Consider the following 58,274-nt stretch of genomic DNA (forward strand, 5'->3'; position numbering starts at 1 on the left):
GGGACACTGTGGGTTGAACAGTACCTTGTGCATTGTGGGAAAACATCCAGATGGGGGGTGTGAATGTGGAGAGACTGAAACTGTCGGGCATGTCTTCCTAAAGTGTGAAAGGTATAGGAAAGAGAGGGAAATCTTTTATAAAAGTCTGGTAGAGTTGGGAGTCTCTTCCTTCTCTCTTAAATCTTTCTTTGGCATGGATAATGAGAACCACCAGCTGATCACAGAGGCAGTGCTGACATTTCTGCATGCTTCAGAGTTGTACCAGAGGATATAGTGTTTTGATCCACTTTTTCTCCCATTTTTCCATATTTTCTCCCATCCCAATTTCGTATCATCCAATTCAACCCTCCCCTGTCACGAACGCTGTTTCTTGCCTCCCACAAGCCGGCTGCAATGTGGACTAAGTCATACATAGCACAAGTCCCCTCCGGTACTTGAGGTAACAGCAGTCGCATCTTTTCACCTGCGCAGCTCGATCTCTCAGTGTCGAGGAGTAACGCGTGGGAGGCTCACGCTGCCCCCGACACTTCCTGATTCTACTGCGCAGGCGCACCAACCGACTTGTAGGAGTCGCTTGTTCACAACGTTCGATCCCCACCCTTCAGTTTTCCCTCCCCGTAATACGGCCAATGTGTATTACTGCGGACGACCAGCCAAACTGAAAAACAATGTGGAGAGCTGGATTCGAACACGCGAATCCTAGCGTCTCCACACTGGTGGCGAGTGCCTTGCCCACTACACCACCTAGCCGCCAGACCAGAGGATATAGTGTTATTGTATTTATTAGTATTGGACAGGCAAGAGGAGCAGAGAAGAAGGAGATAGTGTGTTTTGAAGATGAGAAGAAGAAGAGGGTAAACAATCAAAAGTTGGTTTACCAGAGGCCTAACTATGGCACACCACTAGCGTAGTATAAGAACTGAGGAGGGCAGTAATACGCCTGCGCGGAAGTCAAAAGAAGAAAGAAGAAGAAGAAGAGCTCATCAAAAGAATTGCGGAGGGCAGTAATACGCCACGATGCGTCTACACTGCCGGAAATTCTAAAGAAGAAGAAGAAGAAGAAGAAGAAGATCTCATTGTGCATCTTTGAACAGTACTGAACAGATAGACTAAACAACATAGATTGAAGCCTGCATTTCTCAACCAAGGTGCCTTGCCTACTGTTTTGCTGTGAAAAGGTGAGTGTCCACAACGGCTAGCTAGCTGTTCTACTTGAATACTGAATGTTAATATTGAATCAGACAATATTGAATACTGAATGTTAATATCAGACCATATTGAATACTGAATGTTAATTCAGGTTGACAGTTGACATCATTTGACAGTTGACAGGGGGCTGGAAAGTTGATCTAAAGGGGACATGCATTATAAATGCCTTTTTTCTGTGTTTCACAAATTCAGCCTGAGACGTTCAGAGTCACTCCGGCCCACGAGCACACACGCACACACACTATTGTCACCTGTGTGTCGTTGCGCTCTGGGTAGTGTATCTGTAGTAGAGCGCTGTGTAGGCTACATCATCTGGATGGACTGTTTCTGTGCGAGCAAGCATGCATACTATGGAATTTAATCCTGCCGGCGCCACTGCCGGCCCACACACCGGCCCACACACCGGCCCACACACCGGCCCACATACTGGGCCACATACGGGCCCACATTAGTGGCCCACACACCGACTCACACAGTGGCCCACACACCGACTCACACACTGGCCCACACACCAGCCCACACACCGGCCCACATTAGTGGCCCACACACCGACTCACACACTGGCCCACACACCGACTCACACACCGGCCCACACACCTGCCCACATTAGTGGCCCACACACCGACTCACACACTGGCCCACACACTGGTGTGGGCCGGTGTGTGGGCCAGTGTGTGAGTCGGTGTGTGGGCCACTACACACCGGCCCACATTAGTGGCCCACACACCGACTCACACACTGGCCCAGGCCCACACACTGGTGTGGGCCGGTGTGTGGGCCAGTGTGTGGGCCAGTGTGTGGGCCAGTGTGTGAGTCGGTGTGTGGGCCACTACATACCGGCCCACATTATTGGCCCACACACCGACTCGCACTGGCCCACACCGGCCCGCCGTACAGATCATGTAGCCTGGGAGATGACTGAAATCACTGCAAGAGCTAGTAGGCTATTTTTAAGCATCTTTCTGTGTCAATTTTCATTTTTACATCTAACTTTTTCAGCCCTACCCTACCAAAGTGGGCCGATCGGAGTGGACTAAATGGGCCAGTCGAACCCCCCCCATCAAAAAAAAAATACAAAAATATATATATATATATATATATTTTTTTTTGGACCAGCCCACTTTACTTCCGGCCCATCGGGATTCGTCCCGAACGTCCCGATGGCCAGTCCGGGCCTGGCTTAGAGTAGACGACAGAGTACAGCAACTTGCAATGGGCCTGGTCTACAAGATACACTACACCACTAAGATACCCATGTACATGTCGAAATACTTCCCAAAGGTCAGTGAATTCCACGACCACAACACCAGGGGGAGTTCCACAAATCATGTTCAACCCAGATTCGGATCAAACAAGGGACTAAACACATTTCGCAATTATGCCACAACTATGTAAACAACAGCCGTAAAATAATGTGAATCCCTACCCTCCTTCAAAACCACTCAAAGAGCACGGGTGGCTGCAATTCGAAACTGGCCCCGGTAAATGTCCAAACCCCCCCCCCCACCCATGCACCCAACCCCCGCCAATGTACAGTTTCTATCCCCTCGAATGTATATATTTTTTTATGATCTCTTTCTCTTAAACAGTACTGTATATTTGTATATCTTGTATGTCATAAATGTCAGGATGAAAAAGTACTGTATATCTGTATGTCATGTATGTCATAAATGTCTTGATGAATTGAAAATGGGGGACCCTGAATGAATGAATGAACGAATGAATGAATGAATGAATGAATGAATGAATGAATGAATGAATGAATGAATGAATGAATGAATGAATGAATGAATGAATGAATGAATGAATGAATGAAAACTTTATTTAACAGATTGAAGAATGGGTACAATACAGTACGGCTCAATACACACAATTGTTAAGGGGATGCAGACCAGAGAAAGACGTTTGTCTTGTTTACATCAGGTATGCCATACATGACATTTATGGCATCGGGACATACATGACATACAGGTATTTAGTACTGTTACATTTGTGACATATACGATATGCAAATATACAGTACTGTTACCCATAGATCCTGACAGAGTATGATGGGGAGGGGACTGTACATTAGGAGGGGGTGGGTTGGTGGGAGAGAAATATACATATGGTTACAATTACATAGCCTACTGAAAGCTTTGCTCCACTAGTCTGTCAAACAATTTGTTTTTGTGTGACTGGTACACACATTTACCTGCCAGAGTGGCAGGTAACCTTCTGAAATCTAGTCGCCAAATGGACGTTTTTCCTGCCGGTGGCAGGTGTTAATTTTCAGCCCTGCTTATGATGTAGCCTACAGCACACCAGATAAATGTACTAAAATGTACCTCTGCTTCTGCTTGGCTGAATAGCAGTGATCCTCCATCTTCCAGCACAAGGGTGGGTGGACGTAGGACGTGTAAAAGCGTGTGTCCTTCTTTGAAACGAAGGAAGGATTCAAGGATGAGTCATGTTGAGGACCAACACAGTCCATTTTCTGATGTAAACAAGACAAAAGTCTTTTACTGGTCTGCATCCATCAATTGTTTGTATTGAGCCGTACTGTATTGTGTACCCATCTGTAATAAAGTTTTCAATCAATCAATCACCTTCCAATTTGTGATGGACGATTTCAGAGCAGGCGGGGAGCTACTGGCTGGAGAGACCACTGCACTACACATCTCAGAAGACCCTTCTCTATGACCAGGGGTCCGCAAGGACGACTTCAAGCTGGAAATGGTAACAACAGATGAGGTACTCAAAAAACTGAGCGCCCTCCAACCTAACAAGGCCACTTGCCATGACAACATCCCCTCCAAATTCCTCAGAGACTCAGCAGCCGCCATCACCCCAGTCATCACACACATAATAAACCTCTCCATAAAACAGGGACACGTCCCCAAGGACTTCAAAATTGCGAGGGTGACCCTCTGCACAAAAAGGGCAGCAAATTAGACCCAGGCAACTACCGCCCTGTTTCTATTCTTACCTCCATCTCGAAAGTCATGGAAAAAATAGTCTACGAACAGGTTGAAAAGTACCTAGCGGAAAAAAATCTAATCTACGAATTCCAATCTGGCTTCAGAACATCCCACTCCTCTGACACATGCCTTCTCTATTTGAACGACCACATCAACTTGCAATGGACCTGGTCTACAAGATACACTACACGACCAAGGTACCCATGTACATGTCAAAATACTTCCCAAAGGTCAGTGAATACCACGATCACAACACCAGAGGGAGCTCCACAAATCATGTTAAACCCAGATTCGGCTCAAACAAGGGACTAAACACGTTTCGCAATTATGCCACATCAATGTGGAACGCCCTACCCAAAGCTGTAAAGGAATGTGAATCACTACCCACTTTCAAAAACACTCTAAAAAAACACCTAAGGGAGACTGCAACTCGGAACTGGCCCCTGTAAATGTCCGAACACAACCCCCTCCAATGTACAGTAAATTACCAAGTATGGTCTTGTCAATATTCCAATGTACAGTTTTGTTTGTACAGTTGTACAAACAGTACTGTATTTGCAAATCTGGTATGTCATAAATGTATAGATGTAGCAGTACTGTATATCTGTATGTCATGTATGTCATATATGTCCTGATGAATTGAAAATGGGGGACCCTGATGTAAACAAGACGAAAGTCTTTCTCTGGTCTGCATCCCCTTAACAATTGTGTGTATTGAGCTATACTGTATTGTACCCATTCTGCAATCTGTTAATAAAGTTTTAAATCAATCAATCAACCTTATTATAATGGAGATTATTATTATTATGAGGGAGAAAGGGGGGTTCGGTTCGGACCGGTTGGGGCAGGGGTGCAGTTGTGCCTTTTTAGCCAATCGGAAGAAATAATATCTTTCTTCATAACTCTCGCCCGCCAAATCATTCAAGCAATATGATCTCTTCCACTGTCTGTCTTCCTCACTTCCGCCAGGCGCGTGATTCTTTTCCGTAGCCTATGTTTGCGAAGACGCTCTCTGATTGGCTAGCTGCGTACAGCGAAGACCCTCTCTGATTGGTTTAGCGCCGAAGGGTCACTCGCTTGATTGATTGATTGAAAACTTTATTAACAGATTGCAGAATGGGTACAGTACAGTACAGCTCAATACACACAATTGTTAAGGGGATGCAGACCAGAGAAAGACTTTCGTCTTGTTTACATCAGGGTCCCCCATTTTCAATTCATCAGGACGAAGCTGATGTACATATATATTCTCTGCTTCAAAGTGCTTATGCTTTGGCCCTCTTTCGAAGTGGGTTTGATTGATTGATTGAAAACTTTATTAACAGATTGCAGAATGGGTACTGATCGTACAGCTGCTGCATCCGCAGCTGTTCCGTAAACTCCTTGTTCCCGTCTGAATCACCACTCATCTGCAGCGAGACACATAGGTCAAAGGTAGTGAAACATTGTTCAATTACATCATCTCTAAGCTAGTTGGTCATTTGTGATACATTTCAGTTAATGGCCCAATTAGTGATCCAAATGTTTGGTACTCCATCACCAAAAATAAGACACATATTTGCATTCTCTACTTGATTGACTGAGCTCTTGATATAAGGATTATCATTAGACAACAGATACATGATGCATTTATTGTGCTTTGTAGCTGAAAGGTGTTTGTTTAGCCTACAGTGATAATGTCTGTAAACACTAGAGTAAAACAGATTTACAGTAGGTTAAGAGTTACAGTAGATTAAGATCACAGTAGGTTACAAGTTACAGTAGGTTAAAGAGTTACAAAACACGTATTATTCATCTACAGCTCAAACTGTTCAAGTTTATTGTGAATATACCCCACAAGAGATTGATTGATTGATTGAAAACTTTATTAACAGATTGCAGAATGGGTACAGTACAGTACAGCTCAATACATACAATTGTTAAGGGGATGCAGACCAGAGAAAGACTTTCGTCTTGTTTACATCAGGGTCCCCCATTTTCAATTCATCATAACATATATGACATACACAACATACAGATAGACAGTACTGCTACATCTATACATTTATGACATGCCAGATTTGCAAATACAGTACTGTTTGTGATACAAAAAGAGTCCAGAAAAGAGAGTATATACATTTGATTGATTGAATTGATTGATTGAAAACGTTATTAACAGATTGCAGAATGGGTACAATACAGTACAGCTCAATACACACAATTGTTAAGGGGGTGCAGACCAGAGAAAGACTTTCGTCTTGTTTACATCAGGGTCCCCCATTTTCAATTAATCAGGACATATATGACATACATGACATACAGATATACAGTACTGCTACATCTATACATTTATGACATACCAGATTTGCAAATACAGTACTGTTTGTGATACAAAAAGAGTCCAGAAAAGAGTATATACATTTGACGTAAAAACTGTACATTCTTTGAGAGTGGTTTTGAAAGTGGGTAGTGATTCACATTCCTTTACAGCTTTAGGTAGGGCGTTCCACATTGATGTGGCATAATTGTGAAACGTGTTTAGTCCCTTGTTTGAGCCGAATCTGGGTTTAACATGATTTGTGGAGCTCCCTCTGGTGTTGTGATTGTGGTATTCACTGACCTTTGGGAAGTATTTTGACATGTACATGGGTACCTTGGTCGTGTAGTGTATCTTGTAGACCAGGCCCATTGCAAGTTGTTGTACTCTGTCGTCTACTCTAAGCCCTTTTTGTGCAGAGGGGTCACCCTCGCAATTTTGAAGTCCTTGGGGACGTGTCCCTGTTTTATGGAGAGGTTTATTATGTGTGTGATGACTGGGGTGATGGCGGCTGCTGAATCTCTGAGGAATTTGGAGGGGATGTTGTCATGGCCAGTGGCCTTGTTAAGTTGGAGGGCGGTCAGTTTTTTGAGTACCTCATCTGTTGTTACCATTTCCAGCTTGAAGTCGTCCTTGTGGACCCCTAGGTTTTTGTAGTAAGCTACTATGTGTTCTACCCCATAATGCCCTGAGTGGGAGGGTAGTTTGTTTACCAGTGTTGAGGCTATGTTTGTGAAGAAAATGTTTAAGTAATTGGCTACATCCAGCTTGTCTGTGATGAGCGTGTTGTCCGTTTTTATGTTTATGTTTGAGAATCTGGTTTTAAGTTTTTTACTGCAGCCTAGTTGATTATTGAGTAATTTCCAAAGTTCACGTGGTTTGTTTTTGTTTTCCTCAGTTTTGTCATTGATGAAATTCTTTTTTGCAGTTTTGATCATGATTTGACTAGAAACTGTACATTGGAGGAGGTTGGGTAGGTGGGGGGGGGTTATGCTTAGAGTTAGGGTTAAGGTTAGGGGTTAAGGTTAGGGTTAGGGAACAACATCAATTGTTGTTGAATATGCGGAAGAGACCCTTCGGCGCTACACCAATCAGAGAGGGTCTTCGCTGTACGCGGCTAGCCAATCAGAGAGCGTCTTCGCAAACATAGGCTACGACGGGGGGTAAATCACGTACGCGCCCGCTACGCGTCTTTTTCATTCAATTCTCGTCGCGGCATAAAGGTAATGTCCAAACTGACTAGGTTTCGGTTCGTGTTTATTTAAAAAAATCACTTGTGAGCTACGTTATAATATTACAAAGGGGAACCTTGCCAGACAAATATGCGATCTTGCTAATGGAACTACTCTAGTCTGCACGTTGTTGTTGCTAATGTAATGTGTAGCTAACGTTAGCAAAGCTAATGCTATGTTAGCTCGTTATGTAGCAACGAGCTGTAACGCAAATGTGGTGGTGATGGCTGGTTCGCTATCATTTCTATGTAGTTTCAAGCTGTCTGTGTTCAGTGGTCGTGAATCGCTTTAAAGATGTATTTCACTGAATGTTAGAATACCCATTTGTCCTCCATGTTGGAAGAAACAACAACTGTTGCTCTGTTGATTATGATACATAACGTCATATCAACACATAATAAATCTCTGTCTTATTGTTGGATCTTGTAAACAAGTCGCAGTGGAACAGTAGCTAATATGATGCGTTTCCAACGTTTTACCTGGCTATTCTACCACTCCACATTTAAATTAAACATTTACTTTCAAAAGTACTTACCACTGGTTATAGGCAGCCATGCCGGTAGAACATTATATGCGATGCCTATAGTGCTTGCACGGTTGCACCCCATGGTACCAAAGCACCTCAAAGGCGCTAAAAACAAAATTACAAACATCTCAAAATAAACTGGTCAGACTACTGCTTGACATTACCCCTGCCGACTTTCACTACCTAGGATGGCTTAGAGTAGACGACAGAGTATTGATTGATTGAAAACGTTATTAACAGATTGCAGAATGGGTACAATACAGCAACTTGCAATGGGCCTGGTCTACAAGATACACTACACGACCAAGGTACCCATGTACATGTCAAAATACTTCCCAAAGGTCAGTGAATACCACAACCACAACACCAGAGGAAGCTCCACAAATCATGTTAAACCCAGATTCGGCTCAAACAAGGGACTAAACACGTTTAGTGCAATTCCAGCGTTATGGATGTTACATTCAGAGAGAACATTGGAAACTTAACTTAACATTGACAAGGCATCGATTTGAATTGGAAGTATAATTTACACATTTTAGTTACACTTATTGAGATAAAGATGAGCCTGCAGTAAGAAATGTTTTGACCTTTTGGATTTTGAGATAGGTGACAAAATACACGTTATGGATGTTACGGAAATTGACAAGCTTTTCAGACTCACTGAACACATGATGAAAACTCTGTGAATATCTTTTTCAACGAATAACATGTTTACTATCACTTTGTAGGGAAGGCTTTGAGGTACCCAAAAAGCACATTCAGGAAAACCTGGCATTTCCTCTCAAGGAATGAATCACAAAAAAGTGCCGTTATGGATGTTACATTTTTGCGTTATGGATGTTACACGTCTGAAATAGACAAAAACACTATCAAAAATAGGGCTTTACCCACATGTGTTTGACTTCGGTGGACCATTTTGAGGGTCAAACCAGTCTGGATTCATGTTGTAGTCTGAAAAAATGCCAGGAAATGCTTCTTCTTCTTCTTCTTATTTGAATTTCCGGCAGTGTAGACGCATCGTGGCGTATTACTGCCCTCCGCAATTCTTGCTTCGCCCACACTTGAGAAAGTTTACACTCCTCTTCTTCTTCTTCTTCTCATCTTCAAAACACATTACTATCGTGTCTGTCTCCTTCTTCTCTGCTCCTCTTGTCTGTCTCCTTCTTCTCTGCTCCTCTTGTCATACAATCACAATACAAACACCATCTCCTCTCTTGGAGGGCCCCCCCAAGAGGGGGAACCATCTCCCAGGAAATGCTGAGAGAATTATTGAATATATATAGAACACAAATGTTCTAGAATGTCGATTATGACATCATACTGTGACATCACAAAAATCAATTTTTTTTTGTCTTAAATAGTTTCAAAATATCAAGTCACTTCTGAAAATAAATTACAAAAAGTTTTTGGAAAATTGCTCTTTATTTGATTAACATAAAAAGTGTTTTCTAAACAGAGAACAGCAATATTAATATCGGTTAAATCAGAAAATGAGTTTTGGAGCAATTCCATAAAAATGTCAACCTCACCATGAAAAAGGAATTTATAAAAAATCAAGTCCAATTCACTCTGCCTGGACTGGTTCAGAGAAATGGTATCTCCCTCTGCTATCCATGTGAGGATTCAGGTGTTCACGAATCTGATCAAAACTGACCCAGGACTTGTCCTCTTTGGTTGGAAGTGCAGCGGTAAGCCTCCATAAGGGACATGGACATGTGGCGTTTCTGAACCCTCTGCTTGACTCCTTCTCTTATGGTCACTGCATCATTCATTCCTGGGGCCTGTCTTGAAATGTCGTCCCTGGAATAATACTAATTTACTTTCTGTTTGGTTTCATTTGGGGTTTCTGTGTTTTTTGGGGTGGGTTTCTTGTCACGATACTCGGCAAAACGATAACAAATACAGACTGAGCAGACGTGAGGGGGAGATGGCCGACAGCAGCCGATTAGCAGTAGGCTAACGTGGACACTGCTCTGCCTAGATCAGGGGTCTCAAACTCGCGGCCCGCGGTGATATTTTGCGGCATCAAAGTGTAGTGTTAATGCGGCCTGCGCACTACTGTTTGCCGAGTCGTTGCGCGAGAGTAGGACGTTTTATTTATTTTGTCACTTGTAGGTAGAGTTGTTCCGATACCGATACCAGTATCGGAAAAGCCGCCGATACTGGCTAAAATGCTGGTATCGGTATCGGCGAGTACCCTCTAATGCTGCGCTCCGATACCATATGACGTAATTTATCAACAACACTGTGGTCTGTTGAGTAAGCATTATAAAACAAACGGGTGCTTAATCGATTAAAGTGTCAATGTTTTTTTTCATTTTAACACTTTGGTTGCCTAAGGTTAAATTAATGATATACCATAGATTGCCAGCGCTATTTGTCTATGGAGAAAGTCCCCTTCTTTGCAGGGCTATAACTTTTTAAATTCTATTGCTACATTACCATTATTAGGGCCCATTCAAAGTCCTATGTATTGTTCATTGTGTAGCAACGTTAAACTTTTTCATTCACATATTCATAGTAAAGTATGGTCTAATGTATAAGTATGTTTTCATCTCTTTCTGCAGCTTTTCTCCAGAACGTGATATATAGCCCCAAATGCATTATATTGATGATGAAATACAGTTTGATGGCAATCAGCGCGATATAAAAAATTCCAACTAGACGTACTTCTAGAAGTTACTACACGTCATCTGATGTTGACCGGATGGGCGAGGGGGCGTTTATAATTCCGTGGGCAGCGTTATACCAATCATCTAATGTGGGTCAAATGTTGATAATATCAGTTATTATCGAAGACGGTAACGTTACACGCTGAAACTCACCCCAGTCTCCGCGCGCCATTGGGCGATCATCGTCGAGTAGAAATTTTATCATTATGGGATATATTATTACCCGGTCCATCTCCAGCTTGTATAATGGTATATACGTCCAAATCATGTTGTTTATCGAGTTATTGGCAATCGATCGCTATGTAGAGTGACGAGCTAGAGTCACGGGACATGTACCGAGTGGCCGGAAGCAATACGGACGTCTAGCAAAACCTCTAATGCGCTTCCTGTTAAGCGCTTGCGCCGATCGGCCACCAGATGGCGCTCCTGAACCGCCAGAGAGCTCAGTGGGTCCTGCTGGTGGATCTCAGGCCAGCGGAGGGACATTATGAATCCGATCGCAGATTTTTGAAATATTGATATAAAGACGACGTACAGCGTCCCCCGGCAACTTTAGCATGGCCAGCAAAGACGTCTAAAGACGGCTCCCGGCAGTCAAAGTGTTAACAGCAGATACTTTCTTAAATGTCATCGTCCCGACAGAGCGGTGTTGACGGGGAGCTCATGGGTTCGCTTGGTGGCTGGTGTTATTAGCATTGAACAGCTAACCGAAAGCTAGCTTTAACATTACCTTGGCTAAAGTTGGGGCTATTCATATAATCCAGCAATAATGGCTGCAGACCTGCAAGCAAAGTACAGCAAGTTGGCAAAGGAGTATTCGTTAAATCACAATGTCACCAGTAACGTTAGTCTTTTCATATACCGGCAGCTCATGCTATGCTAACTTAGCTCACGTTGACGTCGTCATTGAGACCACCTCGCGTACACAATTAATGACATGTTGCGGACAGCCATATCGGTGACAATGTTTAGCTTTTAGTGCCAAATGATAAGAGTCTGAGGCGGAGTCTCAAAAGAGAATGTTGAATATTTATTGTGCAAAAATCACAACAGATCCGACTGCTACTGAAACGGAGCCTTGTAGACAGACTGAGTAGGGTATATCTGCAGAGCCAGTGGGTAGCGAGTGCAGCAACGTATAATGTCCGTGTGGATCATTGGAGTAGGGTATATCTGCAGTGCTGAAGCCCCATACTCATTGATTAATGATACTAATACAAATCTATACAATCACCTGTTGTTGAATAAATACCATTACTTTCTAGTTATTACTAAAAAACAGTATATATAAAACAGTATTTGTTAAAAAAAAAAAAAGCTATAAAAAATTTATATAATATCGTTTTTTTTTATTTTTATTTTTTTATGTATGCACTGGTATCGGATAAGTATCGGTATCGGCCGATACCCAAAGCTTAGGTATCGGAATCGGATCGGAAAGGAAAAAATGGTATCGGAACATCTCTACTTGTAGGCTACCATAGCGCATGCTCATGACAGCAACGTTATGTTAGTGACTTGGTTGAAACGTGATTCCGGAGTGATATCAAGTAAAGTGGAAGCAAATGCATCCTCGCTATCTCCTCTGACTGCAAGCAGTGCTCTGCATGTCCCGCAGCACTGCCACTGTCTGCCTGTGTACGAGTCTGGTCCAATCACATACGCGTCCCGTCAGCGTGAATATTTTAGGCAACCAACTTGTGTTTAGCGTTTCTCTGATTGGCCACTACGCCCATGTGACCGCGGCAGCGCGAGAGAGCTGCAGCGCGGAAATAGGCTGTCTCTATTGCCTCGCGCTGCAGCGCGGAAATAGGCTGTCTTGCCATTCTCTAAGACAAACTCTAACCTTAACCAGCTCCTTAACAGCGCCTAAACTTAACCCTTCTAACCTTAAGCAACTCCGAAACAATGCCTAACCTTAACCAACTCCGAAACAATGCTTAAAGTTAACATGCCTAAACTTAACCGGCGAAAGAATGCACGTTAAAAAATATTGCCATTCTCTAAGACAAACTCTAACCTTAACCAGCTCCTTAACAGCGCCTAAACTTAACCCTTCTAACCTTAAGCAACTCCGAAACAATGCCTAACCTTAACCAACTCCGAAACAATGCTTAAAGTTAACATGCCTAAACTTAACCGGCGAAAGAATGCACGTTAAAAAAAATAAAAATAAAAAATTGATGGGAATCGAACTTGTTACCAACGGACCGCAGGATCCACAGCAAGGCAGCGCTGCCAGTTGAGCTAGTTGTAGATCTTAAAAGAGGGAGGATTACTGCTACATAATGCTGCCGCGACAGAGCTGAGCGTGGTTAGACACAAGTTGGTTGCCTTTAATATTTAGGCGTCCCGTCAAGGTTTTTCCCCCTCACCCACAGTCTGCGAATCAGAGGCGGAGAGTTGAAAGCGCATCTACAGTAAACTCGCTCCCAGTTTTATATCTGTGAGATAAATGTAGCTATTAGCCTATTTTCGCCAGCTGGCAGCCAGCAGAAAAATATGGCATTTTCAAAGATGGTCAGTAAAAGAAAAGTCGACTGCAATTCAAAGGTGAATGGACGGGAAAATATGCGTTCAGCCCAGCGTTTCCGTTAGAACATATTCGTGCCGGTCTGAGTGTCCTGCAAGATTTCTATCACCGGACATATTCGAGATATTCCGGTCAGAGTTTTAAACAGCAGTCTATTATAATCACATTTTTATGAGCTAACGAATTCCGTTATAATTGGACATGTGTATTAATTACATCAAGCGAAGAATGAGAAATTGATTTGCAGAATCAAATTACTATCTCTCGCCTCTCAAGTTAGTGCGATACGCTACCAGCATCAAGCTCCCGCTGCAGCAGCTCTGTCACACGCACCCCCAAATGAATCTCGAGTCGACATCGCTTCACCTCGTTGTATCAGACACGTCACACATATCATAATGTTCAACTTCACGTATACAGTCATTAATATATTCCAAATAAAATAAGTCCCTCGATACTCCGTGCTGCTGCTGACTTGAAATAAAATAGACCGATACGCAGTCGGTCCGACACTAAACAGCAGTCTGTTATAATCAAATTTTTATGAGCTAACGAATTCCGTTATATTGGACATTTGTATTAATTATATCAAGCGAAGAACTGAGAAAGCAGAGAGACGGCAACATTATCGTGGGTTTGCGTGACGACTCTCTCCACCTCGCAACGACTTATTTGCAAAGAGTATGGCGCTGCAGAGAAGCTGTTCAGCTGTTATTGGCTCTTTTCTGGGAACCGCACAACAGCGCCCCCCACCCAACATTGGCTGAAAATGGCTGAATTGGAGTACTGCTGGAATATTGCATTGTACTGCTGGTACTGCGGCTCTACAGCTTCAGAAAAGTCCAGCACTAAGCTCTCGCCGACAACGTCGTTGTCATTATTAGAAGCAACGAGGAAACAAATGTAATGATCGTTTCGTTCATCGCATAGGCTATTTAATTTTAGCCTATTTTAATACAATTCAAATAATCAAATTGTGCTTAGACTCAGGGAATTATTTTCACCGGACATTAAGACCGGAGAGATAAAATATGTCGGACTTAAACAGATTTTGCCGGTAAAATACCGGTAATTACCGGCTAACGGAAACGCTGGTTCAGCCTGAGTCCCAGCCAGGGGCGTAGCTGGAGATTCTGGGCCCCATGAAAGAATCAATTTGTGGGCCCCCAATCTATAAAAAAATGTGGGGCATTTATTTATTGATGAAAACGCATAATATGGTTTTTACCTATTTTTTTTATAAACAGCGTTGTGATAGAATAAAAAAAAATGCACAGTGCATTTCCATAGCTGTGGATGAGTCCACTGACACCACTGAGAAGCCTGAAGAACCGTTCATGTTCTGAAGAACTGTTCATGTTCTGAAATGTTATTGCTAATGATTGAGAAGATTGGATCAGTTGTACTTTTTTTTTGAATACTTTAAACCCTTTTTTGTGGAATATTTGATGCGGCCCAGCCTCACCCAGACTCTACCTCCAGGTAAATTGAGTTTGAGACCCCTGGCCTAGATAGACCAACAATGTGTGAAAAAGTTGTCTGGAAATATGTTGGATTTTAATCAAACTGAGTCATAAAATACTTCTGATTTAAATCAAACAAAGGGGTCATAATCGGACTTAACAACACACATTTTTGATAGTGTTTTTTGTCTATTTCAGACGTGTAACATCCATAACGCAAAAGTTTAGCATCCATAACGGCACTTTTTTGTGATTCATTCCTTGAGAGGAAATGCCAGGTTTTCCTGAATGTGCTTTTTGGGTACCTCAAACCCTTCCCTACAAAGTGATAGTAGACATGTTATTATTTGAAAAAGATATTCACAGAGTTTTCATCATGTGTTCAGTGAGTCCGAAAAGCTTGTCAATTTCCGTAACATCCATAACGCTGTGTATTTTGTCACCTATCTCAAAATCCAAAAGGTCAAAACATTTCTTATTGCAGGCTCATCTTTATCTCAATAAGTGTAACTAAAATGTGTAAATTATACTTCAAACAAAGGGGTCATAATCGGACTTAACAACACACATTCGCAATGTAACATCCGTCACTTGCAATGTAACATCCATAACGGTAACACCCATAACACTTGTAAAGAATACAAAAAATAAGACCAGAATGACTAATTGTTGCTAATATGTCATCTTTATAAAAGTTAGCTTTGCTTAGGAAGTTTGGTTGACATTGCATTCCAGATGCATGTTTTATGACAACCTTTCCTGGAAAACGTTATGGATGTTACATTTGCTGTCCCATAAAGGGGCATTATAACAGCATGCTTCACCTGCCAATGGAAAGACACAAAGTACATAATTGATTCACATATTGATACAACAGCCCTTCATGACCAAAGATGAGGTTAGAAAAATATCTGTTGATTCTTTTTTTGCCATTCTGGCCATTCAGAAAGTTATACAATTAGGTTAATCGAAAAATAAATGTTTACATCATTGTGTCTCCTTCTGTAGTGTGAAAAAAACATGCATTCTCATAAATATTACGATCAAATCTATTTTGTACTTCAAAATATAGACCTTGATGATACATTTGGAATTGGTTTGGTTATGATCATGTTATTTGAATTTTTTCATGGTGATGTTGACATTTGCATGGAATTGCCCTTTAGCAATTATGCCACATCAATGTGGAACATCCTACCCACAGCTGTAAAGGAATGTGAATCCCTACCCACTTTCAAAACCACTCTCAAAGAACAGCTACGGGAGACTGCAATTCGAAACTGGCCCCTGTAAATGTCCTAACCCAACCCCCTCCAATGTACAGTAAATGACCAAGTATGGTTTCGTCAATATTCCGATGTACAGTTGTACAGTGTCCCCCCCCACCCCTCCTACCCACCCCCACCCCACCCACCCAACCACCTCCAATGTACAGTCTCCACCCACCCCCCCACCTACCCAACCTCCTCCAATGTACAGTTTCTACATCAAATGTATATACTCTCTTTTCTAGACTCTTTTTGTATCACAAACAAATCTGGTATGTCATAAATGTATAGATGTAGCAATACTGTCTGTCTATCTGTATGTCGTGTATGTCATATATGTTATGATGAATTGAAAATGGGGGACCCTGATGTAAACAAGACGAAAGTCTTTCTCTGGTCTGCATCCCCTTAACAATTGTATGTATTGAGCTGTACTGTACTCTGCAATCTGTTAATAAAGCTATCAATCTCTTGTGGGATATATTCACAATAAACTTGAACAGTTTGAGCTGTAGATGAATAATACGCGTTTTGTAACTCTTTAACCTACTGTAACTCGTAACCTACTGTAACTCTTAATCTACTGTAACTCTTAACCCAGGGGTTCTCAACCTTTCTGCTGCCAAGGCACCCCTGTGTCCAAAAAAATATTCCAGGGCACCCCTACATACGATAAAGACTTTTGCGGTCCTGTCTTTTTTGCTACAATGATGACAAAAGTGCTTGCTTTCAAAATAACGTTTATTTAACCCATTGAAACCGGGAAACAAACGGAAAATCATGTATTTTATTTTTAAATACAGAAAAATATCAAAGTGCTCTGTTGCAGCTGCACTGTTTTCCATAAAAATAACATAGTGTGACCATTTATCAAACAGAAAATCATGTATTTATTTTTTTAAATACAGAAAAATATCAATAAAGTGCTATCTGTTGCAGCTGCACTGTTTTCTATACAAATAACATTGTGACCATTTATCAAACAGAAAATCATGTATTTATTTTTTTAAATACAGAAAAATATCAATAAAGTGCTATCTGTTGCAGCTGCACTGTTTTCAAAAAAAAATAAAAACTAGTGTGACCATTTCTCAAAACAGAAAATCATGTATTTATTTTTTTAAATACAGAAAAATATCAAAGTGCTATCTGTTGCAGCTGCACTGTTTTCTATAAAAATAACATAGTGTGACCATTTGGAAATATTATTCTAGTGAGGTGACGCTTGTTTATGACATCACATCCTGCCATTCTTTGTTGACGGTCAGGGACACAATGTTGACGTATAAAACAGCTATATAATATAAATGTAATCTGCAGAGTGCCTTTTACTGTTTCTGTTAAATACAGTTCTCATTCATTCATTCACATTTTGTATCATAATAATAACAGCAGCGGATACACTCACTTTGTCTGCACTTGGCGAGTAGCCCATCACCGTAGCCCAAGCGTGTAATTAGCACGCTTGTGATCCGGTCTTGAACTTTCCATAACGTGTCTCGATAAATCCATTTGATTAGATCCAGCACTGAATGCATTTAGTAATTATTATCACGACAGCCGCCCGCTTTGCAATTCATTGATAACGGATCAGAGCCGGCTCTGTAACGGAGATAGGACCCGCGATGTGACGTCACACGAATGCGACTTCTCTGGAAATGCGTTGGAAAATCTGTTGGTAAAAGCAATGACGCCTGACGCGGACGTTAAGTTGTTTCTATAATAACCTTACGAAACGTGTGAAGACATTTTGATCGATTTCTTTTTTAGTTCATGTTATTAGATTAGGCAATTATTGTATACACATGAAGCACTAGATAGACTATTTGTTTAGTTAATAGTTGTCATTCTATATTCTTAAAGAAACATTCCCATCAGGCATCTCGCGGAACCCCTGACAGCTCTCCGCGGAACCCCTGTGTGCCGCGGAACCCCTGTTGAGAACCGCTGTCTTAACCTACTGTAAATCTGTTTTACTCTAGTGTTTACAGACATCACTGTAGGCTAAACAAACACCTTTCAGCTACAAAGCACAATAAATGCATCATTTATCTGTTGTCTAATGATAATCCTTATATCAAGAGCTCAGTCAATCAAGTAGAGAATGCAAATATGTGTCTTATTTTTGGTGATGTAGTCCAAACATTTGGATCACTAATTGGGCCATTAACTGAAATGTATCACAAATGACCAACTAGCTTAGAGATGATGTAATTGAACAATGTTTCACTACCTTTGACCTATGTGTCTCGCTGCAGATGAGTGGTGGTTCAGACGGGAACAAGGAGTTTACGGAACAGCTGCGGATGCAGCAGCTGTACGATCAGAGTCACGAGGCCGGTTCAGACCCGACCTACACTGACCCAGACGGGACTGTGTACGACTGGAACCATGACAAGAAAGCCTGGTTCCCCAAAGTATGACCCTCTCTTTTTAACTTTCAGTGTCCCCATGTCCAAATGTGAGTCCTTCTTTTAGTCAATATTAGACTCTCTTTCTGCACAGATTTTGCTTTTACATACACCCCCTTTAGTTTGGGTCTTGGAGTGTTTGGTGTCCTGATCTGCTCTAAGCCACATAGTGAAATATAGACAAACCCTCATCCCCCATCTTCATGACCTTATCCAATCTCAGACTGAAGCTGACCCTAGATCGGTGCTTCTACTATGAGAGACGTGATTGTGTGGACCCTGTTCTTTTTTATCATTGCATTAAAAAAATATCCAACATCACACGAAGGTCATAGCTGGGCTTTTATTTTTTTCAAGCAGGCCCACTTAATACATTTACAGCCACTGTAGGTGAAAAGGGAGGTGGGGTCGGTGGGAGGGATTCTCATTTGAATGAATGATAGATGGGTTGGTTTCTTATGTAGAAGGCTGTGGTTTGAATTTGGGTCTGAAGAGGTAGGTAGCTGGCTGCAGTACATTTAATGTTGTTTTGGGGACCTGTTTTCCTTCATCCCTCTCTAGATAACGGAGGACTTCATTGCAACCTACCAGGCCAACTATGGCTTCACTAAAGATGGAGAACCAGACGCCAACGCCGCTGTAGGTGACAGCACTGCCCCTCAGGGCAGAGAGGTCAAGGCCCCCGAGAAGGTTATCCCTGACCCAGCCACAGAGTCTAAACAGAAAGGAGAGAAGAGGAAGCCAGATCCAGGTATTGTGGCGACCATAGTGAGTAACGTTACGAGGCAAATCATGTCATCTTTTGAAGACCATCCATAGCACGTCCATGCAAAATCCATTTTTGTAAGCACTGACGGCACTGGTCTTTATACCTGGGTGATTATGCTTTATACTCGATATAGAAGTAGAAATATAGACATTGAAAAGTGTGTGCGCTTGATGATGCGTTGGTGACTACATATTCATGTAGCTATTGGTTCTTGTTTGTGCAGGGTGGTTTGACGTGGAAGAGGATAAGAACACCAACGTCTATGTGTCAGGTGAGCATCGCTCCCTCTGCTCCTCCTCGTTATGGGGAGACACGTGATCCCATATATAGATAACCCCCACCTTTCATCTCTCCCCCTTCCCCTCAGGTCTCCCTCTAGACATCAGCACTGAGGAGTTTGTGGAGTTGATGTCTAAGTGTGGCATCATGATGCGGGACCCCGTCACTGAGGAGTATAAGGTTAAACTCTACAAAGACGCACAGGGCAACCTGAAGGGAGACGGACTGTGCTGCTACCTCAAGGTCTGTACGTTTGTTTGTTTGTCTCTCTCCCATCTGCCATTAGTCATCCACCACAGTATATATATATATATATATATATGAAGCATCTCTGTGTTTCTCTGTGTGTTTTTCTATACGTGTGCAGAAAGAGTCGGTGGCTCTGGCCCTGCGTCTGATTGATGAGTCGGAGCTCAGAGGTTACAAGCTCCATGTGGAAGCGGCGCAGTTTGAGCTGAAGGGCAAGTATGACGCAAGCAAGAAGAAGAAGAAGGGCAAAGAGCACAAGAAGAAGATGCAGCAGCAACAGAAGTACTAGAAATACCATTAGCCGTGTCATTTTTTTGGTTTGGCTTAGGTTACATTTGTTTGGTATTTTACAACTTGCTCTTTTGCTTCCTTGTGTGTGCGTGTGTCAGGCAGTTGGACTGGCGACCAGAGAAGCAAGGAGAAGTGAGGAAGAGACATGAGAAAGTTATCATCATCCAAAACATGTTTCATCCCAGCGACTTTGAGGTGAGGAGATTCTCTCACACACACATACATGCTTCAATTTAATCCTCCGATCAAATCACACATGCATATGATTAAAAATGTTAGAGGTTCAATATGCTTATACGTGACAAATAAAACAACTTGAAAAACCTGAACTTTTATGGACATCTATGAATACACACACTCTCCACATACTATTTGAACCCTTTCCTCACCCCAGGAAGACCCGCTTGTGCTGAATGAGTATCGTGAAGACCTGAGGACAGAGTGTGAGAAGTTTGGACAGGTCAAGAAGGTCATCATCTTTGATGTGAGTTCCAGTGTCATCTGTGATGTTTCAGGGTCACCATGTGTCCAGGGAGTTATTACAGAATGTGGGTCTAAAAAAATATATAATTAGAACATACATAGAACGAGACATCACAGTACAGTAGACTTAATAACATCGACATTAACAACAATAGCACTAACGGGGGCGGCTAAGTGGCGCAGTGAGCAAGGCGCTCGCCACTAATGCAGTAGATGCTGGGTTCGAGCCCAGCTCTCTGCATTTCTACCAGCTTGGCTGGTCGTTCATACTAACACAATTGGCAGTGTTAGGGGTGGGAAGCTGGTGGGTGGGGATCGGACGTTGTGGACAGCGACTCCTACAGGTCGGTTGGTGCGACTGCGCAGCAGAATCAGGAAGTGACAGGGGCAGCGTGAGCCTCCCACGTGCTACTCCTCGCCACAGAGAGATCGCGCTGTGCAGGTGAAAAGATGCGACGGCTGCCTCCTCGTGTACCGGAGGGAACACGTGATGCAAGGCTTCGTCCACATTGCAGCCGGCCAGTGGGAGGCATGGCCTAACAGCGTTCGAGACAGGGGAGGGTAGAATTGGACAATACGAAATTGGGATGGGAGAAAAATGGGAGAAAAGGTAGATTTAAAAAAAAAAAAAAAAAAAAAAAAAAAAAAGCACTAACAGTAATAACAACAATAATGACAGTGAGAATAATAAAGACATAATATAAACTATAAAAGCACATTAACACATTGGGCGCCGGGGGTTGTGCCCATCATTGTACCCAGTCTGCCACCGTTGAAAGCCTATGGAGATGTTTACCTTCTTTGCAGGGCTATAACTTTTAAAATTGTATTGCTAGAGACTGTAGGAAAAAGATCCCAATTATTTGACGCCGATCTCCTAGATCCATTTCCGGTTTGTATGGCGCAATAAACGCCGAAATCATATCGATTATTGAGTTTAGAAAGCCATCCAAATGCACTATAGTGTTTGTCTGGATCCACGTAACAAGATATTACTGCCGGAGGGATTTCCTCGATGCACCAGCGCCACTTCCGGTTTTGGCGAGAGTGTAACTCGCCCGACCATCCACCAGGCGGCGGTATTGAGGCGTTGCAATCACATACAGGGTGCCGCTGCAGAGACTGGATGAATTATGAATGCCATGGCGGGCGTTCAACGCATGGCGGGCAAAAACGGCGTAAGTCGTTCTTGGCGACCAATGTGTTAACAGACATGACAAACAACAAAAACATGGCTCAAATAGCTTCACATGTTATACATTGTAAATAAAGCAAAAGTGGCGATTAGGGAGTCTGCTCCTGGCCAATGATAGCACCCAGTGGACTAATATAGACTGTGTGTGTGGAGTGTGTATGTTTGTTTTGTATATGTGTGTTTTATATATGTGTGCTTGTGTTTTATGTGTGTGTGTTTAGTATGCATGTGTGTTTTATGTGTGCATGTTTTATGTGTGTGAGTGGACATGTGTTTTGTATGTGTTGTGTGTGTGGATGTGCGTGCACGACCAGGCATGTACTTTTATTATATACATTATGACACCCTCTGCAACGACACAAAGCACTGAGTGACATACAAGGCATTAGTGATCTCTAGGGAGGCTAAGAGTAATGGGGAAAACCACCAAGTACAGTGGCCAGGGCCGGACTGGGGAAATAATTCATACCGGGAGATATAGCGCGAAATATAGCCCCAGTCAGGCCACTTTTTAAGCGGGGGTCTGGGAGTCCCCCACCAGGAACATTTTAGTTACAAAGACTTAATTTCCTGCATTCTGGTGAATTTTAGTGCATGTGAATCACAAACTAATGAGCCAACAATTGCTTAGTACAATGCACTGTTATGAACCTGAAATAAAATTGTTGTGGCACTAGCAATGCTACTCTCTCCACCTTCAAAAAGAAAAAAGCAAGAGCACAACATCTTTTTCTATTTACTATTATAATACAGTTAACCACTCTCTCCACCTATTCAAACAGAGCAAGAGCACAATACACAATAGATGGGTAGTGGTGCATCAGTAAACTGAATAGGCATTCAGTTTACTGATGCACCACTACCCATCAAAAGTTAAAAAAAATAGCCCTTTTACACAAACATTAAATAACAGACCTTTCATTAACAATACTATAATAACAGTAGCCACTGCCAGAATAGTGTGACGCATGTATCGCGTGTGGTGAGCACACGCATGCATGCACAACGAATACAGAAGATTGCATTGTCTCAATCATTTTAACTATAAAATTATGAGCTCAAAGTATGAGCTCACTGACTGAAATTTCCAACAAAAAGCATCAATTGTCAAATAATATTGATCACATTAACTAGACTAGATGTTTTTGAGGAAATTAGAAAAGGAACAACAACTTGTGTCTGATCAGATTCTTATTTTTTTGATAACTTTGCAGTGATTATGTTTGTAGCCAATATATGTGGCAAAGGTGTGTAATCTTTGAATTATCTTGGAGTTTTTTTTACTTTCTCTTTCATACATTGTTTATTCAACTTCAGCCCCGATCATAACCACCACATATTGTTTTTTGTAATGTCATATTTAACAACTCCTTTCAGAAAAGTCAGAGTATTTCATTTTTAATCTGACATTAGATAAAAAACGAAAAATGCTTATGATCAGGGCTGAAGATGAATAAAATATTTATGGGAAAGAAAGTGGGAAATTATTTCAACATATAATCTTTTTATGGTGTTTTTCAATTTAGTCCCCTAATATGGTAACTAAAACACTTTAGTTTTCAGAAACAAGGGTTAAATTATTTATTTGTTTCTTGGCAGATTTAACATTGGGCTTTTGACAGGGGAGATGATGCATTGCATGGTAACGTTAGCTAGCTAACATCCACATGTTTATTTTGATCACTGACTAACCTGCTGGTCCCTTGACCTTGGTGCAAGAAAACATTTGATAAATGTTGCCGGATTTAGCATCATCTCCTGTAAGGGTCTTTCTTTTTCTTTGTTTTATCCCTCTCTCCTCCACCCTTTCTCTTTCTTCCACTGTCCATCTTGATATCAACGTTAATTGACTTTCGCTCTATCTCTCCCGAGTCCCTCACTACACTGGCTGTTATTCTGCAGAGTGCCATCGGCCATTCCATTCGCCGCCTCCGCTGTCAATCAGTTGTATCGCCTGGTCCCGCCTCCACCAATCACATGCGGCAGCACGGCTCCATTTGTGTGTGTGTGATCCGCGAGAGGGAGAGAGTCGGAGAGATAGTTCTCCAACTCTGTCGCAGAGACAGTGAAATCCTGGTTGTTCCCCACCCACCTAGGTTATCTAACTATCGTGCCGCCACAACTAGAAACAATGGCCCAAAAAAAAAAAAAATTATAATAATAAAAGAAATATATATATTTTTAATATAAACAATTTGTTTTAATCTGTGCAGGCCAGGCCACCGGGAAAACTCCCGGTGCTCCCGATGGCCAGTCCGGGCCTGACAGTGGCGGATAGCGCAGATCCAATATGAGATATATACGGGTCCCATATTTCATAAAAAGTGTCTAACTTAGAGTGTAACATGCATGTGATGTACTCACAGGGAATACAGTCCATAATAATATTGTGCCATGATCTCTTTGATGGGACCTCATCCTTGATCCAGAATAAAAGGATGTTTGTTCTGGCAGCAAACGTCAACAAGTTGAACAGAATGTGGGTCTTTTGACATTCAATTGTGTGTTATCTGGAAGGCATTTCATGTGTGTGTGTGTGTGTGTGTGTGTGTGTGTTGCAGAGACACCCAGACGGAGTGGCCTCGGTAGCATTTAAGGAACCAGAGCACGGTGATGCATGTCTGCAGGCACTGGATGGCCGCTGGTTTGGAGGCAGAAAGCTCTCCGCTCAGCCCTGGGATGGAACCACAGACTACCAGGTAGTACACTGGGGGTTTTAGTCATGTAACGGTAAACCAAATGATGAAACGTATACATTCAGAAATGTCATGATGGGCCTTAACACATTGAGTGCCACGCCCCTTCCGGGAAGTGCATCTGGCCTTGCCACCCATTAACCCCATATAAGTGCTCACCTTGTTTGTAGAGCTAAACCTATATTTTATATTATAGCTATGGATCTAATAACGCTGTCGATTGTCAGTGGGTTTCTTCCGGTCAACGTGCAAAAAACAGATTCTTTTTTCATACATACATTTCCGTTTTATACCGTGGAGAATATGAGTATAGTTTTAGAGTGAAACAGCGCTTCAATGCATTTCCTTAGAAATCGTGCCATCTGTTGCTTGATTTATGAATCGTTCTGAAATAAATGCTAGATTATCGGTATTATGTTTCATCATGCACAAACGGAAGCGGGGGAGGAAAAGTCGCCCCTCCGTGCTTTGGTCGGCGCCAACAGAACGCACACACACACACAGACACGCTGTGATCGTTACGAAAAAACATCGGATTAACCCAAGATTGATAACATAGAGTCCTTACCTCACATCTGATGTACTGCAAAAAGAATAATCCAATTCCTGATCGCCATTCCAAATATTGATCGCGGTCGTCTTCCCAACGTGTATCAACCAAAACACATGAACCGGCGGTGCTCCAGTGTCTCCAAACTGTGTGTATAACTGCTCCCCTTGCCCAAGAAGGAAAACCCGGACCGGACTTCTTAGATCGATGCACATTCCAAACCAGAGGGATTCCAATGATGTGCAATACCAGCCGCAAGGCATTAGGTGGCGGTATTGACCGTCTGCGATCTCAGACACATTCAGTACAGGGCTATTCAACTGGCGGCCCGCGGGATGATTCTGACCGGCCCGCAAAAGATTACATGATAATTATAAATTATAAATAAATTTCAACGTTCACACGCACAATTGAGCCAAAAGTCACTCAATTAATGACAGATTTCATTGATAAATTGAGGGAAAACTTTGCAAGTCGATTTGATGAATTTGACATGCCCAGAGAATTGATGCATTTTGTGAGCAACCCATTTGCCAATGTAGCTGCTATTTCCACAAAAGGACAAGAGTTCCTTGCATCACTTCACATTGATGAAGGTCTCCTGCAACTTGAAATAATTGACATGCAAGCATCATCTGCTCTGAAGCAGGCACTTGAGAATGAATCCACCACAACATTTTGGATAAAGTGTATTCATGTCAACACATTCCCCAAAATAAAAACGCTGGCAATATCTGTGCTAACAATGTTTGGCTCAACATACACCTGTGAATCCAGTTTCTCTCACATTAATGCCATTAAAACAAGCAACCATGCCTCCTTGACAAATGAGCATTTGCATCACTGTTTGCGGGTAGCCCTCACTTCCTATGAACCCTCTTTCTCTGCCATTGCCCAGTCAAAGAAGTGCAATCTCTCTCATTAGATGTGTGTATGTAGGCTAGGCCTGTCTGCCCCCCACCCCCCCCTGATGTTTGAGAGTTAAGAGTGGACAATAAGTGCTAATAAGATGCTGTGATTTGCTGTTGTTGCACAGACATGAAGCACTTTTTCATAAGCTCAGCTGCACTATAAATGTGTTTTTTTGTTCAAGTGTTGATGTTAGAATTTTCAGATGCACATCATGCACTTGTTTGTTTTTTATTTTATTTTTATATTGAAATGTTGAAGAGGAGATGTTGCAGTTGTTGCACAGTCATAAATGAAGCACTTTTTGCAGGAGATGTTGCAGATGTGGCACATAAAAGCACTTTTTTTGAAAAGTATACTACTTTTGCAATGTAGTTAAATAAAAGTTGTGAAAATGTGGTTGCGTGTTGTGTCAAGTGTACATATATTCATAGCATGGGGAGGCGCCGTGGCAGTCCGGCCCCTGGCCTCTTGGGTTTCTGACAATGTGGCCCCCTGAACAATTTAGTTGAATAGCCCTGCAGTACAGCATGCACAAGGTGCCTCGATGGATTATGAATGGCAATAGGGAATAAAAGAAATAGCGAAACAGAAACGTAGATCTACGTTTCCGGCACTCAACGGTCAGGCCATAGAAACGAAGATCTATGTGAACGGAAAACAAAGTGTTAAGGCCCCGGAAAATTCCTTTGCTGAACACTTGTAAAACATTGTTTTATATAATGCCTCTAGTGGTGGCATTGACGTGACATGACAGCTCTTTTGGTGACATTAAAATTAATTGTGGTTTAATTCATATTTCTCATGGGAATTGTTTTATAAATGGCCCATTTAAAAACAACTAGGAGGGTACTCTGTGGAAAAAAGCTCACAGCATGATGTCACACAAGTGACCCATCCACACCAATGTCCTGCTTAACCCTTTCTGCGCTTTGAATCCAACCGTTATGCGCCAAACCAGAGATTTCTCGGGTTTTGATCCTTTTCTCTTTTTTTTTAGATTCTCTCATTCTAAACACTTGTGCGGACCTGCCTGTGTCTCCCTGGCACCGCTGCCTACGTTAAAATTGCAATGACGATCGAATCCTGACAGGTGGCATTATCGCCTACCTTTTGAACTGGGTCTCTAAGGTTTCTCTCTGTGCCTCTGGCTGCAGGAATCCCCTCCCCCTCAAAGTGAATCAGCACACAGCCATCTGTCAGAGATTTGCTCGCCTGAAACCTATTGTTTCCCGTATTATAGCCATGCCCAATGCACATGATTAATGGCGATCGCGATCGAACTACTGGGATTATTCATTTTGGAGTACCGTCTGACTAAGGTAAGGTCTATTTTGGGTCTATTTTACCTAACCGAAAACATGCTTTTGTATTGATCACAGCGTCGTATTTTACCGAACCTAAAACATGCTTTTGGTAACGATCGCAGCTTCGTAAAATGACCTCCCCCCCTTGATGATTTTGTGAAGAAACATCTATATATGGTATATACCTTTTTGATTTGGAAATAATATAGGTTTCAGGCGAGCAACCCGAACAATTTGCGCATATGCATATAACACGTCATATCTCGCGATCTAGAAAAAAAGACTGGATTATTTTGAAAAGGGGCGATGTTTAGCATGGAATAGAGAACAAACGAAAGTATGTAGAAATGGACTGGTTTGTCAGTGTTGGACTATAAATAGTGCCTCTCAAATGAGCCATACTATTGTCTCCATAGCAATAATATCGAATATACAATGCAATAGCCTGTGTGTGAGGGGGGAAAACGCACTGCTGTTCTGCTGAAAGCATGTTGTCTCTGTTTTGCTAGCCGTCTAGCACAACTAACGGCCAATGGCCATCATTTTGATCACTTTGGCTGAAAATGTCTGTGTGCATGTGATTGACTCCTGATAATAATCTAAACAAAGACATATTTTGGTAACTGCTGTACGTTAATGTTACAGATATGCATCAGACAAGTGCATGAATGTGGGTAGGTTGTTCTATAAGCCATTTGGCTTCAAACCTATCCTTTTCGCTTGTTTGTTTGTAAACATTTAGAAAAATTATTTGTTTATTGTTTATTTATTTGTAAACATTTCAAATAAAGAATTAATTCATTCATTCAACGTTAAAACCTTTGCGGTTATGTTAAATGTTGGAACAGCTGATTTTACTGCAAGACTGACAGGTGGCATTCAAGTCATATCAAACATGGTCCTCTCTCTCATCCCACCTGTTGTTAGTTTATTCTCCCCACAAATCTTGTCTATAACGCAGCACCCATCACCTATTGAATACATAAGCTACAATTCAAAATATAGCTATATTGAATTAATTGAAATTCTGTCTTGTTTCTTACATATTTCAAAATAAATAAATATGGAAGGTTAATCGTCTATCAGCTTTTTCCTGCTCCAAGCTATCATTATTATACCGGCCTTTAAAAATAATAATTAACCTTGTTAAGGTTTGGATTTTGTGTGCCCTGTATGCAACATTCATGTCCTTTGCCAGTCACATACCTGTTTAAGTGATGATGACAAAACGATCAACCTCTGTAGCACCAGTGTTATGTGTTAAAAAATAAAAGAAAAAAGGTTAATGTACAGCCCTGAGACGTATGCGCATTTCCCATAATGTTGGCATGTTAATTCTTTTAAAGAACCCACTTCCTGAACAACTATTGCTGAAGTGCCCTTGAGCAAAGTGACCTCTATATGGTCCAGTGGTGCTGCACACTGGCTAACCGTAGAAAACTGTGGTTGGACTGGAGTTAGACTCCCAGGTGAATGAGAGTTTGAAAAGGAGCATGCATGCTCGGCTAAATGATCCCTGGATAAATTAAGCTTCCAAATGTATTGTGAGTGGACTACACAGACTTATCTCTCAGACCTAAAAGAGATAGCGAAACAGAGTGGCGAAGACCTTGCGGAAGTCCTCCAGAGAGAACTCGCCACCATCAGCGACGCCCTCACCCGGAAGAAGCCTGACCCCCAAACTGACAGTGGGGAAGTAGTCGGAATGGAAGCCCCACAGGGTCCGGGGCCTGCAACACAAGCAAGCCCCTCACCCGGGACAAGCCGAGAGGAGCCAGCCGGACCAGAGCTCCGCCGGTCTCAAGCACCAGCGCGCCCTCAAGAGAATGCACAACCTGCTCTGACACACGCTGATGTCAACCCACCTGGGGTGCAAAGGATGATTGTGGAGCACATAGTGCGAAACGAAGACTCAGCCATGCACAGCCAAGCATCACTGAGACTCAGACTCTTCTCTGGGCGAAGCCCTCGGCCCGACAGAAGTAGACTACGAGACTAGGCGTTAACAATGCGGTTCTTCTTCTCAACGACACAAAAGTGTCTGATCTACACAAGTCCCGGAAACTCCTGGATAGCCTCATGGCACCCGCCAGTGACATCATAAGACACCTGGAACCTGAATGTCCTCCAGGAATGTACCTGGAGAGCCTCGACTCTGCCTTCGGAACCATTGAAGATGGAGATGACCTTTTTGCAAAGTACCTCAATACAGTGCAAAACATTGGAGAGAAACCATCAGCTTACCTTCCGCGACTACAGGTCAGATCAGCAACTTCTAAGACAATTCATCAGAGGCTGCTGGGACAACACCATGATAACTGAGCTGCAGCTAGCACAGAGAAAGAAAAACCCACCTACCTTTACAGAATTCCTCCTGTTACTCCGCACCACAGAAGACCAGCGCTCTTTCAAAGAATGCCGCATGAGACAGTGCCTGAACGTTTCGAAACCAAGGGTATCGAGTAACTCCCAGGGCAGCTGGAACCAAAGTGAAGAGGAATGCGCTTCAAAGCCGATTCCGGACACCAGCTCCAAAGTCTAACGTTTAGAGGCTCTAGTTGCAGACCTACAGACAAAGCTCACGAGAATGATGGACAACCAGAACAGACAAGCGAGGCCAGCTCTCGAGCAAGAAGCCCCGGCATCAGTTAAACCGACGACTAACGGAGGTACTCCCAAGTCCCAAAAGTCAGAGACTCCAAACCCAAAGAACTACACAAGCAATAGACCCAGACCCTGGTATTGCTTCAGATGTGGAGAAGATGGACACATGAGACCCCACTGCGAGAGCGAACCGAACCCCTCTCTGGTGGTCTTGAAAAAGAAGTTACTAGACGAAAAACAGCATGCCTGGGACGCTGAAAGTAGAGCCTACCAGTCTGATTTAAACTAAAGACAGTTGCTGCTGAGGGACAGGCAGGAACTGGGGTACGAGAGGGATGTCCCAGACGGAAGTGGCGCACCTCGGCCTCTAATGCCAAAGTGGCAGCCATACCTAAAGGACTGGTTGGAGCTAAATGCACTGCACAAGTAATCCTGGAAGGTAAAGAGTGCAGCTGCTTACTCGATACAGGCTCCCAAGTAACAACGATCCCGAATTCCTTCTATCAAAAGAACATGTCTCACCTACCCATCCACTCCTTATACGACCTGCTTGAAGTGGAAGGAGCCAACGGTCAGGAAATTCCCTACCTCGGCTACGTCGAAACTACAATCAAGTTTCCAAAGAGCATGTTCGGAGTAGCCATCGAAGCGCCCACCCTAGCGCTGATTGTGCCTGATATGAGCGCTTCTCTGTCATCAGTGCTGATGGGCACAAACGCCCTAGATATCCTGTACCAGCAGTGCGCAGATACCACATCTCAGAACTACCAATCCCTGCCCTACGGCTACCAGGTAGTCTTGAGAACCCTTGAAGCCAGACATAAACAGTCAGCAGATTCCAGCCTGGGCGAAGTGAAACTACATAGCAAAGACCCTGAAACTATCGCTCCAGGTCAGACCAAAGTCCTCGAGGGATTCGTGAGTTGCAGAGCAACCCACGCAGGAAGATGGGTGATGATAGAGTCCCCATGGTCAACGGCCTTGCCAGGTGGAATCCTGGTATCAGATGGCTTAGCAGAGCTACCACGAAAACTGCCACATTGTATACCAGTCATCCTCAAGAACGAGTCCGACCATGATATCACCCTGTCCCCGATGGTTGTGATAGCCGAGATACATGCAGTCATGAGTGTCCGGTCGCTCAAGACACTTGACGCAGAACTATCGACAGACCCTAACCAAAAATCAAAGCTCAAGTTTGACTTTGGAGACTCCAGTACCCCAAGAGTGGAAAGAGAAGATAACTGAAAGGCTGAACTCCATGCAAGAAGTTTACGCACACCACGATCTCGACTTCGGATGCACTGACAAGATAAAGCATCACATAAATCTCAATGACAAGACACCATTCAAACAACGGGCGAGACCTATACACCCTCAAGATATAGAAGCTGTGCGCTCCCACATTCAACAGCTCCTCGACACTGGAGTCATCCGAGAATCTGAATCACCCTTCTCGTCGCCAATTGTAGTCGTCAGGAAGAAGAACGGCAATGTCAGGCTATGCATAGACTACAGGAAACTGAACCTCCAAACAGTAAAGGACTCATACGCCCTGCCCAACCTGGAGGATTCCTTTTCAGCACTGACTGGATCCAAATGGTTCTCGGTGCTAGATCTCAAATCTGGTTATTACCAGATCGAAATGGAAGAAAAGGACAAGCACAAGACAGCATTTGTCTGCCCGCTGGGATTATTTGAGTTCAATAGAATGCCTCAAGGAATAACAAATGCACCAGGCACGTTCCAGAGGCTTATGGAGCGGTGCGTGGGAGAACTGAACTTGAAGCAAACCCTCGTCTTCCTGGACGATCTGATCGTTTTCTCTTCAACGCTAGAGGAACACGAGGAGAGACGCATGCGAGTCCTGAGCCAGCTGAAAGAGTATGGGCTAAAACTATCACCCGAAAAGTGCAAATTCTTCCAGACCTCCGTAAGGTATCTAGGCCACATAGTGTCTGAGAAAGGAGTCGAAACGGACCCAGAAAAGACAACCGCACTCAAAACCTGGCCAAAGCCAACCAAGCTTTCTAGGATTCTGCGGTTACTACCGTAAATTCGTCAAAGACTATTCAAAGATAGTGAAACCCCTCAACGCACTTACTGCCGGATACCCTCCAATGAAGAAGCATGGAAAAGCTAGTGACCACCGAGAAGTATTACGACCCTAAAGCTCCCTTCAATGACAGATGGACCCCCGCTTGCCAGACAGCTTTCGACGCTATCATAGAAAAGCTGACAACTACCCCTGTTCTCGGTTTCGCCGACCCGGAACAGTCCTACATACAGATGCAAGCTCACTAGGTCTCGGCGCCGCCCTCTACCAGGAGCAGCAAGGACAGAAGCGTGTCATCGCTTATGCAAGCCGCGGATTGTCAAGATGTGAAACCAGGTATCCTGCCCATAAATTGGAGTTCCTCGCCTTAAAATGGTCGGTAACTGAAGTTCCAGGATTACCTCTACGGAAGACCATTTCTCGCTGTCACTGATAGCAACCCACTGACATATGTCCTTACCACTGCTAAGCTTGATGCCGCAAGCTACAGATGGTTATCCGATCTATCTACCTTCGATTTCCAGCTGCAATACAGAGCTGGGAAACAGAATCAAGACGCTGATGGGCTGTCCCGGCGACCACACAGCAGACCAGCTGATGACCCAATATCGATAAAAGAGATGGAAAGAATACAAGTTTGCGAAAAGACACCTCCCGGAACCAGAGCACACAAACATGAGTGAAGACATCATTAGAGCCATCTGCGACAGACACTTAGTTTGTGAAGTGATCGACAACGGCTCTAAAGAGACACCATCCAGCCTTGCATCGGTGGTATCACTTGCCCTCCACCCAAGTGCAATCCCAGACAGCTTCCAAGGAGAAGATCAGCTGGGTGGCCTACCCGTCGTTCCGCTGATAACTCCAGCCGAAATGAGAGAAAAGCAAAGAGCCGACACCTGTATCCGCCAAGTACTACAGCTAGTGGAGTCAGGGGAGAAACCTCCACCGACACTCGGAAAGGAAATCCCAGAACTTTACCTTCTACTAAGAGAGTGGAATCGGTTAGAAGTATTGGACAGAGTCCTGTACAGGAAGAGACAAGAAGGCGCACAGACCCACCATCAACTTGTGCTGCCGGAAGACCTGAGACCTATGGTCTTAAAGAGCCTTCACGATGACATGGGCCACATGGGCGTGGACCGAACCCTAGACCTTGTCCGAAAGCGATTCTATTGGCCCAAAATATCAGCTAAAGTAGAGACAAAGATCAGGACCTGCAGCCGATGTGTACGGCGTAAGGTTCCACAAGAGAGAGCTGCCCCGTTGGTGAACATCACAGCCACACGACCACTTGAGTTGCTGTGCATGGACTTTCTCAGCCTGGAACCAGACTCCAGTAACACAAAAGCCATCTTGGTCATTACGGACCACTTTACGAAATACGCAGTAGCGATCCCTACCGCAAATCAAAAAGCGCGGACAGTCGCTAAATGCCTGTGGGACAACTTCATTGTCCACTATGGTATCCCGGAGAAGCTCCACAGCGACCAAGGTGCGGATTTCCAATCCAGCACAATTAGCGAGCTGTGTGAGCTAGCCGGCATCAAAAAGATACAAACTACCCCGTACCATCCAAGGGGAAACCCAGTAGAACGCTTCAACAGGACCCTGCTTAATATGCTGGGCACCCTGGAGAATCAGAAGAAGAGCCATTGGCGAGACTACGTCAAACCTCTAGTACACGCCTACAACTGTACTAAGAACGACACTACTGGATTCACCCCGTATGAACTGATGTTCGGGCGACAGCCAAGATTGCCTGTGGACAGCCTTCAATTTACCTGTCAACTACCAGCCAGGCTCACACTCGCAGTACGTCCGCAGTCTGAGATCCCACCTTGAAGCAAGTTACAGAGTAGCTACAGAAAATGCACAGAAGACGGCGGACCGCAACAAAGCAAGATTCGACAAACGAGTTGTTGAGTCTACCCTGCAGGAAGGTGACAGGGTTCTCGTCAGGAACGTCCGCATCAGAGGAAAGCACAAGCTAGCAGACCGGTGGGAAGCAGATATCTATATTGTAGTGAAACACACTGGAAATGTCCCAGTCTATGTAGTTGTGGTAACCTCTAATAATAAGTAAGCCACACGACACGCTTGTGATCCCTTTGGTTGAGTAGTTTAGTGGGTAACGGGAGCAATGGAAAGTTGTACAATACAGGTGCGTCTTACACTCTGTGCACGTTAGTCATACAGGTAAGAACGCAGGCACCGGATACCGGATACGGAGAATACCTCCCGTATATATCTGTAGTCACAAAATAATATCCCTTGAGCAATAGCTCCCTCTAGTGGGGGAATATAGATACTGCCTCCATATTAATCCTAGATATATATATAAGGCTGACATTACAACACCCCTCCCCCTTTACATTTCAACATTACCCAATGTCCATGTAATACAAAAATAATACTAAGTGTCTGTACACTTTCCAAAAATATATATACCAAATAAAGGACTTAGCAACAGCTTACCAAATAAGGCACTTGGAAAACATATTACCAACAGTCATTACACTCATAACTGTCTCGTTAAATGTTCAGTCTGTCGGGAGGTCTGTGATCACGCTGGTGACCTCAAACACACCACAGGTGACTGAGGTTTGGGTGGCTCTGGTGTTGAGAGCATGAGAGGGGTCTGAGTGTCAACTCTACTTGGGGACACAGACACCTCTCCTGGGGAATCTGTCACTGGTACAGTAGTCACTGGCAAACAACATTCTCCCATAGTCTGTTCCCCACAGGTATCCACCGTGGTGCGATCAGTCTCTGAACTGGTGTCGTCAAGTCAAGTAATTTATTTATATAGCACATTTAAAAGCACAAGAGCCAACCAAAGTGCTGTACAATCAAAGCTTAAAATCAATGTCCTAATATAAAATACAAAAATACAAAAAGGCACAGCAGGACAAGACAGTACATTCAGAGAATAGGACAGTAGGACAACACACGGATAGGGGAACACAAAGTACAGGAGCACACAGGGGACAGAGGAGCATAAGAAGAGATACAAGAGGGAGGGGGCAGGATAAAATTACATGGGAGTGTGTGAGTTAGGGTGTGGGAGAATCAGGGTTTATTGAAGGCCAGGGAATAGAAGTGGGTTTTTAGACGGGCCTTAAATGTCTCCAGCGAGGGGGCAGATCGGATCTCCAGGGGAAGCTGGTTCCATAGCTTGGAAGGCGTGGCGTAGGCGTACATGGTCCTGGTGTCTACGGAAAACACGTCCATCAGTCAGTTGAATGACATAGGAAACTGGGCCACTCTGTTTCAGAATAACGCCAGGCAGCCACTGTTGCTTGTTGATGGTACTGAAATTCCTCACATAGACCTTGTCCTCAGGTTCTAATTGTCTCTCTTTTGCGTGCTGATCATGACGCTCCTTCTGCTTCTCCTGCTTCCTCTGTACTTCCGCCTTCATGTCTGGACGCAGCAAGTCCAATCTCGCCTTGGGCCTACGCCCCATCAGCATCTCTGCTGGCGTGCGCCCCGTTGTCGTTTGAGGCGTGAGGCGATAGGTAAACAGGAAACGTGAAAGTCTAGTGTTTAGAGAGTCTCCTGTCATCCTCTTTAACCCCTCTTTCACTGTCTGAACAGCCCGCTCAGCCAAACCATTTGAGGCTGGGTGGAACGGCGCCGTCCTAATGTGATTAATGCCATTCTGGTGCATAAATTCACTAAACAGCTCACTGGTGAATGTTGGGCCATTATCCGAGACCAGGGTGTCTGGCAACCCATGGACTGCGAAGACTTGTCTGAGTTGGTCTATGGTTGTGGGGGCTGTGATATTGTTCATGATATGGGCTTCTATCCATTTTGAGTGTGCGTCTACCATGATCAGAAACATCTGTCCCATAAAGGGTCCTGCAAAGTCTACATGCAGCCTAGACCAGGGGCGGTCTGGCCACTCCCATGGGTGCAACGGAGCAGGCGGTGGATTGTTCTGATTAGTCTGACACTGTGTGCATGATTTTACCTTGCTCTCCAGATCATCGTCCATTCTTGGCCACCAGACGTATGATCTCGCTAGGCTTTTCATCCGGGAGACTCCTGGATGAGTCTCATGTATCTCCTCCACAACTTGTGACCGTCCTGGGGGCGGTACGATGACCCTCGACCCCCAGAAGATGCAGCCGTCCTGCAGGCTCAGTTCTGTTTTGCATTTAGCATACGGCCTCAGTTCCTCTCCCTCCACGACACTGGGCCAACCTTGCAAAAGGAAGTCTTGACCCGAGACAGGACCGGGTCCCTCTCTGTCCACTGCTTAATCTGTGTCGCTTTGATAGGTGTCTCTGCTAGCCTCTCCAATGAAAACACAGTCTCTGGAGGCACATATGTAGTGGCGGGTGTCTCTGGTAACGGCAGTCGACTCAGTGCGTCAGCATTTGCGTTATCCTTGCCCGCTTTGAACACTATAGTGTACTGGTAGGCTGAGAGTGTTGTGATAGTGAATGCCCGTCCATATAGGTATTTATGGAAACGCTTCACAGCAAAAACAACAGCTAGACCCTCTTTATCTAACTGAGTACCCCTTCTCCGCTGCTGTTAGGGTACGTGAAGCAAAAACAACAGGCTTCTCATCTCCATCCTCCATGATGTGTGAGAGCACAGCTCCGACTCCATAAGGCGAGGCATCACTCGAGACGATGATCTCTTTGTCTGGGTCGTAGTGAACGAGCAGCTTTGCAGACTGGAGCAGCTCTTTCACTTCCTTAAAAGCTCTCTGCTGCTCTCCACTCCACTCCCACTTAGTGTCAAGGTGCAGTAGCTTGTACAGCGGGGACAAAACATTTGATAAATCCGGCAGAAATTTGCCATAATAATTCACCATGCTCAAAAACGATCTCAGTTCATGGACACTCTTTGGGCTCGGAGCCTCCTTTATGGCTCTCACCTTGTCTTCCAAAGGGCTGAGCCCCTGTGCTGTGATCCTGTGTCCCAGGTAGGTCACGCTCGGTGCCAGGAACACACACTTGGCACGCTTCCAGGGCTTTTTTAAAAGTCAGCGGCGGGGCTTCCCCCAGCAGGCGGCGCTGTATGGGGTCATTATTAATGCTGCAAACTAATCTGTCACGGAGCATATCATCCAACACTGCCCCGAATTCACAATGTTCCGACAGTTGGCGTAGCTCAGCTACAAAGTTGGCTACAGACTGACCTTGCTTCCTGAACAGACTGTGGAATTTGAAACGTTGTACTATCACAGAGGGTCTTGGGTTGTGGTGGTTCCCCACAAGCTTGACTAAGTCTTCATATGGAATTTCCCCCGGTTTCAGTGGTGTAGCTAAATTCCTTATTAGCTTATAAGTCTTAGCCCCACACACACTCAGGAGAATAGAGCGCATTTTCGCCACATCAGTAATTCCATTTGCATTGAAAAAATGTCCCAACCTTTCCTCGTACTCTGTCCAGTCCTCATTCGCTTCCACGAACTCACTGATAGTCCCAAACGTCTATCGCCATCTGAGCGCGAGGCTCCTCTTCCACACTCGGCTCGTCTCCTTCTTCCGATGCTCTCCCGTCCCCGAGCGATGCTCCTTCAGTACCACTGCCGGCGTCGCTCATACGTTAGCCGTCCAGCTATAGCTTTAGCCTCACGCTAACAACAAACAAAAGCAACCGGGATGACACGTCGCCAATCCAGTTTATCCTCGTCGCCAAAAATATGTGGTAACCTCTAATAATAAGTAAGCCACACGACACGCTTGTGATCCCTTTGGTTGAGTAGTTTAGTGGGTAACTGGAGCAATGGAAAGTTGTACAATACAGGTGCGTCTTACACTCTGCGCACGTTAGTCATACAGGTAAGAACGCAGGCACCGGATACGGAGAATACCTCCCGTATATATCTGTAGTCACAAAATAATATCCCTTGAGCAATAGCTCCCTCTAGTGGGGGAATATAGATACTGCCTCCATATTAATCCTAGATATATATATAAGGCTGACATTACAACAGTAGTGAGACCTGAAACCAGAGATGGTCCACTACGAACGCTCCACCGCGACCTACTGCTACCTTGCGGCTTCCTTCCTACTACCCCTGTGGAAGATGGACCTACTGTAAAAGACAAACCTAAGCGACCAAGAACTCGACAGAGCCCAAGAGAAGAAAGCTCGAATGAATCGGAGGGAGAAGACCCAGATGATGACTATCTTGATCTCCCTTATCACTATGACCATGGAGGTCTAGTGGTGGAAACACGACCCTTTCCAGTGTCCACTGTCGAGCAAGACCCCTCAGACGCAGTCATTCTTCCTGATGGAGCTCCAGGGACAACTGATGACCCGATGACACTGAACAAGACTATCCCATCCGCAGTGAGACCTACTGAAGGCAGTTTACCTGACCCAGATACAGCGGATCGGGAAAATCACTTACCTGACATGGATCAGGAAGAGGACAACCTACCTGACAAGACCTTACCAGTTATGAGTTCAGAGGAGAACAATACTAACATGAATGAACTGGAGACCGAACCAGATGGACAGGAGAATGTCCACGACGAGGTGGAAAAAGAAAACGAAAGAGGGGTCATAGATAAACAGCCAAGAAGGTCGACAAGACATAGAGAACCTCCAAAAACCCTGACTTATCACCGACTAAGAAACCCACTAGTGACGATAATCCAGTCAATATTACAGAGTCTAAGCTCAGTAATCGCAGACTCTTTAGATGACTCAGACTCCCCAGAACCCCATAGGATTGTGATAATGTAGTCCTGGGATAATATGCACAGGGACGTGCATTAGGATAGAAGGGGAGAATGTACCCTTCCTGATGACTTGTCGTACAGAACTTGTAAGTCGATTTGGATAAAAGCGTCAGCTAAATGACTAAATGTAAATGTAACCCAGGGTTCAGATTCATAACTATCAGAGGGACATAAATAGTTAATTCTAGACCAGCGTATCATGATAGAAGATTCTGGAACCTTTGTGATGTCACCGTATGATGTCATAATATAACGTTCCGGAACATCTTGGATGTTGTGAAAAGCTGTGGAAAGATGGATTTTGAGAGGTGCGCAGAGTGGCGGCGTCTGCGTCCGCCGGAGCTGTGCAACGAAGACATGTGTAGGGGTAGTAGTCGGTGGTGGGAGGCGAACGGAGTAGATATGGAGGATCGGAAACAGGGAAGACCTCGCGATTGGTGGCCCCGGCCTGTGAGCGGCTGTCCAGGGTATTGGGAGGATGGTGATGGAAGTAAATGGTGTGATGGAAGTAAATGGGGTGGGAAGGGCGAGGAAGATAGCGATGACGGAATGGAGTACAGTGGGGAGGAGAGGGAGAAAGAAGAGATGGAGAAGGAGGTGTGGGAAACGGTGGGGAAGAAGAGGAAGAAGCAGACGGAGAGGGACGACAGTGATGGGGATGGCAAGGGTAAGGGGTCGGGTGAGAGTAGGGGGGAGGAGAGTGGGGGAGAAGGGGGGAAGAGGAAGAAAGTGGGGGACGATAGCTCAAGTGGGCCGGGAGATGAGGGTGCTGGAAAAGATGTGGCAAAAGCGGAAGTGATCCATATAGTGGTCAGGCTTGAGGGGGAGAGGGGTGAGAGGAAAGTAGGTAGGCTCGAGTGGCCCAAACTCATTGCCGAGCAATTAGGGGAGGTAAAGTACGCGAGAGTTTTGTGGGATGGGAATCTGGCCGTAGGGTGTGGTAGTGAGGGGCAGGTGGAGGTGGCTAGGAAGATGCGGAGCATTGGGGGGGTGGGTATAAGTAAGGTGGCGAGAGTAGGGGAGAAGAGGGGGGGGGGATATAAGGGGGTGATAGCTGGGGTACCGGTCGAGGTTACAGTAGAGCAGCTGGTGGAAGAGCTAATGGAGAACGGGCGTAATGGCATAGTTAAGAGTGCAGAAAGGATGAAGAGGGGAGCAGAGAGGGCATTGACGGGGACGGTAGTGATTACGTTTGAGGGTGGGGTTGTTCCTAGGGAGGTGTTTGTAGGGCGTAGGATGTATAGGGTTAGGGAATTTGTTCATAATCCTCTTAGGTGCTATAGGTGCCAGGAGTTTGGCCATATAGCTACCACGTGTAGGAAGGGGCTGAGGTGCGCTAGGTGTGGCGGGGAACATGAATATGGGAATTGTGGAGAGGGAGTGAAGCCGAAGTGCTGTAGTTGTGGTGGGGAGCATAGTGTAGCGTTTAGGGGGTGCGAGGTGATGATGAAGGAGGTCGCGGATCGGAGAGAGAGAAGGGAGGGTAAGTTGACGTATGCTGGGGCGGTTAGCAGGGCAGGACAGGGTAGCCAAGAAAGGGTGCAGGGGGTTGAAGGAGGGCATTTGGCAGTGAGGGTAGAGCAGGTGGAAAGAGAGAGGGGAAGGGAGGAGAAATTAGGTATTGTGGCCTTCGTGGCAGGGGTAGTTACTGGTATGGCAGAGGCTAAGGGTAGAACAGAGATGGTGAAGATGATTGTTAGGATAGCGGTTCAACATCTGGGATTGGAAGGTCTGGACTGGAAGGAGGTGTATAGTGAATTGGCTGAGGGGGCTGCGAGGGACAAGGCTGCGAGGGACAAAGCAGCCCAGGATAAGATAGCAGGGGGCAAGGAGGGTCCCGCGGAGGGGGGCTCAGGCAGGAAGTAGCAGCAGTAGCTGCACTCCAATGGACAATGTAGTTGATGACGGGGTCCAGTAGAAGAAGAAAAAGAAGGTGAAGAAGGAGAAGAAGGAGAAGAAGAAGAGCCCATAAAAAGAATTGCGGAGGGCAGTAATACGCCACGATGCGTCTACTCTGCCGGAAATTCAAATAAGAAGAAGAAGAAACCATACTACTAGCGTAGTATAAGAACTGAGGAGGGCAGTAATACGCCACGATGCGTCTACACTGCCGGAAATTCAAAAGAAGAAAAGAAGAAGAAGCCATCCCTCTCTTCTCCTCGACATCCGAACCAGCAGCACTGACCAGACGGACGGGACTAACCAACAGACTGAAACCTGCAAGTCTCAACCAGCATCCCGGAGCAGTCCAGACTAGGCTTGGGCGGTATGATGGTATTACGGTATACCAAGGTATTTAGAAATCCCGACGGTATTGAAAACCAATACGTCAAAATCACAGATCCATTTCAGTTTATATTACAGTGAAACGGAGTTTTAACGGTGGTTGGTTGTAGTGCACTGCACACATGCACCAGCAGAGGGCGAGACCAGTCCTCACTAGTGGAGCAGAGCTGGTTGTCTACACCAGTGGTTCTCAAACTGTGGTACGCGTACCACTAGTGGTACTTGGTGGTACTGCTGGTGGTACTTGAAAACATTTCCAAAAAAGCTAAAAAATTATATTTTTTTTTTTTTTTTGCAGTCAGGCCACTGAACTTAGAAGCAGGGCAGGCCGCGTGTACCGCTTCCGCAACGGATTCTATTTCCGGGGTTGCCCTGATTGGCCGTGACGGCCACGTAACACGCCGCGGCCACGCCCCGCGGCAAAACGCCGAGGCTGCTGTGTTTCACTGCCGCTTCCCCACTTCAACGCCGCAGCAGCAATTGCAGAGCTGTTTAATCACTTGCCCCACTGCCTTTCACATCGCGCCACGCTTAATCATTTATCATTTAACATTTGAAAGGCATACATTGTTGTCATACAGAAGTACAGAATGCTTCTCATTGTCGCGCCACATCTCCCGAGTGCAGAGCTGTTTAATCACTTTCCCCACTGAGTTACCATACACCATACGCTATACACACAGGAGGAGGAGGGGAAACCCCGCTTCACTGGAAATTAAATGAAAGTCGAGACACTTGCTGCCTGGTGCTGCGGGCTAACTGGCTGTTCTGAGAGCTAACTGTTGTGTATGTGTATCACAACGGTGGTCACGCTTTACGGTAATGTTGCGACAGTGCTGTGAAAATACCGTAAAGCCATAGTCGTTAGACTGAAGTTGAATATTGAATTGAAGGGAGTATGGTCTGATGCAGATGGTCGGATAACTATAGCTAAGATTTTACACAAGAACAGAAAAATAGCGTTGGTAGCGGTATACGCCCCAAATTTATACGAAGTTAGTTTCTTCACTACACTTACCAGAGCAATGTTAGACCTTCCCGAATACTCATTTATAATCGGTGCGGATTTTAATGCCATTTGGAACCCAAGGATGGACAAATCAAACCCCTCCTTTTCCAATGAACAAAAAAATGCATCTAATGCATTAAAGGATTGGTCGAAGATTACAGGTGTAAATGACTTATGGCGATCACTCAACCCCATGACCCGGAAGTACTCTTGTCGATCTGCGAGACATAATACATTATCCAGAATAGATTACGTTTTCACAACCCCGAGACTATTTGATAACTACGATGTGGAAATGATACCCAATGCATTGTCTGATCACTGTTATTTACTCTTAAAAGGAACATTTGGTATACTATCATCCCGAGCCCCAAGATGGCGATTTAACACGATGCTGCTTAATAACAAGGAATTCATTACACAAATCAAAGAAGCTCTTACGGTATTCCTACGGATAAATGCGAATTCGGTGCAGGACCCCAGAATATTATGGATGTCGACAAAGGGAATGATCAAGGATTTCACTGATAGCTTTTCCTCCCAAATACGCAAGAATCGATGCTCAAAACTGGCTGAACTGGAAACACTTTACTCAACATTATTTAATTCTTTGCAATACAACAACTCGGTTCAACTGGAAAATCAAGCCGATATACTAAAAAAAGAGATTAACGCCATATACAGACAACAATCTGAATTGCAAATACGTAGCACAAGACAACAGCAGTACTCCCAAGGTTCCAAACCAAGTCACCTATTAGCCATGCGACTAAGAGTCAACGCAAAATTTGCAGATATAACTACCATTAGAGCACAACAAGGACTTGTTACAGAACCCAAAGAAATAAACACGACATTCAAAGAATTTTACTCCAACTTATACAAATCAGAAACGACCTTCGATCAAAACAAAATGGACACATATCTTAATCAAATTAACCTCCCTAAACTTTCAGAGGATGACGCTAAACAGTTAGAAACACCGATCACACTAGATGAACTTAGGGAGGCCATATCTGAAATGCAAAGTGGAAGGGCCCCTGGAAGAGACGGTATCCCACCAGAAATGTACCTCTCTTGTTGGGACATAATTGGACCCTTATTACTAAATATGATTTTATACTCAGTCAAGGAGGGGAACTTCCATAAGAATGACAATATTGCACTCATAACAGTCCTCCTCAAAAAAGACAGACCCCACCGAGTGCGGTAGTTACAGACCTTTAAGCCTCCTCGGAACCGATATCAAACTGTACTCTAAGGTATTAGCCATCAGACTACAAAAGCATATGACGTCTTTAATTCATCCGGACCAAACAGGCTTCATAAGAGGCCGCCTGATCACTGATAACATAAGACGATTACTACACGTACTAGATGCTAACAAGGAAGACAACACACCTAAGGCGATGCTGTCCCTGGATGCAATGAAAGCTTTTGACAGGTTGGAATGGTCGTATCTATGGGCAGTATTAGAAAGGATGGGGTTAGGAAAAGGATTCATTGATATGATTAAAGTATTATACAAAGACCCATCGGCCATGATTACAACAGGTACAATCACCTCCGAAATCTTTCCAGTATCACGGTCTTCCAGACAGGGTTGCCCCCTTAGTCCCGGACTATTCGATCTATCATTAGAGCCTTTAGCACAATATATAAGACAATCCCAATCCATAGAACCAATCGTAATCAAGGGCACACAACACAAAATTAGTTTATATGCGGACGACGTAATACTGTTCATGCAAAACCCCAACACCGCACTGCCTCATCTTCTCAAGTTGATTGAGGACTTTGGAGATTTATCGGGATTTAGGATAAATTGGCCGAAGTCGGCCTTCCTCCCACTTAACGCCCCTGCAAAAAGAAATATAACCCTCCCAGAAGAGATACCGATGGTAAAACACTTTAGATGTTTGGGAGTTGAAATATTCCCTACCATAAGCCAAACGGTGAAGCACAATTACATAAAAATCCAAAACAAAATCAAATACGACCTTGTCAGGTGGTCAAAACTTAAAAACTCAGTACAAGCACGGATATCAATAATTAAGATGGACGTCCTACCTAGAATCAACTTCTTCAGCTCAATGCTACCGTTACCCCCTCCAAAGGGTTACTGGAAAGAATTACACTCCTCCACATACAAATTTATTTGGAATAACAAACCACCACGTATAAAAAGATCCACCGCACAGAGAAACAAAGCAGACGGTGGTATGGCATTTCCAGATTTCCACCACTATTTTAAGGCATACACTTTAAGACCACTGACAACATGGTTTGATCCCCAAGCATCAGTATCCTGGAGAAATTTAGAAGAAAATATAGTAGCTCCACATAGGCTGAAGGACATAGTGTACACCAAATTATCAATTAAGCAATGCAAACGGAAATTTGGCCCCATAATCACTCATGCAATCCGGATATGGTGTGAAACACAAAAAAAATACTCTATCCCACATAAATGGCATAATCATACTCCCTTATTCAATAACAATGCACTCTTGATTGGAAAACAACCTATAAGATTCCCTAGATGGGAAAAGCAAGGCATTATTACACACATTAGGAGACGTTTTCAACAAACAGGGTTTTTGTAGTTTTGATGAGATATGCAAAAATTTTTATCTCACCAAGTCCTCATATTATTTTTACGCACAGTTATTGGCATGTTTGAAGGCTCACGGTGTTCCATTAAGGATACCAATTGTACACCACAGATACCACAAATTCTTCTATGAAAGAGAGACATCGAGAGGTTTTGTTTCAGATTTTTATCATCAATTACTAACGGCCTCGTATGAAACCCTACATCTAGACTCAGTCTGGAGGAGGGATATACCAGACCTGGAGATAGACTTTGACTGGCAAGAAGCCTGGGCAAATGTACGCCTTGCATCAAGGAACCCGGACCATCAACAAATCAATCTTAACTATATTCACAGGACATACTTAACTCCTATAAGACTGAACAAAATGGGTCTTAAACAAGACTCCAAATGCTCCTTATGTACAAATGGGGACGAAGGGACATTTATGCACATGTACTGGGACTGCCCACCAGTTAAGATATTTTGGAAAGAAGTGACCCAGCAATTGTCAAATCTCTTAACTCTGGATATACCTGTACACCCCTCTGTATTACTGCTGAATGATGTCTTTGAGCATGCAGTACCTCCACAGCTAAAGAGATTGGTTTTATCCGGTATCACAGTGGCTAAAAAGCTGATAGCATCACGATGGTTTCAACCGGAAAAAATTTGCCGTAAGGTCTGGATTCTTACATATCTCGATGTGATTTATCAAGAAATATCAACAGCTAGAATTTTGGGTCTCAATGAATCCAAAATGGCAATGTGGTTAGAAGTGGTGGAGAGAATAAAAGCCAGCATATAATGGTAGTGTCTGGTTAGGAACAAATTATAATGGTTGGATTATCCAATGGGGGGTCCGGGAGAGGGGGGTACGAGCTGGAGCATATGTGTATTTGTATATCCTATTGTGTGTTGTCATGTTTGTTTGTGTTTGTTTAAAAAATAATAAAAAAATAAAATACAAAAAAAAAGAAAATACCGTAAAGCGTTGTAACGAGAGTGTGTGTTGTTGTGGACTGGTGGAGCAAGCAAATAAACGGTAAAACGTTACGTCGCAGTCCGGTGCGTTTTTGAATACACAATACTAACGTTACTAGTACTAGGGTGCTGCGGGGCTCCTGGCTACCATTCTGAGAGTTAACGTTAGTATTACTAGGATGCTGCAGGCTTCTGGCTAGTGGCTACCATTCTGAGAGCTAATGATAGTAGCACTCGGATGCTGCGGGCTAACTGGCCATCTCCGCGATTTGTTTACTTGGTAACACGGGTAAAGGATAAATGCTTACTCACTGATGTCATAATAGAACATTCTAGAACATAGAACCTTCTAGAACGTTTGTGGTAATGTCATAATTGAACATTCTAGAACATAGCACCACAAACGTTCTAGAAGGTTCTATGTTCTAGAATGTTCAATTATGACATTACCACAAACGTTCTAGAAGGTTCTATCATAATAGAACATTCTAGATGACATATTGATTATAGCTGAATCACTGATAGTTTTCCTGTAAAGAAAGATGGTTTAAAGGGCAAATTCACCTAATAAGGTATTTGCATCCCCTGATAAACTGATAGAGTTACCGATGATAACCTCAGAGACGTCTGAACGAACCCCAATGTGTTGATCCAATCAACCTAGGCCTTGATATCGACCTAACCCTCCCGAAAGGAGAGTTTACTGAAATAACCTAAAAGGGATACTTCAAAGCATTACTTGTACTTTACGTCTGTATGTATTATTACTGTTTAGCTAGCGCGCTTTTAATTAAAACACCGGTTATTGTTATAACTCTGCCTCTGGTCTACTATTCTTTTAATTGTGCATATTACTCCTCGCCTCATTTGAACCTAGAACTGTGCCCGTGGCGAACAGTTGTTACTGTTAGTGACACAAGTGCTACATATGCATCATTCATGTCCTTTGCCAGTCACATACCTGTTTAAGTGATGACTAAACGATCAACCTCTGTAGCACCAGTGTTATGTGTTAAAAAAGAAAAGAAAAAAGGTTAACGTACAGCCCTGAGACGTATGCGCATTTCCCATAATGTTGGCATGTTCATTTTTTAAAAGAGCCCACTTCCTGAACAACTATTGTTGAAGTGCCCTTGAGCAAAGTGACCTCTATATGGTCCAGTGGTGCTGCACACTGGCTAACCGTAGAAAACTGTGGTTGGACTGGAGTTAGACTCTCAGGTGAATGAGTTTGAAAAGGAGCATACATGCTCGGCTAAATCATCCCTGGATAAATTAAGCTTCCAAATGTATTGTGAGTGGACCATGCAGTGACTTATCTCTGTGTGTGTGTGTGTGTGCAGGTGGATGAGACGACGCGAGAGCGCGAGGAGAGGCTGAAGGGCTGGGCTACTTTCCTTGATGAAGCCAAGAAGGACGGGGAACAGAGCGCAAACCTTACAGAGCCACCAGGGGGAGCCACCTCCACTGAGCTACCAGGGGGAGCCACCTCCACTGAGCCAGCAGGGGGAGCCACCTCCACTGAGCCAGCAGGGGGAGCCACCTCCACTGAGCCAGCAGGGGGAGCCACCTCCACTGAGCCAGCAGGGGGAGCCACCTCCACTGAGCCAGCAGGGGGAGCCACCTCCACTGAGCCAGCAGGGGGAGCCAACTCCACTGAGCCAGCAGGGGGAGCCACCTCCACTGAGCCACCGGTACAGCCACCCGTCACCACAGAACCAGGTTCAGAACCAGGGAGAACAGCCTCCACAGCTGATCCAGACCTAGTCGAGAGGACGGGCAACAACCCCAAAACGGAACCACAGCCCACAGAGCAGCAGGAAGAGGAAATGGACTCCACAGACAGTAGCCTCGCAGGAAGTGGTGATGAGGAAGCCTAGACACATGGTAGTATCTAGAGCCTACCCAGATACAACACAACATACTCACCCAGACCTAGAAATATCTATGGTAGCAGTTAATGAAGACGGTCCTTCCTCAAATTGAACTGAACTTTGACAAGGCTCCTTGTTGATAAGGAGATGGTAAATGTAAGACGTTGGGAAACCTTCAGATGTTTTGTAATACGCAACAGAAATGTATGCATGTCATTTGATGAAATTAAACTACTTTTGGAGTCCCTTGTCATTGCTGGAGAAATGTCCCATCATTGATTGTTTCTATGGCAATAAATGTACTGATTAGTGATCCACTGATTAATCTGCCTATAGGGTGGGCGATGGTGCACATCTTCTTGTCAATTATTAAAGGGGAACTATTTTACTATTTCTTTCACTATTTGGGTACTTTACACAATTCCTGTGAGTATGGAACACCTCTAATTTTCAATTTTTTTTTAATTCATTGTTTTGTATTTCTAATCAAGTCCTCAAAAACAGCATTTTTCTACCTCAAGATCTCGAGCCGTTTTGAGCCTGGGCTCTAACCACTGTGTGCAGCTCATCATGTACCTGATGCCACACAGCCACATTATCATGCAGCGGAGTCTCTCTGACATCACAAATCATCACATTTTCAAATGACTCAGTTCAGTGAGGGTGAATATTGTGAGAGGAGAATTGGAAGAATGCGCCAATATGAGAATTAGAGACATAGATCATATTAATATAAGTTCACATAGCTAGGAAACAATGCTAAACGCTCAAAAGTTCAGAAGTTCCCCTTTAACATTTTCTTTTGACCTACTTTTTCTCCTCTGTGATTTTTCTCCCATCCCAATTTCCTCTCGTGCCAATTCTCCCTCCCCTATCCTGATAGTTGTTTGCATGTGCCCCCCACGGGCCGGTCGTAGGGAGGATAGAAGCCCATCATATGTCCCCTCCGATACATGTGGAGGCAGCCAGTCACTTCTTTTCACCTGCCAGCGTGGACTCTCATTGTCGAGGTGTAACGTGTGGGAAGCTCACACTGCCCCCGCCATTTCCTGACTTTGCTGTGCAGGCGCCCTGACCGACCTGTAGGAGTCGCTGTTTACAACGACCAGACTACCACCCATCGACTCCCCTCCCGCTGACTGCCAATTGAGTCAGTATGACGGCCGGCCCAAGCCGGAGGCAACGCTGACAGCAAATGTAACAGCGTGTGGCAAAATAGACATTTATATGAATGTTATTAACATTTTATTTGTTGCATATTGGTTTCATGTTAAATAATAAAATAGTTTTGATCTATTCAGGTGTAAACTACTTAAACTACAAAAAGAAAATGTGTCTCAAATAGAAAGACGAATGTCATAAATAATAAGAGACTGCTCTTACAACGAAGCTGACCTGTCCATTCTTTAGATCATTGTTCTGATCAAGTTGTTAAATTAAACAATATTTATCCTCGGGGTAACTGCTCTATACCAATTACCTCACATTGGAAGAAGTTGAACTACAGAAAAGCTATGCTTTCAAAGTAACTTCCCCAACACTGACAATTATGCCTTCAAAGTAGCTTCCCAACACTGACAATTGTGCTTTCAAAGTAGCTTCCCAACACTGACAATTATGCTTTCAAAGTAACTTCCCAACACTGATTATGTGGAATGGAGCCTAACTAGTGGCACAGTTCTCATTCCATCAGGCTGGTGTCACGTGGCATTTCCCCTCGGTCCCCTCATCATGTACTCGATACATTTTCTTTTTAAAGAAGAATCATATAGAATATGGACTAGATGAAGGGAAGGAGCATGGCCAGGGAAACGTGTGTATGACATCTGCCTGAAGGAATGAGGATCGAGAGACTTAAATTACGAGGGGTCTGATTATCCGGAGGTTCCTGGTTTGATTCCCGAGATCTTGCTCCTCCTGGGAAGTGTGTCGAAGTGTCCTTGAGCAAGACACTTAACCCCTAACTGCTCCTGATCAGGTTGGCACCTTGCAAGGTTGCCTCCGCCGTTGGTGTGTGAATGTGTGAGTGAATGGGTAAAATGTGAGGAACAAATTGTAAAACGCTTTGAATAAAAGCGCTATATAAATGCAGCCATTTACCATTTATGTACTTACTTTCATTTGACATGTTCTATGACTATGTAATTGTTTGTGATTGGGTATACATCATTCAGAATGATTGAAGATCGGATTGCATTTTTGCCTGTGAAAAACTGTTCATGTTAACACCAGTTTTGGCAAAGCCAGCCAGCTTGATTGTAAAAAAATCTCAAGCTAAATGCATTTTTGAAATAAAAAAGTTTCACTTCAAATCGTTTGTAAATGGAGCCAGTAAATCCTCACAGATTCCTTGCATGGAGCCAAGGTCTTTAGAAAATGGTATTGTAGGTGTGCCCGAGCGGCGCACCGCATACAGCACTACGGTGCAACACGGCCTACCCGGGTTCGACTCCCGGACCCGGTGATCTTTGCCGAATGTCTTCCCCGGTCTATCTCCCATTCCTCCTCTCTCTCTCTCTCTCTACCGGACTGCCCGGTAGCAAAAACCTACAAAAACATAACTTATCCGAAAGGACAAGTAACATTTAGAAAATGGTATTGTAGAAACCTTGAATGGAGTCCGGAAGAGATGAGTGGCAATGACACACTCCTACAGAACGTTGGAGGTGTTCCGCTGTCAAACTAACTTTTTGAGTAGGTGTAGGGAGACAGCTCTGCATAGGAATGTGTGGTGATGAAAGGATGACACTGACATCACAAAAGAACTCGCCACACATTCCCATCAATGAATGCCCACACAGCAGGGCCTCGCATGCAGGAAATAATGGTCCAATATAAATCAATAAACACACTATCGGTGATCTGTCCACCCCCAGTAATGCCTTTAGTTCCACCAGATAAATGTGATGATGTAGGAGTCGGCTTCCTTCCTTGTGCTGTCAACACTCTGTGCGTGAAAGGCATAAGTCACATGGCACGAGAGATATGATAATAGACAAGCACGCTAGGTACAGTAAATACTGCTGCCCTTGACCAAGGTACTGGCATTAGAACTGAAGCTGGTGCCCAGGTGCCAGACCATGGACGCACTGCTCCTAAGTAGTTCCGATGGGTTAAATTCAAAGGAAAAATTCCTGGTATATGTAAAATGTACTTGGCAAAGTCTTTCCCATCCCACCACCAACCCTAAGCCAATTAACAGATTGCAATTCAAATTTCCTTACATCTGTGAGTGTGAAAGAGAGGAACAAATTCCCATATCTTGTTTGTGTGTAGGCCTATTGTGTGTGGGGGTATGAATGATGATGCACCTTCCTGCATCACAGAAGGTTATCAAAGATACTATACGAACATGCAACTTATTCCACCCACATCTGACTTCAAAGCCACTGTGTGTGTGTGGGCCATATAACTATAATATTATATATTATATATATTATAAAGTGTGGGCATGTGTGCAGGCATGCCTCTCTGCAGGCCAGGGAGGACAACAAGCGTGTCATCATTAATTACTCAACCCATGCATTTTTTACATGTATCTTTCATGGTAACTTGAATGTGTATTTTACTCCCGCTTTCTAACGGGTTTTCTAATGTTTTCTCCCAATTTCAATGATCTCCTACACGCCCTCAAGACCCCTACGTTCTGCATCTTCTGGCTGCCTGAGACCCACTCCTATTAGGGCTTCTGGGGGATCATCAAAGCGGAGCAGCTATTGTGTCCTCACTCTTCCACAACTTCCAACCAACTTCCCACCAGTCAGGACAGCTGAAACCCACCCAAATGTTCGCCGTCCACTAAAATCACACTTTTCAATCAATATCTGAATAAAAAATATAAATTAAATATTTTACTATTATGTACTATGCTACTATGCCTATTCTACTACCTACCATGCTAATATGTATGTATACTACTATGCACTCAAGACTGTAGCACTCAAGCTCGCCACTGCTAGACGAATAATACCACTTACCCTACTGTGTACCCCTCCTGCTGGCCTTTTGTACACAACTTGTAAGTCGCTTTGGATAAAAGCATCAGCTAAATGTAAACATATTTTAAATGGAAATCTAGACAAATAAAACATTTAGAGCCTCAAAATACACTTTTTAAAATGAAATAAAGAGTTGTATCAAAAACACTTCATAGATAGGCTACTGAATTGATCTCCATGGAGAAGTTTGGTTGTTATAGGATACATTATGGCAAAGACAAGCCAGGTGTTAGAAAGGCATAGAAAATAGCCACATGACTACAATGTCTGGAAACTATAAAAAGCAACCATCAATTATCAAAACAATCTACAGTAGTAGAAATATAGTCACCATCAGCATAATTAACATCACCCATCAGCAACTCTCAATTTCACAGAGGAAAAACATCTCAAATCCAATAGTTTTTGTGGTGTTACATCTTTCTTCACATTTGAGGGTCATTCTGAAATCTGTAATTCAAAGGGTGGCTATAATAACACTGACTTATGAGGCGTTAAACAGTAAAGGTAAAACTGGACAGACATGTATCTCTCTGTGCTTCAGGTGAACCAATAGCCGTTTGTTTTTCTTTTTGTTCAGCCTTGTGAGTGTTTTCAGTGTTGATGACTGAGTTGAATTGGATACAATGTTGAACATCTCTGAAAGTATAAGTTCAATTTTGACAGAGAAACCAAAGGGTCCAGCTGGGCAAGGCGAGTCTGTGTCTGTGTGTACGTGTGTCTGTTTGTGTGTACGCATGTGTGTGTGTGGGCCATTTCACGTTTTCCTTCTCCTCTAGGTTCATGCTCAGACTTCTATGTTCTGGTTGATGATTGTCAGCATGTTCTTTTATTTTCCCATTGGTTGGTCCTCTTGAGTTAGCCACGGTGTATATTATTCATATGTTGGCTCAATTATTAGGTCCTCAATCTGGCTCTTTGGGATGACATACAAGCATTTTCATTAACGAGCTTTGGGATAAAACATGTTTTTGCATGGCATTCATTTACATTTTACATTTACCGGTAGTCATTTATTTTTAACGATGATTATTTAGTCATCATTTTATCCAAAGCGACTTACAAGTTTTGTACGACAAGTCAGCAGGAAGGGTACAACTCTATCAGCTCAGTAACAATGTTCATCAAAGTGTTGAGTGCTACAGTAGGTTAGTATATGCATGGACGAGTGCATGACAGTAAGAAGGTTCATATTTCTTTATTTTCTTTCATTTTAGATATTGATTGAAGAAGTGTGTCTTTAGTCGACGGCGAAAGATTGGACGGATTTCGGCTGTCCTAACTGTGGTGGGAAGTTTGTTCCACCATTGTGGGGCAAGGACCGAGAATAGGCGGCTTCTCTTTGATGACCCTCCCGGAGCTCGGATATGAGTAGGTCTGAGGCGGCCAGAAGATGCAGAGCGTAGGAGTCTTGAGGGTGTGTAGTTAGAGACAATCGACCTGAGGTAGGCGGGAGCCGTTCCCTTCGCCGAACAATATGTCAGGTCGAGGGCCTTGAAGCGGATTTGTGCGGCAATGGGGAGCCAGTGCAGGTCCCTAAGAGGTGGGGTGACATGGGCTGACTTCGGTATGGTTTGAGATCAGGCGGGCGGCTGTGTTCTGAATGAGTTGAAGAGGCTTGGTGGCAAGGGTCGGAAGGCCAGCAAGCAGGCATAGGTTATGGCAGAAGGTTATCGTCCTCATCATCATCACCATCACCAATTATACCATGTAGACAATTTGATACAAGAGCTATCATCTCACCATGACATGGAACAAGGATTACTGTTATTGAAATGGTTATGGAAACAGGTAGAATAGAATAGAATAGAATAGAATAGAAATACTTTTATTATCCCGTGGGAAATTTGACACTGCAAATCGCTCAACATTTAAACATTTAGACAGGACAGGTCACAAATTAGAATAATAACACAAATCAAGTCAAGTTGCCTAGGATAAGAGTAGAGTAAAATAGAATAAAATGAAATGAAATAAAATATACAGAAATAAATACAGTAATAATATACTGAGCATGGGGGAAGCAGTGTAAACAATTTGGTCAATATAATTATAATTTAAATCTAACTAAATGAAATATATATTCCAGTATTCACAGTGTCACAAGGTGCAGTATGCTTCAGGTAGTGTATTGTCCTCCTTGGGTTCCTATAAGTCCTAGATCAATGTCTGGCAGCCGTTGCTGCCCCCTGTTGTGGAGCCTGGAGGCCGCTAGTCGCGGCCTCCTGCCACTATTGAGCTGCTGCTCTGTGCTCAGTGATGCAGTGAGGCACAGTGATGCATTATATAGTCTGATGGCTGTTGGAATGAAGGACTTCCTGTGCCGTTCAGTGCTGCATTTGCGTAGTGTGAGCCTAGCACTGAACATGCTCCTCCTGTCAGCCAAGTCTGTGTATAGTGGGTGGGTGGGGTTTTCCCTGATGGCTTGGAGCTTAGCAAGGCTCCTCCTCTCCGCCACCCTCGCTAGATAGTCCAGCTCCACCCCAACCACGCTGCTGGCCTTCCTGACAGCTTATCCAGCCTGGTTGTGTCCACTGCTCTCAGTCCGCTGCCCCAGCAGGTCACAGCGTACAAGAAGGCGCCCGCCACCACCGACTCATAGAACATCCTCAACATCCTTGTACAGACATTGAAGGATCTCAGCCTTCTGAGGAAGTAGAATCGGCTCTGGCCCTTCTTGTATAGTGCTTCTGCATGTTTTGACCCGTTCAGTTTGTTGTCGATGTGCACACCGAGGTATTTGTACACCTCAACCATGTCCACATCAACTCCCCTGATGGAAACGGGGGTCACAGGTGCACTCCTCCTCCTCCCCAGCTCCACAACCAGTTCCTTGGTCTTCGCCACATTTAGCTGCAGGTGGTTTTTATCGCACCATGTGACAAAGTCCACTACCAGTTCCCGGTATTCCCTCTCGTCACCGTCCTTTATACATCCCACTATCGCAGAGTCATCAGAAAACTTCTGAAGGTGGCAGGACTAGTGGACCGATAGTGGAAGTCGTTGGTGTAGACAGTGAAGAGGAAGGGAGAGAGGACTGTCCCCTGCGGGGCCCCGGTGTTGCTGACCAGTCTGTCTGACACACAGCTCCGTAGGCGCACGTACTGTGGTCTTCCCGTCAGATAGTCCACAACCCAGGACACCAGGGGGGCCTCTACTTGCATCGCCTCCAACTTCTCACCCAGTAGCCCAGGCCTTATGGTATCAAAAGCACTGGAGAAGTCAAAGAACATGACTCTCACAGTGCTCCCCGGCTTGTCTAGGTGAGTGTAGCAGGTTAGAATCCCAGACAAGACAGTGCCTATGAGACCGGCTATACAGCTCCCACGTGAGTGTGTATGCCACCTATACAAATTCTGCTAGAGTCTAGCAGCTAGAGTGCTAGACTATATATATATTTTGGCCTACTTGTAACATTCTGCTCTTCCTGCCTGGTCATGGACTGTTCTCCCCTGCTCTGCCTCTCCCCTTGTCATTATTTGTTGTCCTTGTCTCTGTCTCTCTTTCTCGCTGTGTTCTGTCTCTTGCTCTCCTCTCTCTCTCCCATTTATCTTCTCCTGTTAGTTTAATGTTTAGTATTTTTATGTATTATATTTATCTTGTCTAGGTCTTAGTCTTGTATCAGGTTCTCTGTTTAGTATTAGTCTTTGTAGTATTCTTGTTTTTCCCACTGTTTTCCTCCCATGTCTACCATTTGTAATCAGCCCAGGTGTTTCTCATGTTCCCATTTCTCCTTGTATGTTTGAGTTCCCTCTCCCCTGCCCTCTGTTTGATTGATTGATTGAAAACTTTATTAACAGAGTGCAGAATGGGTACAATACAGTACAGCTCAATACAGGGGATGCAGACCAGAGAAAGACTTTCGTCTTGTTTACATAACGGTCCCCCATTTTCTATTCATAATGACATTTATGACATACATACCTCATCTTGCACCTTGTTGCCCATATGCGCATGTCCAGAGTTAATTATATTGTATATTGTTTACACTGCCTTTTTATTAAATTTTTACTTCTCCAGTACTGTACTATAATTCTGTGACCTGTACCTGTGTCTTCTACTACCTGTACCAGCCCCCCGGCTATGATACCGAATGTACCCAAGGGGATCAATAAAGAAATATTTTATGAGGAGATTATGCAATTTGCAGTTTGTTCTGCTTTAGCCCTACTGTAGCCAACAAGAGATAGGCTAAATATTTTAATGATCAGAATTAAAGTGACGATTTTAGGAGAACTGGCATGTCGAATTAATCAGTTAATGGAATGTACTTTTCATGATTATGGTGGTGGCTCTTAAAAGAGCCTTTGGGTTATGATTGAATGTAGAAAAACAAAGCCGATTTAAGTGCTGGTCCATTGTCTATGTTCAGTGTCTGTTAGGTGTTCCTGTTTGCTGATCAAGGTTTGTTTTCTATGTAGGTTATCTCTAGTATCTCTATTTTCTTTTTGTTTGTGGTCGCTCTCCAGTGTGTCAACTGGGATATCGTTTGATTTTAGCTTCTGTTTTTTTTGTTAACACTTTCAGTGCCAGCAGGGGGCGCACGATTTAGTGCTTGAATGCCCACCATCCACTTCAATGTTAGCGTTAATAACGCCTAATCTATGTTTTAAATTATGGCTATGTGTCTAATCTCCCCGTCGCTTATCAATGACTCGTTTTCCAGTCAACATTGTCGAAGCGGATTGTTTTTTTATCGGTTCATTTCCGTTTTATAGCATTTTGAAAAGCCCTCGTTTTCAAGGAAAATATAAATATTCCATGATAATCGCCCTTTTCTGGAATATTCTAGAATACACAAAAACGTTGTCATGGTTCGGCCTATTCATGAATCGTTTTCAAATAAACGCTAGATTATCGATAGTATATGTGTACGTATGCACGCTATATAGGCGATCTGAAAAATCGATTCTCTGATTTCCTCAAAGTGATCGCGCACACACAGACAGATCACACATAGGGCACACGCTGAGATCTCAGCGAATACAACTCTGATTATCCCAAGACTTGTAAAATAGATTCCTTACCTCAGATCAGATGTTCTCCAAAAAGATCATTCCAATTCCTGATCGCCATTCCAAAAATCTATCGCTTTTATTGATCCAACGCTACATACTGTACACATGTATTCCACGCTGTTCTGAGGGTCCACAATGAATCCGATTGGCTCGGGTTACATGCCTGAGAAGTAAAATGTGGATTCCGGATTTTTCTTTTCTCATCCATTTTCATTGAGTCCATTCCAAAAGGGTGCATTACCATCTGGGAGACGATAGGGGGCGATTTTTTCACATCTGAGCTCCTGATGGGGCTGGTTTACCAATGGGAGACTCGGTTGATGAAATATGAATTCAGATCGCTAATAAAAAATAAAACGATAATTGTCGTGGTGGGCATTCAGGCATTGGGCTGATAACACGTGTTATCACGTGGTGGGCACTGAAAGTGTTAAACACCCTTGTGTTACGGTCCACCGTTCCCTGCCCAGATTCCTCTCCCTGCTCCTCACTCGCCCCCAACTTTGCACAAACTTCTACCTCCCTCTGCTGGACAGTTACTACCATTACTCCTCCTGCACTTCTGTTTGGGTTTCCTGTCTGTATACATCTCTGTTCTTCCCCTGTTACTTTGTCTCCCTGTGTGTCTCTGGCCCTCCATGCCCTCCTGCTAAAATCAAATCAAATTTATTTGTAAGGCCCGACATCACACGTCAATGGGCCGTACACGTCTTCTTTAAACAAGTCAAGAAGAAACATCACAATAAGTCAAGAACACCATAAGGCATGCTAGTGTCATGTTCCTATTCCTTGTGTTTTGTATGTCCTAGTGTTATTCTGGTCTTTTAGTGTTGTTCCCAGTGTGTTTTGCCTTTTCTTGTGTCAGTATCCTGTCAGTGTGTTTTTCTCCCCATGTGTGCCTCGTTGTTAATTAGCCCTCCTGTGTCCCATGTATTAATTGTTCTCCCTATATCTGCTGTGTGCTTCCTTACTCCATTGTCGGTTCGTTGTTGATGTTTAGTGTTCCATGTTTGAGGTTCCACGTTCATGTTGCTCTGTCAGTACTCTGTCTCTCGTGTTCCTGTGCCTCATGTCAGTAAGTGTTTCTAGTGTTTAGTGTTTGTTTGTTACCATCTTTGTTTTTTTCGTGTCTACAGTTCGTTTGGATAGTGTTTTTGTTTGTAGCTAGTTTTGTACTTTTTTCCCTGCCAGCTCTGCTGAGGTTTTCGTTCGTGTTTTTGTACCATTGCTCTCTGCCAGCATTGCTGTGCTCTCGTTTGAGAATATCCTTGTTTTGTTGCTGCCTTTAAGTAAAGCTATATTTTTTACCTCCACCCTGTGTCCTGCCTGCTCTCTCCTTGTCCTGTTCTGCGATTGGGTCCTACCACAACACGTTCCTTAACACCTCATTTGAGTGTGAGAACTCAACAAAGTCAGTGCCCCATTCATTGTCTGCCAGATTTTAAATCCAAGTGGTGAGTCAGGCACTCTGTCGTTTTGGGAAAGTCAAGTCAGGTAGCCTATATTTTCAGTTATATATTTAACTAAATAACTGTCCTCGGAGGAAAACGAAGGTTATCCTATAACCCTAGCTATATGATTACTGGCAGAGCGTCTTGCTCGCCTATTGGACTATACTCGTGTGCCTATTGCACTCGCTGAAAAAAAACAATCATGCACCTTACATCTACCATAGCCACGCCTGCCTCCGGCCGCATATATGCCGGATGCAGTGGCCATGCTCGCCCTTCTGAGTCTGAATTTCACGTGAAAACAGCCAAGGGTCCTCAGGGCCGAAAAGCAAGATGCTTTGCCAGTAATCATATAACTAGGGTTGTAGGATAACCTTTGTTAT

At 43.9% G+C, this 58,274-nt stretch overlaps 1 protein-coding gene across 1 annotated transcript; it reads left to right on the forward strand.

The window, feature by feature from the left end:
* The first annotated feature begins 7,628 nt into the window (after positions 1 to 7,628).
* htatsf1 (HIV-1 Tat specific factor 1) lies at positions 7,629 to 47,677 on the forward strand. The gene is made up of 10 exons (XM_084320080.1): positions 7,629 to 7,688; positions 18,418 to 18,576; positions 19,132 to 19,321; positions 19,563 to 19,610; positions 19,707 to 19,861; positions 19,986 to 20,149; positions 20,257 to 20,353; positions 20,553 to 20,642; positions 24,398 to 24,535; positions 46,894 to 47,677. Exons 2-10 carry the CDS (start codon positions 18,418 to 18,420, stop codon positions 47,428 to 47,430), a joined length of 1,578 nt encoding a protein of 525 aa, XP_084176206.1. The 5' UTR covers positions 7,629 to 7,688; the 3' UTR covers positions 47,431 to 47,677.
* The last annotated feature ends 10,597 nt before the right edge of the window (positions 47,678 to 58,274 follow it).

The sequence above is a fragment of the Notolepis coatsorum genome (assembly GCF_963971535.1).
Source record: "Notolepis coatsorum genome assembly, chromosome: 8".
Lineage (NCBI taxonomy): Eukaryota > Metazoa > Chordata > Actinopteri > Aulopiformes > Paralepididae > Notolepis > Notolepis coatsorum.

What these genes read in the sequence shown, in the direction of transcription:
- htatsf1 (XM_084320080.1), top strand. Translation starts at nt 18,418, where the DNA reads ATGAGTGGTGGTTCAGACGGGAACAAGGAGTTTACGGAACAGCTGCGG. An exon ending in AGAAAGCCTGGTTCCCCAAA is followed by an intron (nt 18,577 to 19,131) that starts GTATGACCCTCT and finishes ATCCCTCTCTAG; the next exon opens with ATAACGGAGGACTTCATTGC. An exon ending in CACCAACGTCTATGTGTCAG is followed by an intron (nt 19,611 to 19,706) that starts GTGAGCATCGCT and finishes CCTTCCCCTCAG; the next exon opens with GTCTCCCTCTAGACATCAGC.